Here is a 66252-nt window from a genome sequence, read left to right on the forward strand (position 1 = left end):
TTTTTCTTTTAATTCTTTGAGTTCTGGTTTAATGGTTTTAATTTCTTTTTGGAGTTCTTGGATAGTAGGGAGAGGGTTCTTTAGCTTTTTCCCTTTTTCCAAGATCATAGGTATTCTTACTAGAAGAAGGGATGATGGTTTCAGTTTTTAGAATTTCTTTCAAAACTTGTTTTTAAATTTGAGGGTCATTAATATGCTTGACAGCTTCAAGAAGAGCTTCTTGTTGCCTAGTGAGCATATTAATATTTTTTGGAATATCAGCTAATTCTGATTCAGAATATTCGGATGAGGTTTTAATTTCATCAATTTGAAACTCTTCCTCGTCATTTGAAAATTCTGATTCAGAGGTATCAACTAGAAGAGTTGAAATTTTGCTCAAAATTGCTTCTTTTATTTGGAGCTCATGAAATTTTTTAGAAAACTTGCAATACTTAGAAGTGTGTCCCTTTTTCCCACATTTGTAGCAAGTAATTTTGTAGAAATTGTCTCTGCTTTTTGGCGCCTTCCTACTTTTAGAAAAACGTTTTTTCTTAAAAGGTTTAGAAAGGTCTTCTTTGCATTTTCCTTTGTAGGTGGGGGAAGGTTCTATAGGATTATACTCAAACTGGTTACAAAAGCTACCTAGCTCCTGTCTAGTCTTCTTCATTTCCCATTTGAGTTGTCTTTGAAGTTTAAGGTTATGGCAAATTTTTAATCCTTCTTTCTGAGTAAGGCTAACTAATTCGCCATAAGTGTAGAAATCATAAGGGATCTGGCCATTATGAGCTTCTCTGATGGTATTCCTAACCCTTTCACCTAGTATCTTAGGTAAACCAGCTAAAAAATTTTCTTTCCAGAAAGGTTGGTTTGAATCTTCCCTAAGCATGACTCTGGTCAGGAAAGTGTTTTTATAAGCTTGAAAATTGCTAAGTTTTTTGCAGGTTAGATTGCTGAAGAGCTCAGCATTTTCATCTTTTAGAAGAGATGGGTCTCCTATGAAATGGAGGGAAATCGTCAGAATTAAGGTTAACACAACATCCTCAATAGGATTTCCTAGCTCATCTAAGATGGGGGTCTCTTTCATGGTGGTTTGAATGGCACTTAGGATTTGGAGCTGCTTTGTTTGGGTGAGATGGTAATCCCACCATCCTTTAAGCTAGCCAGAAAATTCAGCTATAAGGAGCTCAGCTATAGCTCTATCAGAGGTATCGCTTTGGATTTTGTAGGCATTGGCTATCATGGTCATCTGTTGTAAGAGACTAATAATGTTGTACTCCGACATTCCATCTATATTCCATTCATAGACAGAGGAAGCATTGAACCTAGATTGGGTGAGGATATTATTTCTATTTTCTATACCTAAATCCGGGGCAGTATTCCTAGAAGTATGCCAAGTTAATCTAGGGGCTTGCCATCTCAATCTGTTAATGTGGGAGGGTTTTTCAGTGACACTTTGAAGCTCTGAATTATTGGATTCATTGCTTTGGGCTTGATCTATAGCACTGATATTTCTACTGCTTTGAGGAGTATCAGGTATTAGGTTTTTGGAAGACTCGGAAGTGGCTAATTTGCTAAGTTGTTCCCTAACTACTCTACCAAACTCAGTTTGCTTATGAAATTGGTCTTGACTAGGCTTTGAGATCTGGTAGGGTTTAAAGACTGGGTTCTTGAGCTTTTCTATTTGACTTATCTCTTTTGGATGACCAGTGTTGGAGATCGGAGAGGTCAAGACTGTAGGAGGTTTTTGAATTTGGCTTTCTATCCTAACAAACTATTTTCCTATTGTGTTAAGATAGGTATTTAAGAAATTGTTTTGCTGAACAATATTTTTAACATTTTTCTCAAGCTCTTCTCCTACTAATTTGTAAGGTCCGGCTTCGATTTCATTCTCTCCATAAGAAATTGTTATCTTCCTAAGGGGAGGATGTTCAGACTGGATGGTTTGGTTTTCTCCGACCTTCCATTCTGGAGCTTTGTTCCTTACAGTAGCAGGACTAATGAGTTTTTCTTTAAAAGGATAAAAGATACTATTTTCTTTACAATAAATCTGAAACCAATTAAAAAAATTTGATTTGAATTCTATTTCGTATGTAAAATTAGTAATATCTTTATTGGATACTGTCTTTTTATTGTAGAAAATGTTTAAAAAACTAAATTTTTTTGGAATGATTTTTTTTTTGAATAGAAATCTTCATGTAAAAATTTTTTATTGATTTAAAAATCTTTTGAAACATTAACAGACAGTTGTAGGATTGGTCAGCTATGACATTTCTGTGGAATCTAATCAAAGCCAATTAAATAACTCCCAAAAAAAAAATTATACACTTATTTGTGATTTATAAGCATAAATTGATACCGGATTTTTAATCTTTTATTAAATTTTATAAGATAAATACAATTAATTGACTTTCTTTTTGGGTTAACTAACTTTTTAGCTTAATAATTCTGATCTAGTTTTATATTTCAGGAGTAAACTCATGGTACTCTGCATTTGAATAAGTACTAAATTATTAGAAAAATTAAATATAAATAATTATATTGTAAAAGGAACATTATAGTTGTTGTATTTGGCTCTTTAAAAATTCTATTTTCTAACCTAATAAAAATATATAATAATCGACTTCGATTGAATAAAAATATAAATTATCAAGTAATGGTACAGTCGAACTCAAAACAATCAAATAGTATGTACTAGAATTATTTCGAAAAATATGCAATTATATGCATGTGAGTTTTTGAATCTAGTTTAAGCTCAACCAAAACAGAAAAAGAAAATGAGACAAAAAAATTGAAAATAAGATTTAACCCTAAGGAAGAAGCAGAAGAAAGAGAAAAGAAAATGAAAATAAAAATTTAACTCTAAGGAAGAATTATGAAAAAGGAAGAAGTAAAATAAAAAATTTATCAGTTAGGTTAACTCTCTTCCTAACACAATTCTACTCATGCTAAAACAATAAGTTAAATTAAACATAACTTTATCTGCAATATTATTGAACTCTTTCCTGAGGAGGATATAAGATTATATTAGAAAAAAGAATTATTTTTTGTAAATTAAAGTAATTATATTAAATTGAAAATTGAAACTTGAAACTTATTGATCAAGTATGTATTATAATTTACTCGTATGCAACAGTTGTACACCAGAAAATCTGAAATTCAATTTTTTGTTTTTAAAAACAACGGTCGAATTCTTAAGAAAAAAAAAATAGAAATTACATAAATTAATACATTAATCGCCGTATGTTGATTCCCCTTTAATTCTTTGTCTTACCTTCTCTTGTTCTTGCTACCAATGAGCAAAGAGAAGTAAAATAAAATCCTGAACAAGAATCCCCAAGCAACTGTTACCCACAAGCAATTCCACTTACTTAGATCAGTAATCCCTTGTTGTTGCAATATATCTGATCCTGTCGTTAAACATGTTGAGCTTGTAATCGTCATTCCCAATGTATTGCTCAGAGTAGCTAGCAAGTTTACTTTCATTGGTGTTGGAACAGCTCCTAATGGAGTGTTGTCAAAAATCTGAACTCCTCTGACGAAACACTTAACTGGGTCTTGAAATTCATTTTGTAAAACGGCTTCATAAGGGTATTTGACGAGTGACATGTAATGGAACCAAATCCAGTAAGGTGGGATTCGATCACGATTGATGAAGAAACCACTGAAGAGAAGGAAATAAGCTAAGATTGCTACAACAATGGTGTAGCCAAGCATAACATGAGGGACTACACCGGATAAGAATGTAACAAAGGAATTCCCAGCCCAGAAAGAAGCGAAAATGATCAAGAAGTAGAACAAGAATCCGGCAAGGCCTCCGTCGAGGCCCACAGCCCAAAATGTAAGGGCGGAAAAGGCAAGCGAGAGGAAAATCAAAGATGGTAAAGAGACAAGAGCATGAGACAACACGTAAGATGATCTTCTGTAAGCATTGTGCGCAGTTTCTCTCATGAAAATGTACCTTTCTTGGAGGAAAACAGGGAGGGCATCAGCACAAGTGTAGAAAGTAGTCGACATAGCAAATGCGAAAAACCCTAGTCTCTCTTGAACTCCTTTTGGTGAATTATCAAGCTGCCAAAACATTGTAGCCAAAATGAACCCAGTAACAAGAACAGCACCCAATCGAATCCCAAACAATTCAGGCATTCTTCTTGAATTAGTGACCGATCTTTTCGACAAAACAGCCATTTCAATCCAAACCGGATTAGCAAATGTTGGCACCAATGAATTAGTGCCAGCACCATTATTAGTAGCACCAGAAACCAACTTCCCTTTAGAAATGCTTGCACTTATTGCTTCTTTTAAAGACAAACCATGTGAATCCACTTCAGTATTCGGTGCGTGCTTCGTACTCTGCCATGTTTTATTGAACTCCACTAAGCTTTTAGTACCTCCTGGAGAACCCTCAAGCTCTCGAATAAGGTCCAAAGCAAACTCGGTTCGGTTCTCATTTTCCGGAATTGGATGTCCGAATTCAGCAAAAAAAGACGGCAAATATATAGGAGGCCCACTATAAACAGTCTGTCCACGAGACAAGAAGACCAACCGGTCTAACAGACCAAGAATCCGATAACTGGGCTGGTGCACGGACATGATGACTATACTCCCGGACTGAGCTATTCTCTGCAGCACCTTCACAACCATGAACGCGCTGGTAGAATCAAGACCGGAAGTCGGTTCGTCCAAGAAAAGAATAATGGGATCATGAATTATATCAATTCCAATAGAAACACGACGCCGCTCTCCACCAGAAACACCTCGGTGACCTTCATCTCCGATCACAGTTTTGGCTGCGTTACGCAGGCCTAACTGATCAATCAAAGCGTGGACCCTCATTTTCTTTTTCGACTTTGATAAACTCCTCGGCAGCCGAAACTCAGCCGCAAACATAAGTGTTTCTTCGACAGTGAGCATTGGAAAAAGCATATCATCTTGCATCACGTATGCAGATATCACTTTCAACATTCTTGACTCCAATATTTCGCCGTTTAGCGTTATCTTCCCTTTCAAGCTTCCTTTAGCTATCCGGTTGGCCAATGCATCTATTAAAGTTGATTTTCCAGAACCACTTGCCCCAAGAACAGCCACTATTTCTCCGTCGCGCGCCTCACCAGAGATGTCATTCAGGAGAGTTTTTGTCCTTGTGTATACGCTTTCGCCGGCAACTGCGCCGACGTCGTGGCTGCGGCGGCGCGTGCGACGGAGTATAGATGGTGATTTCGTTTTGACACTGTAAGTCAAATTGTTGAATGACAAAACGAATGGAATTGATCTCGGGGCCTCGACATTCGGGTCGCTGCCGAGCTCGAGAACTTGATGAACCGGCGTCTCACTGCCGTCTCCAGTGGCTTCTTTCCGTACATCTCCAACGCGTTTGAGCAATTGGCCGAGCGTGGGGGACACGGCGGAGGAGGCGCGAGTGGGGAAGTACTCGAGTCGATCTAGATTTTGAGAGTAAAAGGGCACCGTATCTCTACTAGGAGGGAGATCATCTGCTACAACACGGGACATTGTTTGTGTAATGGATAACGCTGAGAAGTAAGGACGGAATGGTAATAAGATAGTACTATTTATAAACAGTTTCTAGAAACGTTGACGGCGTGAGGAGGAGGTTGGAGGAGCATATGTTATGCTGGTATAATGGGGAGGATAAGAGAAGTAACGGCGTGGAAAAGGCGTTTATGAAGGGAAAATGTGGAGGAGGAGGAGGTGGTGCTGCTATTTCTGTTTGGTTCTTTCTTTTTTAGGGTTTATGTGTTTGTGTGGTGTTTGTTCCTATAATTATAATTATATATAGAAAGGGAATTTAAGAGGAGGATAAGATTTAAATGTGAAAAGGGTTATATAATGTGTAAATGTATGTTTTTATTGCACTATTTAGTGTTTGATTGAATATGGGAGGGATTGGATTGGGAGGTGAGAAAAAGGTGACCTAAATTCTCCTAATCCTTATGTCTATACGTCTCCTTTTCCTTGGAGGTAAAAGGTGTTTGATTGATCACGTATGACACGTGGCCAAATGGGTTCTGCTTGTTCTGGTTCGTTATGTTGTGTAGGGTTTTTATGTTAAGTAGGTTGGATGTTGATCTACTGTATACGTAAGATGTCCAATTTGAGAAATACCATATGATGAAGCTAAAATTAATTAGGGTGGTGGCTACTAGTAGGGTAGAGTAATAGTCTAGGAATTCGAATTTGAATTCATTTACAATATAATTATTCGAATATGACTCAAATTCATTTGAAAATTTAATTTTATTATTTACATCTCATATATTATTTAAATTTATCTAAATTTAATTTAATTTATAATTATATTTTATGGATATTAATAGTATTAGCTACTAAAAACCATTATATAATGGATGTCATAATAAACATATATATATATATATATATATATATATATATATATATATATATATATTAATTAAAGGGTAAAGTTTAAAAAATTACTATGTAGTTTGACGTTTTTACACTTGAAGAATAGATATTTTTATATCAAATGAGCAATATGTATTTTACTTTTTAAATATTTCTTAAATACATTCAATATTTTTTTATTTTTTAAATTATAAATATTAATAGAAACATAAATTTTTAATAACATAAGTATTTTTAAATAATTTAACATCCGACTAAATATTTTGTAATCATAATAAATTGTCAAAATATATAGATTTTTTAATTTTAATTAAAATTTAAAAAATAATTTTTTAAATAAAATTTTAATGTATTTATGAATTCTGTAATACATTGTTAAACGCTACATTGCTTATAAAACTATAATTTAGTAACGATTTATATTAAATACATGCAAAACTATATAAAAATAATAAAAATATAAATATACATCCAAAAAATATTAAAAAAATAAAGCATGCGGTACTCTTTTGATACGAAAAATATCTTCATTCCTTAAAAGGATTGAAGAATTGAAAGTATTCGGTCATCGTCCTCTCTGACTATTAGTATCAAACCTTATATGTCGATGATAATATCACTTAGGTGGTATATTCATATATATATTAGCTTAATTGGCCATGACTATTTTGAGGAAAGTGGTCAGCCTTAGGTCTCACCATTGTTCAAAATGAACTAACCTCCCCTCTTTAAATTGATCAAAGTTAAAATCTCATTAAGACTAAAACCTAATAAAGATAGTCAAGCCTTTTATTGTAAATCTTTTTAAGACATGAATGGCATGTCTTTAATTAGATTAGAGATATGAATTTAGTATAATAATGATATATAGGCACTAAATAAATAATAATAATAACAACAAATAGTATTATTTCATGATTTCTTATTGGACTCTTCCCTCATGTTGTAGTTTCTTTTCCAAAGTTTGGAGTTATTTGATAGTTACATGATAGAGGTTTCTTAGCTGAAAAGAGAAATGCAGCTGCAAACTATATAAACTCAGTAGGGTTTGACAATCCCTTGCTCTGAAGAGCTCAAGCTATATTGTGTTGACTAGCTCATATATCTCTACTTATCAAAGGTAATAACGTTACTTATAGGCCTTGGTGAAAAAATTGGATGAAACCATAATTGGAATGGAAGGTTCTGATATTTGTCAAAAATTATTTTGGAGATTGTAAATAAAATGGATTGCTCTTGATAAACATCAATTATTTTCCTTTTATCTCTTTAAGAAATGAATTTCTCATTTTGAGAGGAATCAATTCAAACCAATTATAAGTTGATCAAATAAAAAAGTTAATATATAACATATAAACACAATTACTACTGATAATAATAATAATTCAATAATTGTTGTTAATTAATTAATAATATTACAAACAAACAAATAATTCAAAATAACATGATATACGTACAAATAATGAAAAAATGCATTATAATATAAAAGATGATTAAATTTTTGTCACATAAAAAAATAGAAAAATAATATTAATATTAAAAAGTAGATATTTAAATAAATGAAATTTGTATAAGTATTTGTTTTGATTGCTGCTCCTAGTTTATTTAAATTCTTTTCTATTCCAATTCTAATTCCGACTTCGATAATGAATGAAATCAAACCAGTCCTTACATAGTGTTTGATCGAAATTTATAGAATTTATTTGCGAATCTAAACTTTATATGTTTTAAATGGAGTAAAAGTCAGTTTAGTATTCTACATAATCAATTTTATGTGGAATTAATTATAGCTAAACCAGATCCTAACAAAATATATAGAATTTCCAAATGAATTCCACATTAGTAAGTAAATACATTCCATAACACTAAAATATCTCTTCCAAACTTTATTATTTCCATTCTATGTTTTTCTTAAATGAATTCTTTTATGGATTTTAACCAAACATAGTATAATTTAATCAATTTTAATTTAGCATTACATAACCAAAATTGTTTTCTCTCGATTGCCTGCATATAGAAACTTCAATAATAAAATTTTCATGCCAAATATAAGAAAAGTTTGGTAGTTCTTTTTCATATGCCTGCCATTAAGATAAATTTGACTATATATGTCTCCACATTGATTAGTTAGATCTTAAAATTACTAATCTCAACAAGCATTATTAGCTTTCATATATTTATTTAACAAGCATCATAATATATAACATTTGAAAAGTAAGATCTCATATTGTTTCATTTCATATTATACAAGAAATTAAAGAGCGTTTATAGCTTAAATCTAAGAAATATCAATTTAGTTACATCGCAACTTCCTAATCAAATTCATGTAAGTCTTGATTTTGCATTGATTGAGGCCGGCTAATATAATCATTTTGTTGAGAAACTCTTAGGTATATACTTAATTTACTACATCATTCATAGATAAAATTAATTATACATATTGACATGCGACATTATTTACACTATTTGCATTGATTTTTTTCTTAATCGTTGGTGGTTAATATTAATATATAACCCAATCAATATAAATGTTAGTTCCATCTAATATAGCAACATGTAATTATATTTATGTAGGTGACAAATAATTAATTATATTTTGAATGACGTAGTAAATTAAATTTACCTGCAATTTTTTATTTATTTTTTCCCTTTACCTCATTTAAGGCAACATGGCATCCTATAATTTAAAAGTATAGAAGAGGAAAAACAATTGATAAGAACCCTAAGTTTACTCTCCTTTTTTGAGTGTCTTAAATGTCACATGTGTCTCGTGGGCTATTCCCATACGACAGAACATGCACGTTCTACATTTGTCTACTTTCATTATCAACATTTTTGCAAGTTCGAGTTCCAGCAAATAAATATATATTGTTTGATTTCTCTAATTTTATGTAAAGAGTGTTCAGCAGAAGCAATATTTGAGGATTTAATAATTGGGGATCCAAAATTATAATTTAAGACATAATTATATGCAGGTACGACTAAGTATTAAATCCAAATTACAAACCCATCATAAGCATAAATAGATAGATATCTTTATTATGTAGCTCGTGATCTATCGGGTCTTCAATAAATCACGAAATTAATTAATTAATTAATTAAATTCTACACAATGAATTTATTCATTGGAGCTGGTAGTCTAGTTAAAAATTTAATACCAAAACCTAACCCTATCCCAGAACCCAACCCTACCTTGTTGTAAAGAGCACACGACACTTAGGATTTAATATTTGATGGGGTGCTAGGGCAGCACTAAATGAACATGCACTTGTTTTCTTTCTGTTTTTAGAGAAAGCACATTCATTTTGCTTCTCAAGTAAGACATTGAATTTGTGCTTTAGGTTTCGATTTCTTGACCAACAAACAATCAGAGGGCGGCTGTTGTAACATTTAATAAGGTTTTTACTCATATAGGATTATACACTATAACATTTATGTAAGGAAATTTAAGAATCTAGAAGCTCAAGACTTTTCCTCGCATGACCAAAATGGTTTATGCATATAATTTATGATCTTTTGTGCTTCGTCTTTTCCCTTTCCTTCTTTGTCATAATTACGATTTAATTTTTGTTCTTTTTCGTGGAGGCCTAATGGATTCGATATCAAGTGAGGATATCAATCATGTTATATACTCCCTCATTGGTATTAAAAATTTAATGAATGTATATTCTGAATGAGCTTCAGTTATATCAGAATATCGTCCAATACAAAATACTAAATTGGATGTGTGGCCCCTCTTGGGGTAGTTAATTAGTTAATCAATGAGATAATGATATAAATGGTTACTAAACCTTGCACTTAATTTCATTTTAATTATAAAATTTTAATTTTTTTCATTTCAGTTATCCAATTTTAATTTATCTCGATTTAGTCACTTTGCAAATAAAAAAATTGACAAGTGTTAAAAGCAACCAATAGAAAAAGAGTAATTAAGAATGAGAAATGTGATATGTGACATGTCAATTTCATATTGATAATGTGACAAAATTATAACCAGAATTAAATTTAAATGATTGAAATTAAATAAATTAAATTTTGTAACCAAAATAAATTAAATTTTATGATCAAAATAAAACTAAGTGAAAAGTAAGTGATTCTTTATATTATTATCCCTCCTTATATCAATTCTTATAACAAAGGAGAAGAAGAAGACATGATGACCTTTTTTTCATAATAATAATAGATTCTTTATTAATGAAATTTTTTAATGGGGAAAAACGCGATGACCCTTGACAATCCAATTTGGGTGTGTCAATGAGGATAATGTAATTTAATTTGTTTCTAGAAATAGACTATGTTAACCTAAATTTAGCAAGTTTTACATAAGAGCTAACAAATTATAGACAAAAGTATGGTTGAGAGACTAGCTACTTGTACAAAACATGTAGTTGATAAAGCTAGCTCGAAGTTCTTTTGCAGTTCATCAAACTTTAGGGAAAAAGAAAAATGAAGGATAAAAAGATATTTTCTTCCTAATATAGTAACAAAAGGGTGATGGAAGAGGAAAGAAATTGAATTTATGAAATGAAGGGATGCATCCCACTGAATATCAAAGATTATACAAAATGAGAAAATCCAAACTCATTTTTAACAATAAAAAAAATTAACAAAAAAAAAAAAAAGAAGAGAAAGAAGGAAAAAGATTATAAAGAAGGAAAAAGATGAAAAGGGTAAGTTATGGAATCCATAAACTTGCCTAAGCAACACTCATGATCTCTAAAAGAGGCAAGCCAAAGGAAGAGTGAAAACAAGAAGCATGACATTTTGGGTACATAGACAAATGAGATTGGTAGTTGATGTAGATAGGCTACCACCCCTTACCAAATTGCAAGCTAATCTTCACCTATTCTTAAAAGGGCTGCCTCTTAAGAAATCAATAATAATAATTCCAAGAAAGTCAAAAAACAGAAGATGGGCAAAACTATGTTGAAGGCATGTGAAAATGGGCAGCAATAGCACATGGACTTCGTTTCTCAACTGTTTTGTTTTCATTTTCTTTTGTTCTTTTTCTTGGTCAAAAGAATGGCTCTACAGTTTCAATTTTCCAAGGTTGGGTTGGGAGGCTGTCATATTGTTGTTACCTAACATTTTCCTCTACATATTTTTTACCTTTTTCTTTTTTTATTAACTTTGGAATGTTCTTGTAGTTTGTATTGATGCTTGGGAAGAGTCAAATACATATAAAAAAACACTATTTTATGCAAAATAAATAAGAACACATGCGGTCTTGATTTTCATAATTTTGTTTTGAATTATATGTATTCACCATGAATTATCTGCGTGCAGTACAAATATTATGCATTTAAAATTATGAGATACCCAGCCAAGAAAAAAAGCTATAAAATATGTATATGATTCGATTAATTTTTAATTCTAAATATGTAACTTTCTAATAAATCAGTGTATAACTTCATTAATAAAATACAACACATTACTATAACAAAATTAATTTGTCAACCTAATGGTTATATGATAAAAGAGAAACACGGTCCATGTCACGTCAACAAAACTAGACTAAATTAACAAAACTAGACTAAATTAACATTAAGTTATATTATGTTTATTGACGGAAAAAAATTATATAATCCGATTCAGTAAAAAAATACCATATATTCATAAAGTTAAAAAAAGGCTAACTTATAAGTAATATTTCATTTTGTAATTTTCCCCAAATATTATGGGGACATGTAGAATTATTTATAGCATAAATGTGTTTTTTTACCTGCAATTATAAACCATACTTTTGGCAAGCGCACACAGAACATGTTGCAAAAGAAGAAACCATATAATCATCACCGGTAATCATCACCCATATAGTAGAAGTCAAGAGTGACATAAGAAAACCCATATAATCATCACCGGTAATCTGCAGCTGTGAACCAAAATAATTTGGGCAGAGGATTTGTGCATTAATATCTCCAGGATTTGATCCATTACAAAATAGTTTGGTGGTTACTGGCTTGTGTTGCATTTGGATGAAGAAAAATAAAAACAATAACCAAAGTTCATTCAATGCGTCAATTGCATTGGAAAAATAATGATTCCGTTTTGTTACTTACACATTTAAATTTGTTGAGTTCATGTCAGTGCATCCTACTTTAGTCAAAAAGAATCACCATGAACTTCTCAATTTCAAATCTCAACCCAAATCTTGGGTTACCAGATTATACTTTCTGCCATATTTTATGGCTTGACAGTTAAATCTCAGAAAAATATAAAATTCTTAAAGGTCAATATGCACAAGCTCAAAGAAGCTGCTTACTACATTAAAGAGCTAGAAGATGCAAAAAGAGGGCAAAAAGTTGATGAAAAGTGAAACTAGATTCTAACTTCTATGTTTTGATATTCAATTACCGACAGATCATGTGGATACGAGACAGACTATAACCACAAACACTCCAAACCATGCTCTTTATGACTAATGACACAGACCTGATGTTGAATTGGCTAAAATATCTTACCAAATTCTTTGTTTTATGCCAATGGTTACCAAACTTCTTCGGATGCCACCCAGCTTCCCTTTCATTGTAATAGCTAGGAGTGTGTAGAACCGAAATGAAACCGAAAAACTAAACTGGACTGACTAGTTTGGTTCGGTTAATATTTAAATTTCAGTTTAATACTAGACAAACCGAATAATAATATCTCGGTTCAATTTGGTTTTTATTTAAAAAAATTAGACTATTACCAAACTCACCGAACTATGACTCCCTATGGGTCCTCTACATTGATTTGAAAGAACAGCCTTTATTTAGTTAAAAAGAATGTTGCAATAACTGTTAGTTTAGTTGTATGTCGCCGACTAACTTTGTCCCTATTTTATACACAATTTGTTAATAGTGATTGAAATACCGCCTGCTTATGCACTTGCTTTGACTAATTTCCAACTGAAATCCCTATACTTCTCCATGATGAAAAGAATATATATGTATCTAAATGTATAAAATGGTGCATTGTTATAATCAAAACCCACATACAATTAAGAGCATGAGAAAAACATTACGGTGTTAAATGCAGTGGCCACTAAAGATCCAATCCAAGTGTTTATTTAATATCTTTTGCTGGTAAATTTCAATAGCCTAACTTGATACATTCTATATCATTAGCTCAAAGGACTCAATACCATTAGTTCAAAGAACTAATAGGAGAGCTTTACAGAGCTCGAGTGGAGATTCAGGTTCGAGCCCTCTCCCCATGATTAAAAAGAAAATTAGTAGAAACAGTCATGAAAGAGTAATAATGCAGATGATATGTTATCAATCAATGTCAATGTAGGCTGCCAAGATCTAGGTTTCATTCATAGATCATCAAATATTTTTAGTAGATTTCCGAAGTTAAAAGATGAAAGAAGAGTTTTAAGGTGGCGGGGGCAACGGAGGATGTGTTGATAGTGCATTTGTGATATTCTCTAGCTTGTTTTAAGATTGTAGGTCACGTGCTTGATAAAATGTTTAAGTGAGTTTTAATTAAAAAATGATTTCAGAAGATGTTAACGCATAAAAGTATTTTGCTTTTGGTAATCTGTCTTCCTGTAGCTGTTTTAAGTGAGTGTCTCTTCAGCAACGAAAATCTACTTTGATGATTGACCAAAAAAACAAAAGATGCTAACAGATATAAGATGCATTGTGGGGATGTTTAATGTAATTGCAGAGAGACAGTGGAAGGTTTTGAGTTGTACTCAGTACTGTAACTTAAAAGTATTTGCATATCAATAGTTTAATGTAAAATAAGGATATAATCTTTTTTTTTTTGTGTATTTATTTGAAAATATATAACCTTTTTTTTGTGTGTGTATACTGGACAGTAGCTTACATTACCATATGAAGATTGCTGCATAACTGAGGGGAAAAGAAAAAAAAAAAAAAAAGAGAATTTAGGGGCAAACGAATGTTTTAATTGGTTTTTGATGCCAATCACTTGCTTTCGCTCTCCTAAATTTGGGGCTAATTGTATAAATTTTGGTCTAATTTGACCAGAAAGCTGATTTTGGGGATAAACTTACAAAGATCACATCACAAAAAGACAGCAACTGTGAACTACAAAATAGGTGTGGGCCTCAATTCCAACCTACCTAATAGATTAGGAACTCACAAGTGTTATTCAATTGCCTAACAACATCAGCTATTAAAGAAAGTTGATATATAGTTAATGCCTTTTCTGCCTAAGCACATAGCTCGCATAATTCAGAAACATGGAACTTCAATTTACAGAAACTCTAAAGCATATACTAGCTGATGATAATCGGTTGAAATACTGAATCAGAAGTAATTTCAAACTCTTCACTGCCAAAATGCTTCATGTACCTCAACTCTGACAAAAATATTAATGATGAGGAAAAATACAATTGAGGCAAGCACTCACATTCAATCATCAGAGAAGTTGACAGAAAGATCCCAATAGTGAGCAATATCGGCATCGGCAAACACTCTCCGAGCTGCAGCTTCAGTCACACACTCATATACAGAAAACTTATTGAAGCTCGATTTGGCAACACCGCCTTGCCACACCAACATACATTTGTTCACAGGCTTTTCCTCATTTTCATCATCATCTTCTTCTTCTTCTTCTTCTTCTTCTTCTTCTTCGTCTACAGCCTCAGCCCAGTTTATGCGCCTAAGCATTAGCTTCCCATACCTCTTAATGGATTTACTTCCTCCTTCGACAACCGCAACATTCATTCCTTCAGAAATTACAGCACAGCCTGCCAAGCGGCTTTCATGAGCATTAACGTCCACTTTGAAACAGGTCTTCTTGTGTGAAAGGTCATTGATCTTGTAGACGGAAACAATATAGTTTCTACAGAATTTGGATCGTCAAATAGCTTCCTCTCCTTCTTCTCGCGGCACTCAGCAGGAGTGAGTTTGCGTGCAATATTCCTGTCAATATGAGCTTGTTCACGCTCAGCAGCTGCAGTGCGAATTTCTTTCTCAAGTCTTGTGGGATCTTGTGTAGCTTCAGAGCCAAGAACTTTCATTAAATTGCTCATTTTAACTTTAGGTTTTGGTGGTTCAATCAAGCCTTGCCTAATCATCTCCTGTCTATCTTTTTCTCGAGCTAAACGACGCTGAGTACGAAGCTTCTTCTGCTCCTTCTTTGTTAGCTTCAGAGGCTGAGGTGGTGGAGGAGCTGGCTCAGCAGGGTGTTCAACGGGATGTGGGTGTTCTACATAGATTGTGATCTTCTCCATCTTCAGCTTGTCACTTATATTACAATCATCAATTTCATTATAAGTGCCACCAGACAGAAGTGGTGCATCCCTGAAACCCAGAAACCATAACCAGATTAAGTTTTGCCATCAATAAAAAGGAACATAATAACTGATAAAAGAACCAAGTGAGAGAACAAAGTGGAATAATACAATTAAAACTAGAAATTAAAGAATACCACACAAGACTTCAGTTATTGGAGCAGCAGCTAATTTATGCCAATAGACATAGAAATAGGACTGTTAAAAAGACTAGCAAGTAGTGTAACAATATTCCACATAATACCTACAATAAATCTGAACCACAATTTTAAGTCCTTAATCTTTTCTTTTACCATTTAAGTCTCTCTCTCTCACTCTCCGTGCGTGTGAGAAACAAGAGCAGAACTAGTCCCAGGCAAATGCAATAAAGGGCCAGAGCCCAGGATAAGAGCCAGCAAGGCCGCCTCAAATACTCAATGAACAATCATAATTAACAGAAGTTGAACATGAAGTGTAAATGGAAATTAAGCCTAATTGACAGTCCATCATTTGAATAATGAACTTACCACCACTCAATTTCAGGAATCAGTTCCTTAGGCTTTTCTTTGATTATAACTCTCTCTGATACCTCTATCAGATTGGGATTTATATCAGGAGCTACTTTTGCCTTTGCATGTAATGCTTGTCTTGCCTTCTTATCTTTTGCACTTTCTTCTCCAAATTGACTCTGTAATTACCAGATGAAAACCATAAAAACAGGTAGACATCAAATAAAATGAGGAAAGAGAAGAAAAGAGAGAGCAAAACGCACCTTAATTTTTATTATTTCAGCATCCTTTGCACCATTTTCCTTCCTCTACAAACTGGAAAGTCATCCGTTTGGGTCTCAAAAGCTTAATCTTATTTATACCCATTCTTGGATCAAAGTGAGGATCTGATTCAGGATCAACATCTAATTCAGGTTTAAGAAGCTGAAAAGCGTCCTTTTTCTGCTTGTTGATGTTCACCTGTAAAGTTTATGACATAGTAACATGTGAAATTAATAATAAATAGTACAGATTTTAAAAAAATGGAAACCTAATCAGTATAATTTTTTAAGAATAAACATACCTTCGGGGTGCTAAGGTTGCTTGGCTTAGTCAAATTCACAATATTTCCATGTTCATCTATTTCTCGGCCAAGTGCATCTATACGAAGAACAGGGGCCTTGATAGGCTTCTGGGCCACAGAAACTTCTGCTGGCACCTGTCCAGGGAACACGTTTATAAGAAGAGGAAACTCAGGGTCCTGACGAAATCCAATTTTAGCAGCAAGCTCCTGCGCTCGCTTAACAGCTTCAATATTGGGTATACTAGCAAGTCCAGGTGATGAGCTTGGCAACGCCCCTGCTGCAACACTAGCAGCCGGTTTTGATGGAGCTGACCCTTGTGTAACTCCAATACCAGAAGACTGTGGTTTCATTACAGCTGGAGCTTTATTATCTGAACTTGAGTTAGCACCCTTGCTCAACTATGTCAGCAAATTTAACAAAGTTAACATGCTATAGAACATTCAAAAGAAATGACATCCAACTTTAAATTGTATGTGAACAAGTGACTGCAGGATAGCAAAAAGCCGATACATATGCCATAGTTGAAACTTACTTGTGGTATCTTCTTCAACTTCTCTGTGAGTTTCTTCTGCATTTGTAAAGCTTTTAGCTTTTGCCAAGGCATCAAGGGATAGAGTTCCACTTTTCCCAGCAGCTGAAGATGTCCCATCTGTACTAGATTTTCCAGGAACCTCATCAGATCTGGTAACACTAACTCCCTTATTTTCATTTGTGCTACAAAGAGGATAAACATGGGCCATAGAGTTCTTAGCCACAATGCTTTCTGTCTTAGTGAATGATGCCTGGTCAGGACCCTAAAAAGATCAAATTAAATAAGCATGTTAACATTATAACCTACGATATATCAGCAGCATTTAGGAAGGGCGTTGAGATCAGCAGAATGAAAACTAAGGAACTACCACAGAGATCAATGAACTTTTATAAGAATAATGGTGATACTAATAATAATCATCAGCAACAGTTCCACAAAATAAAGTATTTAAGCACCGGGCATCACCGTACAAAGATCAAATTAGATTACCTTCTAGTACATACCTAAAGCCTATAGCAAATGAGGCTTAATCACAAATCTCATATCCTATTCATATTATCCTTGTAATTCTACTACTATCTAATTCAAGCATTATGGAAAACCAATTCAAGAACATAAGAGAGGAGGAGATTAGGTGATAAAGCAAAACCATAAGAAGAAAATGGTAATTATAGTTCTACTACTAATAATAATAATGGTGATACTGTCAAGATTTGGGAGAGAAAAAAGTTTTTATTTTTTCTTAAACATGTTTTTTTTACAATGTTTGTTATATACACAAAAAAAAAAAAAAAAACATTACACTAGCTTTACATGTGTCTAGCTCTTATTGGTTACCGTACATATTCTATTAGCCCCCCTCAAGTTGGAGCATAAAGATTCTGGATGCCCAACTTGGAAATGGAAGCTTGGAACAGAGTTGTAGGAAGAGGCTTTGTAAAGGAATCAGCCAGTTGTTTTGATGAAGGGACTGGCATAAGATTGATGATGCCACGTTGAATTTTCTCTCGGATGAGGTGGCAATCGATTTCTATATGCTTGATCCTCGCATGATATACAGGATTCTCGGTAATTCTGATGGCAGATAAGTTGTCACAATACAGATTTGCTGGAGAAAAGGGAAGCTGCAAATCCTGAAGGAGAAAGTGAAGCCATTGTATCTCACATGTCACTGCAGCTATAGCTCTATATTTTGCTTCACTTGAAGAGCGTGAGACTATTTGTTATTTCTTTGACTTCCATGAGATCAATGCTGAACCGAGAAAAACACAGAACCCAGTGATGGACTTTCGGGAATCAGGGTATGAAGCCCAATCAGAATCACTGAAAGCTTTAAGCCGGAGATCACCTATTGTTGGGAAAAGTAAGCCCTGTCCTAGAGTCCCTTTCAAATACCAGAGAACTTTATGAGCTAAGGTCAAATGAATATCTGTAGGGGCTTGAAGGAACTGAGATAACTGTTGTACTGCATATGCTATGTCAGGCCTAGTATGGGTTAGGTACAGCAGCTTGCCAATTTCTCAGTGGATGCTATCGGTGTCAGTACTAGTTTTGCTCTGAGAAAACCAATCTCTTGCAAAAGGTCTAAAGTGTATTTTCTATGGCATAGATTAATACCGGTTTTGGACCTGGCAACCTCTAATCCAAGAAAATTTTTTAGTTCTCCAAGATCCTTAATTTGGAAAGTATCATGCAGGAATCTTTTTATCTTTACAATTTCTGTCATGTTCGAACTTGCTAAGACAATGTCATCCACATAGATAGCTAATGAAATTTGATCCAGTACCTTTGGTAAAGAGAGAGGAGTCTGATGTAGGCTGTTAGCTTTTCATTCCATTGCTTGCTTGCTTGTTTCAATCCATACAAGCTCTTCTTTAGTTTGCAAATAGTATTGGTCTACGTAGGTTGAAAATCAGGGAGCAAATCCATGTAGATCTCCTCTTGTAAGTCACCATGCAAAAAGGCGTTGTTGATATCAAGTTTAAAAGGTTCAGTCTGCACGGCAGCCTCTACCATAAGAATTCTGATTGTGGTGATCTTTGCTACAGGATTAAATGTATCGAGAAAGTCAATTCCAGACCTTTGAGTGTATCCCTTAGCCACAAGCCTTGCTTTATATCTTTCTAGAGTTCCATCAGCTTTAAGCTTTGTTTTATACACCCATTTACAACCAATAGTCTGCTTGCCCTTGGGTAAAGGAACTAATTCCCAGGTATTACTTTCTTCTAAAGCAGCTATTTCTTCAGCCATTGCTTGTTTCCAACAAGTATGTGAGATTGCCTAATTATAATGTTTTGGTTCAGGTAATATTGATGTATTACATATATAGGACTGGAACTGAGGTGGAATCTTTTCATAAGATAGAACTTGAGAAATACAATGTAGTGTGGTTCTAGGTTTGGACAAAGAAACTTCAACATCATGAAATTTTGATGGTAGGTGAATATTTCTAGCAGGTCTGGGAGAGAGTTGAGGAATAATAGTTGAATTAATTGGAGGAGACTGTATTTCAACAGTAGATGAATGGAGTGGATCAACTGTGTGTGAATCTGCCTTTTTGAAATCTTCAAGTGAACTTTCATTTTGATAAACAGGAATAAGAACATCATTGGATGGTATTGTAGCAAAAATCTCTTTAAACGGGAACTTGTTTTCTGTAAACGTTACATCACTAGAAACAAAAATGCTTTTATTCTCTAAATTGTATACTCTGTAACCTTTAGTGTTTTTAGGAAAACCAATGAAAACACACTTGATTGCTCTAGGATGCATTTTTGTCGTAGGATGAGGTAAAACAGAAGCAAATGCTAAACAACTAAAGACTTTAAGCTGATCATAAGAAGGTTTGACCTTAAAAAGGATCTCAAAAGGAGTAGACTGGTTTAAAGCTGGTGTTGGGGTCCTGTTAATTAAAAAGGTAGCATGCAGGACACAATCAATCCAAAAACAAAGAGGGAGATTGGCTTGAATCCTTAAACTCCGTGCAACAGAGAGAATATGCTGGTGTTTTCTCTCAACAATACTATTTTGTTGAGGTGTATAGGTACAAGAAGTTTGGTGAACAATCCCTTTTGATTTGTAAAAATCGGTCAATTTCAAATTATTTCCCCTTATGGATTCTAAAGCATTTAATCTTGACTGAAAACTGAGTTTCAACAAAATGGTAAAAATCAATGATTAAATGTCTAGCTTCTAACTTAAGCTTCATAGGATAAATCCATAGGAATCTGCTCTTGTCATCAACTACGGTTCAAAAATATGAATTACCATATATACTTTTGACAGGAAAGGGTCCCCAAATGTCTAAATGAACAAGATCAAAAATTGAAGTAGAAAAAGAATTACTAATAGGAAAAGTGGGCCTTTTTTGTTTAGCCAAATGACAAACTTCACATTCAAAGTAATTATCATTAATCACACAACATTATGAAACTTATCAAGAGATTTCATTACTTGTTTAGAAGGGTGGCCTAGTCTGTTATGCCACAGAGTAAAAGCAACGACATTACAACTAACAGGAAATGAATTTAAAAACTTCTCACTATCTTCTTGTTGTAAAAGCTGATACAATCCATTCACTTGCTTAGCTATACCAGTCATCTTCCAAAGTTTCATGTCCTGAATATAACAAAAGTTGGAAGAAAAAATGAGAGAATAAAGGTTGTTTTTAGTTAACTGCGAAGTAGAGATGAGATTAAAAGCAAAGTCTGGTATGTAGAAAACCCTATGAAGAATCAAAGAGGGTGATAATTCTATAGTGCCTATACGTGTAACCTGAACTAATTCATTATTAAGCAACTTCACATTTTTGTCAAAAACTTTGTAATGCCTTTTGAAAAAACTGAGAGAATTAGTAATGTGATCGGTAGCTCCTGAATCTGCAATCCATTTCCTATTGTAGAATTGCTTATAACAACATAGGACAATACCTTTTTCAGCAATAGGATCGAAGACAGAGGATAAAGCATTGATCTGAGAGTTGGCTGCATTATGAGAATTAACTGCCTTTTCTTGAATTATTGACATCAAACTATTATACTGATCCTTTGTAAAAGTAATAGGACCATCATCACCAGATTTGTTAAAAGAGTTATGATTGTCATAATTCATATGATATGCCAACTGTTCAGTAGTTAAAAAATTATTATCGTCAGAAGGAAAAGATGCAACCTGGTTTGTAGAATTCTGAAAATTCTTGGTTGTTCCCTTGTATCCTGATGGGAATCCATTCTTTCTGTAACACTTGTCAACAGGATGCCCATACATTCCATAGGAAGTGCAGGTAGGCTTCTTGGCCCTATTGTTTGGAAAAATTCCATAATTGCCAAAAAATCTCTTTTGACTATTACCAAGGTTGAGTTGTTGGTTTCCCATCTTCGGCCTAAAACCATTCATATTCTTCAAGTGTTGATTATGTCCAAGGTTAAAACCGGTTGCTCTACTTCCAGTATTTATGTTGAATTTCCCAGCAAGCAGTATATTTGAGTCACAAGAAACTATAGCAGCACTCAAAGACCTTTCATGTTGAATCACAATAGCAAAGATTTCATTCACAAGGGGCATTGGTTTCATCATAAGAATTTGAGACCTTTGGACAGAAAAGTTCACATTTAACCCTTTAAGAAACTTTAGGATGAAATCTTGTTTCCTATACTTATTAGCAGAACATTCACAAGCATGTAGAGGTCTCAAATTACATATCTCATCCCATAAGATCTTCAAGTGGGTATGATAAGCAGTAACAAAAAGGATACCTTGTTGCAAAAAGAAGAATTCCTATTGAAGATCAGAAATCCTTATAAGGTCCCCTTGTGAAAAGCGATCATATAAGTCTGCCCAAAGATCATATGCATAGTCCAGCCACATTACACTTTGCCCAATTTTTGTATTAAGGGACCTCTGTAACCAAGAAAGCACAAGATTGTTGCATTTCAACCAAGCGTTGTAAGAAGGATCCTCTTCCCTGGGAACCTTAATTGAACCATTAACAAATCGAAATTTGTTCTTTGAAATCAAAGACATCTTCATAGATCGTGCCCAGCTATAATAGTTGTTGCCAATTAATTGAGAGGAGGTTAACATGAGAGCTGGATTTTCATTTGGGTGGATATAGTATTCACTATTCTAATCATCGATTTTAAAAGTTTGTGTAGAATTAAAATCTTTAGTAGCCATCGAAGAGATGGTGGTGGATTATATTAGCTGCTCTATCAATTGATCGTGGATCCGGATCACTGCCCACTCAAAAAGGCTAGAATGGACCCCTGTATAACAAACGCTTCTTCTGGAACTCAAAAGGCTTCAGGAAGCCAACCCCAAAATGGTCTAAGAAAAACAACTACCGTAATAGCTATAATTGCATCATTTGCCAAGACATATACATCTCTTTCTGCCACAAAAACATGCTTGACATCTCTTTCTTTTGCAGGACAAACTGTTCCACTCAACATCCAAATAAATCCAAGAAAAAGGTTCACAAAAAAAAAAAGAGAATTTATGGTGTCTAGCAAAATGGGTTACAAAGAAACAACGTACAGCGTAATAGGAGCCTTAATAGCAAGTGAGAAACGAGCAAGGTCACAAAAAATACCGTTCATCTGGTAGTTTGCTAGCCTAGTCTGATCATACTACACAAAAATACCCAACCAACCAGTAGAATTCAAACAAAATCAAAAAATTCGTCTTGCTCACCAACTGTTCGATGAAATTTCCGACTCACCAACTGTTCGTCTTGCTCCCCAGCTGCTCACCAACTCCAAGTTGCACATCAATGTTCTTGAAACAAGAAACAAAAATGGCAGCCACACTGCAAGCATTGCCGACGAAACCAACTGTGCGCATCGTCGCCATCGAATATCAAATGGGAAAAGAAAGAAGGTAAAGGAAAGGGGTCGAAACCCTAAAGGAAAAAGAAGAAGGTAAGGGAAAAATAGTGCTCTGATACCATGTCAAGATTTGGGGGAGAAAAGAGTTTTTATTTTTTCTTAAACATGTTTTTTTACAATGTTTGCTATATACACAAAAACAAAAACATTACACTAGCTTTACACGTGTCTAGCTCTTATTGGTTACCATACATATTCTATTAGATACTAATAATAATCATCAACAGTTCCACAAAGTCTTTAAGCACCGGGCAGCACCGTACAAAGATCAAATTAAGTTACCTTCTAGTACCTACACTAAAGCCTATAGCAAATGAGGCTTAATCACAAATCTCATATCAAAAACATATTATCCTTGTAATTCTACTACTATCTAATTCAAGCATTATGGTAAACCAGTTCAAGAACATAAGAGAGAGGAAGAGATCTAGTGATAAAGCAAAACCACAAGAAGAAAATGGTAATTATGGTTCTACTATTACTACCACTACTACTACTACTATTATTACTACATTCTTAGTTAGTTCTCATGTTATGTTCCTGGCATATTTGATCTATTAAAATCCGATTGAGTTGGATATTTTTTTCCTACATCTGTTATTAGCCTTTTTCTTTTAATTGGTTTACCATAATGCTTGAATTGGCTTTAGAGTACGTATTAATTTGATCTTTTCATGGTGCTGCTTAGTGCTTGTCATGACCTTTTTAAAGACCTTACTTTGTGGAACTATTGCTAATGATTATTACTAGTATTACTATTATTTTATAGAAGTTCATTGATCTTTGTAGCAGTTCCTTAGTTATCATTCAGTTGATCTGAATGCCCTTCCTACTTCTAAATGTTGATATATCATAGGAATGTTAACATGCTTATTTAATTTGATCTTTGTAGATCATTCACTAAGATAGCAAGTACTATAGCTGAGAACTGTGTGGCCCATGTTTATCCTCTACCTACCAAGGTATCTTCAATTTCAAACACAAATGAAAATAAAGGAGTTATATCTTTCAAGCGATCGGCAACCACTAAATTAATTATATGTGCAATGCACCTCATGTGAAGGTACTTGCACTTTGACACACAATTCTTCCAATTAATCATTTTCTTTTTTAAGTGAGATATGGTTGAATCGTTTGAACTAGTATTATCAACTGTCATAGTGAACACATTGTTCAACCCCCAATCAAGCAAACAAGTTTCTATTGCCTTACTAATGTAGTCACCTCTAATTAAAAATCGGACAAAAATTAATAATCTTTTTGTGCATTTTCCAATCAATATCAATAAAGTGAGCTGTAATATACATGTAATTAATTCTTTGAATAACGTCCAAGTATTTATAGTAAGGCTAACTTGTTTGGAACTTTTTCCAAATAAGACTTCAATCTCAACCTCTCATCTAAGTAAAATCAAAAACCATCCCGTGTAACGGTCCATCAAGATGGAATCTTAAACCTAGGACATGCACAAGCCATTAATCTTTAAACCCTACACCTTCCACAAATTTAAAAGGAAGTTCATCAATAATAATCATGCATACAAGTGCTTCTCTAATTGAATCTTGATCAAACTTCTTAGCAAGTGTAACCAAAAGGCAATAAGCAGTTTTAGGGTTAAGTTCAATGATTATCATAAGAGTAGTATAGTATTTTCCTTTATCCTTGTGTTAGAGTATATATATCCCTTTTCTTTGTTTTAGGGTTAAGTTCCTTTTCTTTGACAATGTACATTTAAGCCTTTTCAATATATCTCCTTTTCAATGTTTTCATGGTATCAGAGCCAAATTATTTTGCAATGAGAAACATTCATCCTTTAGCTCTGCTTCTCCACTCTGCCTCTGTGTGAAACGGTGTCGTCGATGAACTAGCAGAAGGATTGGATTCTGCTGCAAAACGGTGTCATCTGGTATAGTAGAGCTGCTACAAAACGCTGTCGTCTGTTATAGCAGAAGGATTGGCATCTGCTGCAAAACAGTGTCGTGCTAGTGGTGGAGATGAGGGGATTGCGTGAAACGGTGTGGTAAAGATGCAGGGGATTGACTGGCTCCTGTGCAAAACAGTGTCGTACTAGCAGAAGGATCGTCGATGCGTCATCATATCCGAACTGAAACTGGGATTCACATTTGGCTCCTATGCTTTCGTCGATGCGTCGTCGTCTGCGGACTGAAACTGGGATTCACGCTTCCATTCACGGCCGAAACATTGGATTGCTGGTTTTCTTGCGGAATCACGTTCGTTGTTTGATTATCCTTGTTTAGTGGGGATGCTTAACACGTCCGAAACGTTGGATTGCTGGATTTCCGTACACCGGTTTGTTAGAGCTTTCTGTCGATTCTAAAGCCGACTGTTTCGTTGGTGGTGGAACAACTGGGCTTTCGTATTCTACGTCGTCGTTGACTGGAACTGGCGCTAGAAGGAGGGTTGTTGGCCATGGTGGGTTGATGGCTTCTATTGAAAACAGTAGTCATAAGGGTAGAAGAAAAAGGGAAAGGGAAAACTAGCAAAGTTTGTTAGTCTTGTTAGAGGCATCATCGAAGAGGAGGTGGCTGGCTTTGCTTGCAGTGGTTGACAAAAGGTTGGATTTATTTAAGGATGGGTTTTTATTGTTGATAAATGTTGACAAAAAGTTAGCAGAAACTTGGTGATAGGTCTTTTAAGGATGGGTTTTTATTGTGGATAAATGTTATGTGCAATCTGTAAAAAAAAGGTCTCTTTGAGTAATTGATCACTATTATGTTGATGTTTTTCTTTTTTCTTTCCTTTCCGTTATGGCGAAATGGCGAAAGTTAGAGATGATTCGCTTCAAGCAGTCAGTGTTCAATTAGATGGTAAAAATTATGCGTATTGGAGTTATGTGATGAGAAATTTTCTAAAAGGTAAACAAAAGTGGGAATATGTTTAGGGTGCCTCTAAATTATGTTTATTGGAGTTATGTGATGAGAAATTTTCCAAAAGGTAAACAAAAGTGGGGATATGTTTCTGGTGCCTCAATTAAGCCTCAAGATGGTACGGTGTCTGACTATGTGGTATTATTAGATAAATGAGAGGTAGATAATTCAAAAATCATTATTTTGATGAATAATTTGTTAAGCATTCGATAGGTATCCAGTTACCAAAATATGAGATAGCTAAAGAGGTTTGGGATCATCTAGCTAGACTGTACACACAGTCTAATTTTGCAAAATAATACCAGTTGGAATCTGACATTCGTGCACTTCGGCAGAAAATATGAGTATTTAGGAATTTTATGATGATAGATTTGTGGGATCAATTAGCCCTTACAGAATCTGTTGAATTACGAGCCTTTGGAGCTTATATTGCACGAAGAGAGGAGCAGAGGTTGGTACAGTTTTTAAAGGCTTTTCGTGATGAGTTTAAGGGACTTCGCAGATCTATTCTGCATCGCCATCTGTTGTCTTTTGTTTACTCTGTTGTTAGTGAGCTTTTAGCTGAAGAAATTCGTCTTAAGTCTTCGGTTATAAAAGAGGTTTCTTCAGCTTCTACTCCATCCGTTTTTGCCATGCCTCATCGATCAAACTTTAAGTCTCAGTTCAAACCATATGGATTTGTTGCTCGTGATGAAAGCAGGTTCTATAAGCAAAAAGGTCACTGAAAATCTCAGTGTCCGAAATTGGGCAGAGGAAAACAGTAGCAGCAGCAATCTCATCAGTGGTCTTATCGACCACCGACTCTTCACAATGGTCCTTCTCTCCTACCTCTTCCTCACAATGCACTGTCAACCTCCTCCTTGGATCCATCAATGATTGAGCAATTTCAGCAGTTCCTTGCATCTCAGCCTCACGCCATGTCAGCTTCCTCTCAAATAGGTTTGTCATCTAGTCCTTCAGGTATATCCCCTTCCTCTTGGATTTTTAGATTATGGTGCTTTAAACCATATGTCACCTAATTTTTCATCATTTACTTCTCTAACCCCTAAAGTTTCAATTCCTGTTATGAGTGCTAGTGGTACACTTATGCCATTGCAAGGTGTTGGTTCGGTTATTACGCCTTCTCTGTCTTTATCTAATGTCTATCACATTCCTAGTCTTGTTTTGAATCTTGCTTCTGTTGGTCAAATATGTGACACTGGATGCTCAGTCTCTTTTTCTTCCTCTACATGTTCTGTTCATGATCCAAATTCTCAAGAGGTGATTGGGATCGGCCATATAGAATGAGGACTTTATGTATTGGATCAGCTTAAAATTCCTCATACTGCAGCAGCTATTCCTGGTGTAAACTTGTCATCCTTTCGTTTGAGTCCTTCTTCGTTGTAGCATTCTCGCCTTGGTCATGTCTCCGTGTCTCGTTTGCAATTTTTAGTCTCTACAGGAGCTTTAGGAAATTTGAAAACTCGTGATATTTCTGACTGCAGTGGTTGTAAACTAGTAAAGTTTATTGCACTGCCTTTTCCTAAAAGTACTACTATATTTATTGCTCCTTTTGATCTTATTCATTCTGATGTTTGGGGGCCCGCTCCTGTCTCTACAAAAGGGGGTTCTCGTTATTATGTATCTTTTATTGATGATTGCACTCGTTATTGTTGAGTTTATCTTATGAAACGTCGTTCAGACTTTCTTGGTATTTATAATGAATTTCGATCTCTTGTAAAAACCCAACATTCAGCTGTTATTAAATGTTTTAGATGTGACTTAGAGGGAAAGTATACTTCTCATGCTTTTGAGGACCTACTTGCTTTAGATGGTACAATTTACCAAACTTCTTGCACTGATACTCCTGAACAAAATGGAGTTGCTGAAAAAAAAACATAGGTACATTCTTGAGACTGCACAATCACTTTTGTTGTCCGCTAGTGTTCCTATTGATACTGCTGAACAAAATGGAGTTGCTGAAAAAAGAAACATAGGTACATTCTTGAGACTGCACAATCACTTTTGTTGTCTCCTAGTGTTCCTAGTGAATTTTGGGGGGAGGGAATTCTTACTTCTGTTCATTTAATTAACAGAATTCATATTTCTCGTAATTCTGGCTTGTCTTCCTATAAAAGACTGTATGGTCGCTCTCCAGATTATTCTTCCCTTCGTGTCTTTGGTTCTACATATTTTGTTATTCTTCCTCATGTTGAACGCAGTAAGTTAACATTTCGATCTACTATATGTGTTTTTCTTGGTTATGGTGCGAGTCAAAAAGGGTATTGTTGTTTTGATCCAATCAGTCATAAGTTATATGTTTCTCTTCATGTTGTTTGTCTTGAACATATTCCTTATTTTGCAATTCCCGACCGTCCTCACAGTATGTCTATGTCTGATCTTATCCACATTGATCATTTTGCTACTGATATTAATGAGCTACCCTCTGTTGGCATTCCTGACACTTTTATTGGCTCTTCCACTATAATCTCTGTCCAATCATCTCTTGAGACTGCGGATACTATCAAACCTTGCTATCTGTACGAAATCATAAGTCCATTAAATAACTTGATTTTGATTATTCTTGTTATTCGAGTTTATTTGTCTCTTTTCTAGCTTCTATTCATCGTCTTTTTGAGCCTTTATCTTTTAAATGAGCAATTCTTGATCCTCTTTAACAGCGTGCTATGGCTGAGGAGCTAACTGCTCTTCATCAAACCCATACTTGGGATTTAGTGTCCATTCCTGCAGGTAAACGTACTATTAGTTCTCGTTGGTTCTATAAGATTAAAATTAAGTCTGATGGATCTATTGAATGATATAAAGCTCGTCTAGTGGCTAAAGGTTATTCTCAGGAATATGGTTTGGATTATGAGGAGACTTTTGCTTCCGTTGCTAAAAATGACTACAGTTCGAACTCTTATTGCTATTGCTTTTGTTCGTCATTGGGATATAACTCAAATGGATATTAAAAATGCTTTTTTGAATGGCGACCTTCACGAAGAAGTTTACATGGTTCCTCCTCCTGGTCTTGATCATCATCCTGTTAAAGTCTGCAAACTTAGGAAGGCTCTTTATGGTCTCAAACAGGCTCCTCGCGCCTGGTTTGAGAAGTTTTCTATTATGATTACTTCACTTGGTTTTCATCTTAGCAACCATGACTCTGCACTGTTTGTCAAATGTACTTCGGTTGGTCGAATTATATGTTGATGATATGATTATTACAGGTGATGATATTATTGGGATTAGTATGTTGAAGTCCGAATTGACTCGTTGTTTTGCTATGAAGGACTTGGGTCCCCTTCATTATTTCTTAGGTATTGAAGTTGCTTCCTCTCCGAAAGGGTATCTTCTTTCTCAATCTAAGTATATTTCTGATATTTTTGAACGTGCTCGTCTTTCTGATAATAAGACTGTTGATACTCCGATTCAGCTCAACGCTTGTTATTCTACTTCTGATGGTTCTCCACTGCCATATCCAAATCTATATCGAACTATTGTTGGAAGTTTGGTTTATATTACTATCACTCATCCTGATATCGCATATGTTGTTCATATAGTCACTCAGTTTGTTACTTCTCCTACTACAGTTCATTGGGCTGCTGTTCTTTGCATTTTGAGATACCTTCGCGGCACTCAGTTTCAAACTCTCTTATTTTCATCTATTTCATCTTTAGAGTTATGTGCTTACTCTGATGCTGATTGGGCCAGTGATCCCACTGACCGCAAATCAACTACTGGATTTTATATTTTTCTAGGTGATTCTCTTATCTTTTGGAAAAGTAAGAAGTAGGATGTCATTTATCGATCCTCAACGGAGGCTGAATATCGCTCTATGGCTTCTACTACTTGTGAAATAGTTTGGTTGCGATGGTTGCTTGCTGACATGGTTGTTTTTCTGCGACAACCGACTCCCTTACATTATGATAATAAGAGTGTTATTCAGATTGCACATATTTCACGAACGGACCAAGCATATTGAAATCAACTGTCATATTATGCGTCATCATCTTCAAAATGACACATTGATATTGCCATTTGTTTCTTCTTCCTTACAGCTTGCAGACTTGTTTACAAAATATTTAACCGCTTCACGTTTTCGCTTTCTGTCTGACAAATTCTCGATGCTTACTGCTATCACATCATGAGTTTAAGGGGGATGTTAAATACTGTAATTCAATGATTATCATAAGGGTAGTATAGTCTTTTTTTTTATCCTTGTGTTGGAGTATATATATCATCTTTTCTTTGTTTTAGGGTTAAGTTCCTTCTCTTTGATAATGTACATTTAAGCCTCTTCAATATCTCCTTTTCAATATTTTCAGATAAAACGAGAATCATTTGCAGGAAAGAGAATATGAGAATTAGTCGTTTATTGGGCGGTGCAGGATCATTGTAATTATTTTAATTACGAATAATAATATAAATAATTATAGATTAAATTTAATTAAATCTTTAATATTTTATAAGTATTTATAGTATTTTAGAAAAGTAATAATAAATTAAGTATTTTTTTGAATATTTATTAATATTTTAAGATTTTATCAATTTTTATTTTAATGTAATTATATAAAAATTATTTTAAAGATATTTATTATTTAATTTTTAGTATTATATAAATTAATATTATAAATATAATTAATATTACTATTTCTTAGGTTTAGAAATTATTATATAATTAGAAGACTAATTTATTAGTTAATAAAAATATTATTTTTTAGAATTAGAATCATTGTCTAATTAGAAAACTAATTTTTTTGTTAATATAATATTAAAAAATAATTAAAATGTTATTTTTAAGAATTATAATCATTGTTTAATTAGGAGTGTAACTTATTAATTAATTTATTTATAGAAAAATGATATAATTATACATAAGCTTGAATGTAAAAAATAATGATAAAAATACACATAAATTTAAATATTATGTATCAAAAATAAATGCAGATATTAAAATAAAGATTTTATGTGTCAAAATATTTATTAGGTTGGATTTTTATTTATTTATTACATCTAATTAGCATATCCAAAATCAAAACAAAAGTCCTTTTTCAATCTAATTAATTGATATACAATATACCATAAATTTAAAAATATAACAAATCATGCACAAAAAAGAATTAGTATATTTCAAAATTGTGAGTATACTATGGCTGAAACATATGTTCAAATGGGTTCTTTCGGTTTTTGGTGAAGAGAGTTCTGATTTTCTTAAATACAAAAGGAAAAGGATTTTGGAAAAATCACGAAAGTTCAGCAAATTCTTAGATTCAACTTGCTTATAGATTGAAATTCAAATCAGTAGAAGATTTGTGCAGATGAAATCAATTCTGGTGACAGTTTTGACTAGTATTTAGGGATTGGAGAGACAAAACTTGGGAGGATTATTCATATTGTTTGTGATGAAAACTAGAGTGCAGAATATGCAGAGGGAGTCTCCTGCAATCTTGGAATATCACTCATCACAAGCAGGAATATAATTTCCACTCAGGTCATGGCACAAATTCTCAACTGCTTGTGATGCAAACTGCTCTGTTTTCATGTGTTTTCCTTTTCCTATTTCTTCATAAATATCTTCTTAAGCTACTACATAAGAAGGAAATATCAGTAGGGGGAAGAAAAATAAATAAGCATGATTCCATATGATGGGAAAAATCACCTGATTACATAAAAGAGTACACGGCTCACAGGAAAGATCAGAAATCACAAGTGGGAAACAAGCAGTGACACAACACAAGCAGTTATGCTAATAAATATGCTCTAAGCATATAGTTTGAACACAAGACAAAATCAAGCTAATCGAACAAACTGGATTCTGAACCGCATATGATATGATTCTAACCTCATTTTACGAATTTCTTTTTATGAATATATTGCTCCAGTATACTTCAATTCCTCTCTTACCATATGTGCAGAAACTTTGCTCATAGAAACACCAGCAAGGTCCCTAATTCTTCACTTTTCTTGTGCATAAGATAAATAGTCTCACTAATGGCATGATTAACATGTGATGAGTGCTAAATCATTATGACTTGATCCCTTTTATTACCTTCAAGTTGAAGGGTGTACTCCGAATTCCGCATAATGTCCGATACTGAAGGTCGAGGAGCACTGGATCCTGCCAAGTATGTCTCAGCTTCTTTATATGATCTTGAATAAGAGCTGTTCAGCTTCCTTCAGTTGTGTTACCTCAAGACCAGCCCATTCAACTACATTCACCTCTTCTCTTGGAAGTACCTAAGAAGTTCAAACAAGATTTTGCCATACATATATCCAATATAAGAACCTCATCCTCTTTATATACTAGCATACAAGTTAAATCACTAATGAAATTTCTCTCTTTTTTTCTATCAGTAGATAGAACAAGTACATTCTCTGAGAAATCCATTTTGTGGAGCTCCGTGGTCTTCATATCTACCAGTTAAGCTTGCAGTACATGTTGTCACTGAACTTTTGAGTTTCGCCAGACTTTGGTAAGAAGCACTTAAGACAATAGGATCTGATCATCTGCATAATGTACAAAACAACAAATATTCCCCCAACAGTTTTGAGTGAGATTAAGCCAGATTACAAGTCAGAAGCACTTGCTGATTTCTTCAGTATTTCCATGCACACCAAATTCTAAATGAAAATTATGATCTGATTCAACATAAACAAATCTATCTAAGAATACAAGAAAAAAAAAAAGAAAAAACCGTCACTGCTCCAGAAAAAGAAGAGAGTTGAAAAACTATGGGTTCAAACCCGTCAAAATTATGCTTGATGCCTGATGCAAAAAAAGCCGCCAATGAGAATACCTATGAAAAAGAAGTGTGGAACTTTATATAAATTAGTTTAGTTGTTACCCTGTCTTATCAATTTACAGTTACAGATCAGATTAATTTCACTTTGGGAATTAAATTGGTAAACTCAGGTCCAGAAACGGAAGTGCCACAAACTGTTAATGTGGAGGAAAGAAAAGCAGGGCCCTAGAAGAAGAGACGGACTATAAATAGATAACATTTCTACAAAATTATCATGCATCAACCTTATTAGCACAGCAATGGTTCAAACATGCTTCCCATCCCTAGCCTTTCATGAGCCATTCCCTTTCTCAATTGGAAAATTCATACAAATTACCTGAGGAAGCTGTCACAAGAAAGTCTTTATACTCTCTAGCTGCCAAGTACAATTTTACACATGCCTGAGAATCTCCAACGATCCTTGGGAGGCACCAAAATCTTTTTCTTGTAACCTTTTTGTTGGAACTTTCAAGATTTATCCTTTCATCAAAAACTATAATTTTTTCTTTCAAGTGGCACCTATATCACTATTGTATAAGTCAAAGACCACAGCTTACACAATTACAAGAACGCAAATGACTAAAGCCAGAGAAAGTACGATACAGGTAGTCTATTTCTTCAGGATAGCCAAAATCAAACACTGAATTTCTGAAAGAATCCTTGATGTTTGGAACAGAGAAAAGAGAAAGGAAAAATTAAGGGAAAGAGCAAAATGCACGTCATAACTGTATTCTTTTTTTTGTTATTTCCACAGGCAAATCAAATCTCTCATGTTTTACTTAGTATAGCACCTTAGGTTAGTGACTTGCTTCAATCCACATTTTGTAGCTTTTAGTAGTTTTTCATGAAAGAAAACCAATGACGAATAATAATGATGTCACCACAAGTGAAAATATTTCTCTTCTACATGAAAGTGAAATAAAAATGCACATGCATTTTGGATTTTCCATCACCTCTGGCATATATTATCCTAAAGGTTTTCACCATAAAAGCTACCACCAGACTTTAAACTAATCGGTTGGTGAAAGTGTCAAATTCATAGCAACTCCATCACTCTCCAGCATTTGTCTAACCTCACCGAGAAGCCTTGTCAATTCTTTTGGAAGTTCTCTATGAACAAAGTCAAAACGCTCCTTTGTGATTGATGACTCTCTGAATAGAGTTTCAGTCAGGGAGTGATATTCTTGAAGCCATACACCATCATTACTTTGGGTGAGTTGCTCATCATAGAATACTAGAGAACAATCCTGTCGCCATCTGCTTAGATAATATTTTTCAGGAAGTTGAAAGTAGTTTTTCTGTATGAATACCCTAAGAGCATGTCTGCACAATATCCCCGAAGATTCAAATTCCTTACAGGAACAGTGGATCTGCTCATCTTCTGGTATCCATATGACAAAATGCTCACCATCCATCTTCTTGAAGTGATTTACAAGATATGATCCATCAGCCATTTCAGATAGAGCATACTGCATAGCTAAGACCAATTCATGTTGTAAAGCACTGAAGGCAAAAGGGGTGAGAATACCGTGAGCATGACCTTCAACAGGTATGCAAGTCTTCATGAGCATATATTGCATCTCTCGATGTGTCTGGTTCAGAAAATTGGCAGAGATGCCAATCTGCAAGAAAACCAAAGAAAAGAAACACAATTAAGAAAAGTATTTTCATTGAAGAGCTGCTATAAAATCTCTGCAAGACACCTACAGATACCTGCTCAAAGAAGCTTCGCAAACATGTCTGTGCACTGCAGACTCCTTTCAAAAATGCATCCACAGACTTTGAATATGTTGATGTTGCCATTCGAGCAAGAAAATAGCCTCTCACATAGGATAGAGCCCAGGATGCCCGCAGAGAATTGAGCAAAGCAATGTGCTTATCTGAACCAAGGCCAAACATGGAAACCATTTGACTCCATCGAAGTTCAAATTCTTCTGTTCTCTCAATTTGATATAACTCATCAAACTTGGATTTAAATTCTCCATATTGAGTGCCAAGAGGAAGAGAAAACCAACTATATACCTTGGGTAGAATATTCCACATAGAAATAACGTGCTTAGTGCTGGGTAATTCACTACTTATGGCATCCTTAAGTCCCATATCAAGGTCAGATAGGATTGTCTCTGGACATTTTCCTTTCATAAAACGGATGAAAGCCTGTATCAAATTCCAGAAATATGATAATCAGAAGAAATATGTCAAGATGAAGATGTCCAAAATCAACACACAGGATTCATGTGCCCAACCTGCAAAGCCCATACAAAAGAATGGGGTGTTTCATCCTGCAACAGAACACAACCGAAAAATACAATCTTCCCATTATTTTCAATTCCAAGCCATGCTCCAAAAAGCATACCATATGTGATCGAGCGATAACTAGTGTCAAAATAAACCACATCACCAAATAATGCATATGCACGTACACTGTCTCCATATGACCATGCAACATTCTCAACCTTATCATGCTCATCAACTGTATATTCATAAACAAATTCTTCATCCACCTCTTTTGCAGCCTTGCATGCCTCAAGAAGTTCCATGGCATCATTTTCTCTTTTTTCTGTAAGTAAAGCATCAGTCTCTTGAACAATTTTCTTGCGGTTTTGAACAAAATTCCTAACATCCCTCTCCAGAAAAGGCAATTGTCCACCTTGAATACCCTTCTCCAACTCCAACACCTTCACAATACGATGTATTGGAAACCCAGCTTTTGAAAGCAATAGAATCCTCTCCTGATCAGCCTCTTGAATTTTCCGGTATGCTGGAAGAAGCCGCACTTGATCATCTTCCAAAAGTTCATGATTATGTACATTACTGAATTGCACGACAAACCATTGAGATACCCCATCAACAACTTCCTTCGACAAATACATTTTTGCATCACATCCGCACCGCACTGATTTCCTATCTCTATGGTGCTCCCCACTAGGCTTTTTCCTAGCTGGCGCAAATCCAGAACGATAACAAACAAAATCACGCTTATATATACCCAACTGAGGGCTCAATCTAGACCTTTCTTTCCTAATGGAAAAACCATTTCTCCTAGCGAAATTTCCATAATACTCAAAGGCATCATCATCACTCTTAAATACCATTCCTACATATGGTGCAACCATAGCCTCAGATTGAAAAGTGTTATTCTTTACCAACTGGGATGCCATTTCTGTTTCTTCCGAATCCCCTTCATGAGTTATGTAACATTTCCAATCCCCACAAGGGCATTGCTGCCTCCTCACCCATATGCTCTTTGATTGTATTGAAGTCATTAATTACACTTAAGTAAAATCTAGATGCACTCTCAACTACTGTAACTCAAATCTCTAAGTTATTCAAGAACTGGTAGTGTAAACCTACAATGTACAACAAAAATAAGAAGGAAAAAGAAAAAGGAAATCAAGAACTAGCATAAAAGATATTAATAAAAGAAAGTACAAAGGAAGCTTATTCAGAGCACGAATATTTACCAAAATCATGGTATGGCTTCTTGCCAATCTTGATTGCTTGATATCATGGCTATAAAGAAAATGATACTGAACAAAGAACAGAAAAAAGAAGAGAACTAAAAAGAAGAGAAAATGAATTGTTTACCTTCAAAAAGGGAACGCTGTAAGTAGAGAAAAATCACGGAAATTGAAAGTGATGACCACTTCACTTGACATCAGCAGACGGGGTTTTAGGGTTTTAGGAAAGTTCCAAGAAAAGAACGCAGAAAACTGAAGTGGATAAAGAACCGAGAAAGATATAGCATCAAGAAATGCAATTATTGCTCCTCAACAATCAGATGTAAGACAAGTTGACGCATACCTAGACAGAGATAGAGATAGAGACAGAGACAGAGACAGTGACAGCGACAGAGTACACTGATTAGTGTATTGAACATAATGGACTTGTTTTTTGGTGACATAAGACCAGAGGGAATCTCTATTGTTGAGCTAACATAATATGTTCAGTCTTATCAGTTTCTCGGAAATGAATTCTTGACAGGCCTCTTGGGCTTGGACTTATGCTGAGGTGCTTTATTTATCTTGAGTTTCTTTTTCTGAGATGGTGGGTGATGATTGAACTCTTGCGTCTACTTTGATTTTACATTATCATTCAGAGATAGAGTGACTTTTGGAAAATGCACTCGAGTAATAATATCAGATGATTGCATAAAAGAAAAAAAATAAATTAAATTTTTAGCCGAGACTTTTTGGTACTACAGAGAGTGAATTTGTTTTGCTATTGCTGCAAACAGTCTATACTGCAATTCATTGTTCATTTACCCTGTCTTTGGGTAGAATGATAATAATGTTACAGTTGGAAAAGAATGATACTAATGCTGCATATGATATAAAGAAAACAAAAGAAAAGGGATCAAATTTATGTAGGAAGCATAATTATACATAAAGGGAGAAAGTCCCTGATTCAATGAACAATGGACCATAGAAATAGCACAAAATCTGAAATGAGAACGACAAAAATACAAGTACGATGATCCTTGCATTTTCTTTTGACAAGATTCAATGGAAGCTAGCTAATTCTGGGGAAAAAAAATAGCAGGCACACCGGCAAAAAATTTGAATCCAACCCTTCTGTACAGTATATATACTCATCTAACATCAATTTTTCCTTGAGTTTTGTATTTGAATGTATGACCTTACTGCAGTCTTCTACCTCATTTCTTCTCTCACCATTTGAGCAAAAACTTTGCTCATTGAAACACCTGAAAGATCTCCCATGCTGACTTGTGCAGCCGAAACACTGGCCTCGAAGCTATTGACACGGTTAATTTCAGCAGTTTGCCTCCGGATATGACTAGATCTTTCTTCTTGTCCTTGAAGTTGAAGTGCATACTCCAAATTCCACAAGACATCTCCCATTGAAGGTCTATAAATGCCACATTCTGCCAAGCATTTCTCAGCTATCTCTCCAAACTTCTTCAAAGAATCTGGCTTTATTTGACCTTCCAAAAGAGGATCTACAATTTCCTCCAATTGCCCTCTCCTGTGACACTTCAGTGCCCATTCAACTAGATTCACCTTTTCCCTTGATAGTGATGGATCGATAACGGGTCTCCCACAAAGAACTTCAAACATGACCACTCCAAAGGAGTAGACATCAGATTTCTCCGTCAATTGTTGTCTGATCAAGTACTCTGGATCGAGATATCCAAAGCTTCCTTTTACTGCTGTGCTAACATGTGACTGATCAATCTCAGGACCAGTCTTTGAAAGGCCGAAATCAGCAACCTTGGCCATGAAATTCTCATCTAATAGTATGTTTGCAGACTTGACATCCCGGTGAATTATTGCCTTTGCAGAGCCAGTATGGAGGTAGTGAAGTCCTTTAGCTGCTCCAATGCATATTTCAAGCCGTTGTCTCCAGCTTAAGCTGGGTTGATTTGATCCATACAAATGGTCTTTGAGGGTACCATTCTCCATATACTCATATATTATAATCATCTCATTTCTTTCGTCGCAATATCCAATCAAAGAAACCAAATGTCTGTGTCTGAATTGAGATAACATTTCAATCTCAGTCTGGAACTCTGCAATTCCTTGTGATTGAGAAGTCCCCCTTTTCACTGCCACCCTCGTCTCATCTCTCAAAAGTCCCTTGTAAACCTTTCCAAAACCACCAACACCAAGCACCAAACTTTCACTGAAGTTATCAGTAGCCTCTTGAATTGCCCCAAAAGGGAAGCGATACCCAAATTTTGAAGTTGAAAATATGGTAGCCCCATTGGAGAACTTACTTTCTGTATCACCGCCGTTCATAGCAAAGTGATTTTCTGCCTTCAGATGTGCTAGTCTCTTTCTTCTACATAGCAGAAAGAGAATCAAAGTAAAAACAATAAGGATAAATAATCCAACAGCCAACCCAACTATTAGAATGACCCTCGACTTGGAATTTTCCACAGAAACGGAGTCCAAGATATCAAGACTGTCCTTAGAGTTGCTTATTTTCATTATCTCCAGTCCATTAAGAATGGCCATTGGGTAAGAGTTGCTACTAGAAGGACCAACGCTAATATTTAGCATACGGCTATGACTTACCCTTGTGATCACATCCAGAAAATATGGAGCACCCACATGTGATGTTTCTTTAAGAAGATCAAGATATTGAACAACTAAAAAGGAACCAATATAAACATTGAAGTAGAACCTTTCATGATTTCCACTCAATATATCACAAAAATGGAAACGAACCAGATACTCAAAGCCAGGATCAACATTAAACAACCATGTCACATTGGCATTGGTGTTAGGATCACCAGCTGAATTTAAAATAGTAGCAGTTCCATAAACAGAAGATGGAGCAATATTCTCTGTTGGCCCTCCTGTTGTAAAATTGACAGCTTTGACATTTGACTCAAACTTTCCTATGTTTCCATGTGTAAGATACTGACCATCATAATTCCAGAGTCTCCACAAAGTATCATTTTGAGGAGAAACAGTTTCATTCCCCATATTAACCCTTTCAACTGTTTCTAATGCCCGGTTCTGTAGACTATAGTTGTCGTGGTTACCAACTATGGTGGCACCAGGAGGAATGAGTTCATCAGGAAGTGAAAAAACTTCCAAGGCATTAACAAAAGCAAATGACTTGGCAAAAGGAGTAAAGGTGAGGACTAGCGTACTAGAAGTTACATTGAGAGAGTACTCCGTGACCTCAGGACCAATCTTTGATTTATACTCCTTGATAAGGGTGAAATTTTGAGCAGAAACTGAGAAGTTTGCTGTGCTGAGATTAAGATTTCTAGAGACAAAAGGGTAGAAATAAAGGCGAATCCAATGCCTTCCTGATTTATTAATGGTAAAGGTGTATTGGGAGGTTTCGGTGAATATTATTGCAGTTTGGAAAAGAGAAGGGTCATATGATGAAGATGGAATAGGACTAGAACTAGCATTGGCTGTAGAAATGTTTGGGGTTGAAAGAAGATTGGAGTAGAATTGATCAGACACAAATACACGATTTCCTACCGATTGATTACTAGAAGATCCACAATCTATCAAATACTTATCTTTAGGATCATATCCTGATGAAATGCAAATCAAACATAATATTGAAGCAACCCAGAAGAAAAAACCAGAACCCCCACTATTCACCATGACCAGAGAGCTTGAAGCAGAACCCAGAGTACAGAATCAGATTAAAACTGAAAAGACTTCAAAAAGGAGAGAACAAGGAGTAGTTCAAAACTGAAATAACAGAAATGACAAAACTGAGATTTTTATGTGAAATAGAAACACAAATGGCAGAGAGAACTAGTGTCTTTTAATAATCAAAACTAGTTAAGAATACAATGCCAAATTGCAAAAGCACCAAGAAGCAAGAGTATAACACTAGAATAAAAAAGAACAGACAAACCTGGAAAGGATTTTTATAAGGACAAAACCACTGCCATCCACTTATAAAATATCAAGAAAAGAAAAGGGTAACCTCAAAATCTCTTGAAATATCAATGTACAATAAGAAGAACACAGAAAATAATAAAGATTTAGCAGAAGAACACACAAAGTCATATCATGACCTCCTCAAACTCAGTCATAACAAATATGCAGCAGCACGTTGCTATAAGACTAGCATTTAATTAACTAATTGGAAAGCAACCCAAAAGAAAAAAAACTAATAAAGAAATAAACTTTGCTTTCAAATAAATGTATTGTTTTGACAAGTTCATAGAATTAAATGGAAAAAGAGAAAAAGAAAACTCAAAAGAGAGAATAAGAGAATGGAGAGTCAATTAGTGGGGTTGAACAGACAGCAAAAGAAAAATAATAATAATAATAATAATAATTAGGTGTAATAATTAGAGAAAGAGGAAGACAGCTATATATGTACTACTAATTTGTACCAGTTAGATGGATTTGTTCACCTTCTGCGTGTGAATGGATAAATGGTTCGTTGGTTTTGTTTTGTTCCTTTGTTTCTTTTTCAGGATGGCATGTACTTTCTTGTGTTTTGCAACTTGCAAGATTAGGTTATGTTTCTTCTTTTATTTTTATTTTTAAATAAAGATATATCTATATAGATATAAATTTTTGAGATTTAAGTTTTTTTTTAATATTTATACTTGAATTTTAACACATATAATTGTTATTTTGATATGTGTATTTACTTTTAACACATAAAATTTAAATTTATATGTAATTGTATAATTTTTCTATTAATTTATTTATTAATAAATTACACTTCTATTAAACACTCATTTTAATCTTAAGAAATAATATATCAACGATAAATTAGTTTCTTAATTAAATAATGATTAGTTTTCTAATTAGATAATAATTATTCTAAAAAATATATTAATTATTTTAATATTATATTAACTAATAGATTAATTTTTTAACTAAATAATAACTCTAATCGTGGAGCATTATATTTTTAAATATTATATTCATTAATAAATTAATTTTAGTTATATAATAATTTCTAATTCTAGAAAATAGTAATATCAATTATATTGATAGTATTAATTTATATAATATTAAGATTAGTAAATAAATTTTTTAAAAATAAATTTTTTTATTATTGTACCGATAAAAATTTAAAAAATTAAGAACATGTAAAAATAATTAGTTTGCTATTATCTTTTGAAATATTATAAATTAATATTAAATATTAAAAAATTATTAAATTGTATTTATAAATTTAATTTTATAATCAAAATAATTATAACAACCATGCATCAGACGGTAAACGACTAGTATAGATAAATTTTAAACCATAAGAATTAATATGTATAGATATTTTAGTATATAAAATTTTATTTAATATATATAATAATTTTTACACATAAAATTTTAAAATTATATTTTAATATTATATTAACTAGTAAATGAGTTTCTAATTATACAATAATTTCTAATTATAAAATTAGTATATTATTGTTTTACATAATTAATATATTAAGATATAAATATTTTGATTTGTATATTTATTTTAATATATAAATATTTTTTATTATATGTATTTATTTTTAATATATAAATATTATGTTGATCTATGTTTCTTATATTTTTTATGTAATTAATAAATTAACTAAGGAGTTGTTCTTATAAATAGATAATTATAATTTTAAAAATAAATATTTTAATTACGTTTTATATTAGTTTTCCAATTGTATGACAATTTTTTATTTTAAAGATATCATATCAATAGTGTACATAGTATTAATTTTATATGTAATTAATAAATAATTTTTATTTATTGCATTAGTAGAATTCTAGATTATTAAGGATTTTATTAAAATAGATATCTACAAATATTTTAAGTTATTATTATTTTTTGAAAGGTGACAAATAATTATAAAATATTAATAATTGCATTAATAGAATTCTAGATTAATAAGGATTTATTAAAAAATATTACTACAAATATTTTAAGTTATTATTATTTTTTGAAAGGTGACAAATAATTACAAAATACTAATAGTCTTATTAAATATCTTTATATACTTAATTATAATTAAGACTATAATTACGGTTGTGTAATATACAAATAAACTAGTTCTTAATAATTTTTTTAATTTATTAAAATTGGAATAAAATTTAGAAAATAGTTATTCTTTTACCCTTGAATGAAAGTATAAAATTATATAATTTATTAATGTAATTTATATTTAATGTAATAGTAGTATAAATTAATTTTGCTCTTCTTGTTGCTGTGTTGAACTGAAATAATTAATTTTGCTCGACTTGTGTCATTTTTATTCGTGTATTCTGTTATACTATTACCACAAAAGTAATTAAAAGTTGTTACTAAATTAAAATTTCATTAACAAGTAATCGGTCACTCCATTTGTAAAAGCAACATTTTTCTTTCTTATTATTGGGTAAAAGAATTATTTGACGAGACATGGCGAAGGCCTCAACCACCGTTTTAAATTTGATTCGCATAAAAGGTTTGAAAAATTACACCAAATAGTGTCTATAGTTTTCAATTTTAGTTATTTTAGTGGTTCAATATTTTTTATTTAAAATAATAATTAAATCTAAAAAAATATTTAAATCAGTTCTTATATTCGATTTGTCTTTATCAGACTCCTAAGTTGGCTTGAGTGAATCTACTTTTATATATATGTCTCATCATGTTAACTTTTTATGTGTTCTAATAAATAAAATTGATAAAATTAACTTTTGGCTTTTTATTTAATAATTGGGTGTTTAAAAATTTAGAAATTTTTAAAAAGCAAACTAACTAAAAAAAAGAAAGAAAAAAAAAGAAATTTAATCTAGAAAATGGAGAAAAATAAAATAAAAATTCTAAACATCCAATTGTTAAGTAAGAAAGCGAAAGGATAATTTTGTCGATCTCATTTATTGGAACATATAGGAAGTTAACGTGGCGAGACATATAGGTGAAAAATAGAGCCAACTCAAATTGGACAGAAGAATTGATTCAGCTACTTTTTGAAAGTCTAGTAACTGTTTTGAACAAAAAAATATGCACCTACCAAAATGACTAAAATTGAAAAGTATATACACCATTAATGTAATTTTTCTTAAAAGGTTTACTATGATTTGGAATTCGGTTTCAATTTAATCAAAGTTCAAATAGTGAAAAGATTTAAAATTTAAAATTATTAAAGATATAATTTTTTAAATTATCACACCTTTCTTTTATCTTCTTTATATTTTTCATAACATTTATTATAATAATTATATTTTCCATGAGACTTAAAAATCATGACTTAGTTTAGTTATTTTTTAAATATTAACAAAATTTGAATTTAACTAAATATTTAAATAATATCTTTATATACATTTAATATTTTTATAAAAGTGATAAGTATTCAAAATAAATCTAAAAATAATTTTTTAAAATTAATATTTTTATTTAATTTATTAAAGAGTTGAACTAGTATGACTAAACGATTCCGATTTAGAATTAATTTAAGATTTAATATAATATTAAATTTTAGCCGGTTTTTATCCATGAAGAGTTGAGATAAATTTATCGTGGATTATATATTGAATTCAAAATGAAAAAATAACTATTATAAGATGAGGTTCACATGTTTAAAGTCAATCGAGACCATGATATATAACTGCCCAAGCTCAACTACCAAATAAATTACATTTTTCATCTTTACCTAAAATTAATTGTGAAATAAAATTACTTTATGAGTGGATACTGAAAATTGAATTTAAATCTTATTGGATTAAAAAATAATAAAAGATTATATCTTTAATATAGATAGCTTGATTTGTTTATATTATAATAATAATATGGAAGGACAAAAGATTAAACTATAACATCTTCATTCCTTTTACTGCGCAATGTTTCTTCATTATTGTTCAAAAAGAATTTTCATTTCCCTTTATGTTATCGCAGCTATGGTAAATAACAGCAACTGTTGGCTCACTTTTACCCAAAAAACTCAGAAACCCAGCAAAAGAAAACCTCTCCTCCTCTAGCCTCTAAGCAAGAGGGTCATTCATAATGAGTGTAAAGAGGTCAAAAAAATATATATAAAAAAAAAAAAAAAAACAACAACAGCTATGCCAGAAGCAAAACATCTTTATTTATACATTATATGTAAGATATTAATAAAAACAAAGCTTATCTAATTATTTTAAAAAAAATATTAAAATAGATATATATACTTTTATTTATTCCTAAAAATACTTTCCGACGATAATTTTTAGAATTTTATAATAAGTGAGATGACGTGACTTTGCTTATTAAAAAGTATAATAATTGTGAATCAACAAAAAAATTTGTTTTATACTTAACCATATGGTCTTTAAAGGTATCACATATATGCATCTTTTCATATACCTTACATCTAAACATAGTAAATTTTTTATTGACTCTTGTCATATTATTTTTTTCATTTTTAAGATTTTAAAAGTCATTGTCGAAAAATATTTTTGAAATAAATTAAAAATACGGGTATTTTTTTTAATTTTTTTAGACAATTGTATAAAATTATTAAAAAGTGTAAAGTTCAGAATTTAATTAGTAATCATGACTAAATATAAAATTGTAACTCTCTTAATTTCTAAAAACATAAAACTATGCGGATATCAAAAAGACTTAAATTATTAGCTAGCCTGATACAGTATTGCCAAATACTGAAAATATACCAACTCCTGTACTAAAAGGCATAGATTAAGAATTGTTTTTAAATATTAAAGACACTGTAACAAATGAGTTAAGGAATTTATTTAATGAAAATAAAATTAATGAGCTTGTGAAAATTGAGCTGACATACTAGAATTAGCTTTGGTTAGCAATAGTTAATAAAAAAACAAAATACTTATGATTGAGAAGATTAATTGATCGAGTTAAAAGTAATTGAAAACAAGTTAAATAATTACATTGAGCTATGAACAATAAGGTGAAAGGCATGTTGCTGGAAGTAGAAAACTGAGAATTTGAAAGCTAAATAATTTGGAAACAGGAAATTATAAAATTAATTATTTAATTTCATAAATTAATGATGAAAAAAATGTAAATGATCATTTAAAAATTAAATTTAAGAAATTGATTGTACTGTGAAAATAAATACTAAGGAATAACATTCTAAGGATTAAAAAAAGCCTAGGCCTAGTTGGCTTTTTGTATTAATTTGGGAAGGTTTACTATCCAAAGAGTCATCCTCTATTTATAGAGCTTTCATGGCTTGGTGATTACATTGTTGCACTATCTTATTAAATGATGTGTATTTATTATTTTAATTCAGCTCTTTTAAAGTCATTTTAGTCTTTTGCAATTTTTATGTAATTACACTAGTATAAATACCAGTTTCCTTTAGCTGGTAATTAATTAGTGAGAGTTAAATTTTTCTACAATTACTTCTCTCTTCCGCTCTAACTACTCTACTATTCTTGAAACCCTAATTTTAGAATTTTGTTCATGGTATCTGAGCTTCGATCTTGAAATAAATTTTTCTTGATTCATTTAGTTCTTAATAATCTTTCTGTGTTTGTAGTCTCTCATCAAGGCTATTGTTAATCATACTGCAGGTGATCGATCTTTTATTGGAGAAAAAGATCGAACCTTAATGGTGAGGAATATGATGAATTTACCTACTGGAGATTTACTTTATCTACAAAGTTCTGATCATTCTGGTGTTATATTGGTTAGGACTCAATTGAATGGAAATAATTACCTTTCTTGGAGTAGATCTATGAGAATTACGTTAGGAGCTAAGGTCAAGTTAGGGTTCATTACTGGAAAATGTAGTATGCCTGATAAAATGTCTGAAGAGTATGAACAATGGATTCGCTGTGATTTCATGGTTACATCTTGGATTTTGAATTGTATTATAAAGGATTTGATTGATGCTTTCTTATATGTGACTAGTGCTAAAGATTTATGGGATAGTTTAGAAGCTATATTTGGCGAGTGTAATGATCCTTTACTATATCAAGTGCAAAGAGATATAAGCTCGATTTCATAAGGAAATATGCCTTTAGCTTTGTATTTCACTAAACTTAAAAAAGCTTTGGGATGAGTTAGCTTGTTTTACACATTATCCAGAATGTACTTGTGGTGCTATAAAGGCTATTGTGGAGTAAAATTCTCATACACAATTGGTTCAATTTCTCATGGGTTTAAATGAGTCTTATTATGCAGTTAGAAACCAAATACTTATGATGGAGCCTCTACCTGATGTGAATAAAGCCTATTCGATGGTTCTAAGAGTGGAGAAATAGAAATAGGCTTACACTAATGTACACAAAGGAATTAAGAATTGGTCATGGTTGTGCATAGTTCTTTTTCTGGAAAAGATGGTAATACTGAACCTTTGAAGGAGTTTAACAATGCTAATTCAAGAGATTCTAGTAAGAATTTCAATAAAAAGAAGGATGAAAATAGGTATTGTACTTACTGTAGGAGTGATGGGCATGTAAAAGCAATTTGTGTCAAGCTCGTAGGTTATCCTACTTGGTAGAAGGGACCAAGGGATTCAAAAATAGAAGTCAAGTTCAAAAATATGAATAGGATGGTAGCTAATGTTCAACAATTCAATAATATTGTTGTTGAAATACCTTTTGAAGATGATAAAAATGCAGGCTTAATTGATTGAAATGCTATCATTACTAATACTGTTTAACAAAAAGTTTAAAGGCTCTTGAAAGGAAAGATGTGGCTGATAGCAATTCTTATGATAATACTAATTTTGCTGGTAATTTCAATCCATTATCTTTTTATTTTGCTGTTTTTTTATAAAGCTTCATGGATGATTGATAGAGGAGCTACTAATCATATATGTCCTACTCTTTCTTTCTTTTCAAATCCTACAATCCCTAGTTCAAACATTCATATATACTTACCTGATGGCAGTATACAAGCTGTTACTCATGTAGATGATATTATTTTGAATTCCAAAATGACTTTGGAAAATGTTTTACATATTCCAAAATTTCAATATAACTTATTGTCTGTGAGTCAGCTTGCTATTCACAATGGTCTAAGAATTATTTTTGAATCAGATTGTTGTATCTTTTAGGATCAAAAGAGTAACTCTATCGGATTTTTTATACTAGATTCATCTAATTTTTCCACCAGTACTATCAACTCTTACATTCATTCTGTTTGTACACATTCTTTTCCATATTCTCTTGTAAATTATCTTTCTTCTGCTACATTAAATAAAACTAGTTCTGTTTCTATTGCTTCTCACATAAATAAAGAAGAATTTTTTGTTTGCAATATTTCTACTATCAATGATATTTGCTTATGGCATTTAAGATTAGGAAATGCATCCTTATATAAACTCTAATATATCCTTTTACTAAAACGTTGTTCTACCCTTTCTTCACCTTGTGAAATTTTTCCTTTGGAAAAACAATAAAGATTATCCTTTCCTACCCATGCTATACAATTTGCTGGACCTTTGACATTTTACACCTAGATGTTTGGGGTTCTTATTCTACTCAATCTCTCACAGGTGCAAGTTCTTTTCTTAACTGTGGTGGATGACTTTTCTAGAGTAACATGGACATGTCTTATGAATCATAAAAAAATTTATCCTATTCTTAATTCCTTTTTCATGTATATCAAGACTTAATTTGTTCATGTTTTTAAATATATTAGATCTGATAATAGGTCAGAATTCTTGAATGTCTCTTGTCACACCTTGTTTTCTTCCTTAGGTATTTATCATTAAGAATCATGTACCTGTACCCCTTAACAGAATGTTATTGCTGAGAGGAAACACAGACACATACTACAGATTGCTATAGCATAAAAATTATAGGCACATCTTCCTAATCACTTTTGTGGAGAATGTGTTTTAACTGCTACATGTATCATGAATCGATTACTAACACCTTTACTTCAATGGAAAACCCCTTTTGAGACCTTCATCTCCACTTCCTAGCTCGCGCCTGAACATAAACTCTACCATCTTATTCAACTTGAGAGTACCTCCACTTGTTAAATGTGCTTATAACTTCCTCGCTCCATATTTTTACTTTCTTAACTTTCTCAATCTATTCCCCATATCTTGGCAACTATTCAGGTCATTATGTTAAGTTAATTCATAGTTGTTTAATTGTCAAAATTGTTGCTATTTTTTAGGAGTATAGTTGTTGTAGAACAAGTTTTTAAGAGATTGGGTTGTTTCAAAATATCTGCAGAATATATTTTCTGTTGTCTATATTTAAAGGATATTATCGTTAATGCTTCCTTTTTTTGTTGTGTATTTACCTATTTAAAAAGGTCATTCAATTCTTAATAAAGATAAGTTTCTTTTCTCCATTTCAAAGTACTCTTTACAGATTCTATTTTATAACAGTGGTATCAGAGCATTGAACTACATCTGTGAGAGTGAAACACCAAATGGCCACATAATCCAACTTTGTGCCTGTAGCTATTCCACGTTTTGATGGTCATTATAACCATTGAAGTATTGCTAATGGAGAATTTTTTGCGGTCAAAGGAGTACTGGTCAGTAGTTGAATCTAGAGTTGAAGAGACAACAACAAACACAACTCTAACGGAAAACTAGATAACAAACCTAGAAGCTAGAAAGCTGAAAGACTTGAAGGTAAAAAATTATCTTTTTCAGGCTATTGATCAGCCCATCTTAGTAACTATTCTTTGTAAAGATACTTCTAAGATATATGGGACTCCATGAAGAAAAAATATGGGGGTTCTATCAGAGTGAAGCGAGCACAGCTCCAAACATTAAGAAAAGATTTGAGATGCTGGCCATGAAAGATGGAGAATCTATATTAGCTGTTGTGCTAGAACAATGGAGATCAGTAATAAGATGTGTTTCATTGGGAAAAAGATGACTGATGTCATCATTGTAGAGAAAATTTTACGCTTATTGATGCTAAAGTTTAATTATATTGTTTGCTCAATTGAAGAGCCGAAAGACATAGTTGCCTCTCTTTTGATGAACTACAAAGCTCCTTATTAGTTCATGAACAAAAGATGAAGATGAACAACAGTTCAACTACAGAAGAGCAAGCTTTGAAAGCCTCTACTTATTACTATTTCAGAGGAATAGGACAAGGTAGAGGTAGAAAAAAGGGAGGTTATGGCAATGCAGATGGCAACAAGCAAGTTAAAATTGATGTTGGTCAAAATCAGAATCAAGGCAGAGGACGAGATCAACCTGTTGGTAAGTCAATGGTAGAGTGCTTTTGTTGCCACAAATATGGTCATTACCGATATGAGTGCTATACTAAATTGCCTAACAACAAAGAAAAGGGAATGGAGTCAAATTTTATAGAGAAGAAAGAGGGTGAAACTTTGCTAATAACAATTAAAAATAATGAAGAACTTCGTGAGCCTGATATTTAGTATATTTAATATAGGATGCAGTAATCACATGTGTGGAAGTAAGTTTATCTTTTCTTATTTAAATACAAAATTTCGTTCCACTGTGAGTTTTGGTGATAATTCTACTACTGTTGTTATAGAAAAAGGGGATATTGAAATTAAAACCAAGAATGGTTTTATAAAAACAATTTCTAATGTTCTTTATATTCCCAATTTGAAAAATAATTTGTTGAGTGTTGACCAGTTACAAGAGAAAAGTTATGCAATTACTATTAAGATGGTGCTTGTGAAATATATGATCCCTCAAGAGGTGCAATTACCATGGTTCCGATGAGCTCAAACAGACTATTTCCTTTGACGATAGAATGTGTTCAGTCTTATTTGTTAGCTGAAATGATGGACTCCTCATGGCTTTGACATTTTAGATATGGACATCTAAGTTTTGGTGGACTACAAACACTTCAATAGAAAAATTTTATGACGGGCCTTCCTCAAATTTCAGTTCCTTCTCAAGTCTGTGAAGAATGTGTCATTGCCAAACATCACACTCAATTTTCCAAGAGGAAGTCATGGAGAGCAAAATGTGTTCTAGAACTAGTTCATTCAGACATATGTGGTCCGATAAACCCAACAACTAATGGAGGTAAAAGACACTTAATCACCGTCATCGATGATTTTTCTAGAAAAACTTGGGTTTATTTTTTGCAAGAAAAATCTGAAGTATTTTCCATATTTAAGAAATTCAAAGCTTTTGTGGAAAATAAAGCAAGAAAAACCATTCAGACTTTTTGCATAGATCGAGATGGTGAATATTGTTCAAAAGATTTCGAAGCTTTTTGTGCAAAGTATGGCATTAGATGAGAGTTAATTGTTGCCTATACACCACAGGAAAATGGTGTATCAGAGAGGAAAAACAAAACCATCCTTAACATGTTGAGAATCTTGTTGGCAAGAGGAAGAGTTACAAAAAAATTTTGGCCGAAAGTAGTAAACTGGAGTGTTCATATTTTGAATCGGAGTCCAACCTTTGCTATTCAAAATATGATGTCAAAAGAAGCTTGGAGTGGGAGAAAACCAGTTGTAGATCATTTCAAAAAAATTGGATGTATAGCATACGCTCATGTCCTAGATGAAAAAAGGAAAAAACTAGATGATGAGGCAGAAAAATGTGTTCTTTTTTTGCATAAGTGAAATATCTAAAGCTTATAAATTGTTTAATCCTTTAATATAAAAGATTGTGGTCAGCAAGGACGTAATTTTTGATGAAGAGAACATGTGAGATTTGTATAGGCAACAACCTACCTATTTATTTTATGATAATGATGCTGAACAAAAGCAAACCTTGGCATTGGTTGCAGCTGAAGATTCATTACCAGCTACTCCACCTACTATCACTGAAGATGAAGCTCAATCTCTTCGTCATGTTATAAGAAGACCAGCTTGGATGGAAGACCATGAGGTAACTGGAATTCTAGATCCAATTACTCACTTTGCTTTATTTTCAGATTGTGATCCTATAATTTTTGAGGATGCTGTCAAAGAAGAAAAGTGGCGCAAAGCGATGGATGATGAAATTGATGCCACTGAAAGAAATGATACATGGAAATTGATCGACCTTCCATATGGATATACAACTATAGGCGTGAAGTGGGTGTTTAAAATAAAGTTGAAAGAGAATGGTGAAGTGGACAAGTACAAGGCTTGTTTAGTGGCAAAGGGATACAAGCAACAATATGGGATCGACTGTACTGAGGTCTTTTCTCTAGTTACAAGACATGATACAATCCATATGGTAGTTGCCTTAGCTGCACAAAACTCTTGGAGCATTTTTCAGCTAGATGTCAAATTAGCTTTCTTGCATGGAACTTGGAAGAATAGGTATTTGTTGAACAGCCCCCTGGTTATGTGAAACATGGAAATGAGCATAAAGTTTACAAACTTAAAAAGGCTCTTTATGGACTAAAACAAGCCCCTCGTACTTGGTATAGTCACATTGAGGCGTATTTTATTAAAGCTGGTTTTTCTAAATGTCCTTATGAGCCTATACTTTTTATTAAGATGAATGATAAAGGAAAAATGCTCATTGTCTATCTATATGTAGATGATTTCATATTTACTGATATTGTAATACCATGTTTCAAGAATTGAAAAAAATCAATAATGGATGAATTCGAAATGTCTGATCTTGGATTAATGCATTACTTTCTCGGCATAGAAGTGATGCAATCTCATGATGGGATTTTTATATCTCAAAAGAAATATGTGAGAGAAATTTTAGACAGGTTCAAGATGAAGGATTGTAATGCTGCAAACACTATAGTAGATCCTAGTTTAAAGCTTCACAAAGATCTTGAAGAGAAGAGACTTGACAGCATGCTTTACCAAAAAATTATAGACAGTTTGATGTATCTTACTGCTACAAGACCGGACATTATGTATTCAGTAAGTCTAATCAGCAGATACATGGGGAATTCTTCAAAAATGCATTTGTTAGCTGCCAAGAGAATCCTTCGTTACTTGCAAGGAACGAAAGATTTTGGGTTATTTTATAAAAGAGGTATAAAGTCTAATCTCTTGGGATTCACTGACATTGATTATGCAAGAGATCAAGATGATCATAGAAGCACTTTAGGTTATGCTTTTATATTGGGAACAACTGTGATTTCATGGTCTTTCAAGAAATAGTCAATTGTCACTTTGTCAAGCACATAGGCTGAGTTTGTTACTGCAACAACCTATGCTTGTCAAGCAGTTTGGCTGAGAAAAATACTTGAAGAGTTGAAATTCAAGCAATCAGAGGCTGCAAAAATTTTCTGCGAGAACAATTCGACAATTAAACTCTCCAAGAATCCAATACAGCATGGGAGATGCAAGCATATTGATGTGAAGTTTTATTTCTTAAGAGATCTTAACAATGATGGTGTAATTGAATTGATCTACTGTAGAAGTGGAGAACAAGTTGCAGATATATTCACAAAAGTTCTTAAGGTGGATCTTTTAAGAAACTTAAAAAGACTATTAGGTGTCTGCATATTAGATAAAGTTAAGAATTTACACTGAATGTTACCAAACTTCAGGGAGAGTTTATTAAGTTAATTCGTAGTTATTTATTTATCAAAGTTGTTGCTATTTTTAGGAGTATAGTGACTGTAAAATAAGTCTTTAGGAGATTGGGTTGTTTCAAAATATCTACAGGATATGTTTTCTATTGTCTATATTTAAGAGATATTATTGTTAGTGCTTCCTTTTTTTTTTTTGGTTGTGTATTTACCTATTTAAAGAGGCCATTCAGTTCTTAATAAAGATAAGTTTTTTTTTTCTCCATTTCAAAGCACTCTCTATATATTCTATTTTATAACACATTATTTGGTGTCACAATAACACTAGTATCATAAAAAATTTAACTATATAATAAAACATTAAGCCAATATCTTTTCTTTTGAACTTGTATAACCGGTGATAAAATGATAAAAAAATCCGTAGAAAAATTCTAGTAATATCCAACGATGACATCGTTTTTTCTTGTCCAATAATTACAATCAACACTATCTTTTTAACTGAATTATTTTTATTTTCCTTAATACAATAATTAAATTAACTTACCAAATCAATAGCTATTTACACAAAATTTGAGATATCAAGGCTCAAGAACTTCAAAGTGCATACAGGCAAGCTACTTGGTTTGACTTTACAAAACATATCTCTTCTCTTTAATTTCTTCGTAAATTTAACTTCTAACACCTCCTAATGATTTTTAGAACCTTTGAAAAAGGAAGAGCTTGAAGAGGTTAGCTTTTTGACAAGCATGAATGCACGAATCTGCTTTCTAGAACTCAACACAAAAATATCTTTTTGTTTTTCCTTTTCTTGAGTAATAATTTAATTTTGTAAAACATTGGTGTGCTTCTAAAGATTTGATTTTTATAATAAACATATAAAAGAAGAAGAAGACGAAAGTGCCGAGAAAAATATGGTTTAATCAATATTGATTAACGAGGAAAAAAAAAATAGAAAGTATGTGTAATGTATTGATATTTTAAAAAAAAAATTACCTGATATATCATTAATAAATATTTTTTAATTAAGTGTAATAAATCCAATGATTTAGAATGATACTGAATCAAATTATCGAACGTATTGATATTTCAACAGATTCATCAATTGTTTCTTGCATTATTTCCCACTTTCTTGACATAACTTCATCGATTCCTTTCCCACTTCCTGACAATATGTAAATGGTTCAGAAGCTTCTTTAACTGCTTCTTACACTATTTTCACTTCCTTAAACTCTTAACAATCACGTTTCAGTAATCATGAATGATCATCCAAACAATCTTATAGCATGTGGACCAAGAATGAAATGTGGATCACAAATCGGATCATAGGTTAAGATTTTTTTATAGGCTAATTCAATTTAATGTAAATAGTTACACACTTAAAATGTCTAATTAGGATACTTTAATTAAAAATAGTTTAAACATACATAACTATAAAAAAAATAACTTTTTTAATATATTTGCATATTAAAACTGAAATATATGTTCTGAATATCATATTAAGTTTAATTAAATTAAGAACAAACTACACATATGTCACCAACTAGCACTATTTATTGAGTGGTCGAATTAAAACTTAATTATATTTACACCTTTTATGCACAATATAACCTAATTGAACCGTCAAAATTGAACAATTAGAACTTAAATTCACCTATTTTATATTTTAACTATTGTCTAACCACTTGTTTCAAGAAAAAGAAACTATTACCTAACCACATCAAAATTTGAAAAAGAATTCAAGTTGAAATGGATTTTATGGTGATTTAATATATAATGTATTTATGATAAAAACACTAATAGAAATTATATTTAAATCTAGAAATAACAAACTCTAAAATAAACACGAATAAATAATACTAGAATTAATTATTTATACACTTTTTAAATAAATAAATAAAAATAATTTTAAATTCTCATTAATAATAATATAGATTTATTGATTTAAAATTTATAAAAAATGACTAATTATATTGTACGGCACACACGATTCACTGAGCCATTAAAATTAATATAATAAAATATAAGATAACAAGTTTCAAGATATTTTTTTTACTGGCAATTCGCAGTAAAAAGGGACATTATGTTACATTTCTTTAAATTGAATACTTGTTTAAATTAAAATTATCGTTCGGTAATAAAGAAAAATATAAGTTTAAAATGTTTAAATTCAATATTAATTTTTAATTCTTATAAGACTATCTTTATCAAATATATTTAAAAAAATAAAAATTTAATTATTTCCTTTAAAAATAGTTTTTAAAACTCAAAAAAAAAAATTAAAAAAGAAAAAACACTTTGATTGTAGAAACGTTTTTGTCAATTACAATCTGCCTTGAATCAACAAAAGAAAAGAGATGGTAACATTTACCCACTGTACTAAAAATAAAATGTGCTGTCCCTCTCAAACACAACAATATCTAATTTTGCTATATCTCTCTATCCACTGATTGCATGGTTTAATAAAAATGAGTGAGAAGCTTCCTCTTAAATTAATTGCTTCATAGGATTAGCTACAAAGAATATAAATAAATAAAAGAAATGATAAATAATGAAGTAATGAAGGGTGCACATTATTCCTATGTGTCCCCCACCACACCATCATTTCTGCTTATCCTTTTTTCTTTTGCAGTTGTTGTAAAACGCGTTTTCATCATCAAGAGGCGCCTTTTGGCGCAAGTGGCGGTAATAGGAAGTATCCTGTGCTACAGCAGTAGCTAAGACTTCTTTTTTGTTTTAGAGTTGCTTGGCTCTGCACCAATCACATCGCGACAAGCTGTTTTTCTTTGGGACAAAAGATCTTGTTTTGAATGTGGGCGGTGACTGTGTCTCCTCTCCTGGCCCGGACACCACCTTACATATCCGATCTTCCTCCACATCCTTTCTTTTTTCTTTTTCTTTTTCCTTTTCATATATAGAGAAAATATCCGAATTATCTACTTGAATTAATTCGGTTGCTATTTATTATTCAAAATTTGATGATGACTAGTATTGGAGTCATTTCTATCAATTCTAATTTTCTCTAATAAAATTAATTTTCCATTCATTTTGTTACTCGCTTCAATTTAATTTTTTTGTTTAAATTTATATATTGTGATTTGATTTTTACATATATAATTTAAATTAATTTTATTTTTTTTAAAATAAGTCTCTTACAAATAAAAATTAAAAAAATCTGTAATAATATTTAAATTTATTTTTTTATTTTAACAAATAATTAATATAATTAAATAATATGCAGCTATTACCGTTATTATTTTTGCTGAAGCTGCTCTTAAATCTACTGCCTTCATCGCTTTTAGTACCACAGCCATTACAACTATTTCTTTCATAATCATTATTAGAAAATAAAACAGAGAGCAAGTTAACGAATAGTGATATATGTTTTTTTTATATACTTTATTAAATATCAATATATAATTTTTAATTTAAATAATTTAGTTTAGTATAAAAAATTTATTCTTTTTTAGAAATTGTGTAACTCACTCTCTCATTTTTTAAAAAATATTGAGCTAAAATATCTATAAATTTTTTTAAAAATAAATTAAATTCGAGCAATAAAAAGAGTGCCTTAATTATATTTTAATTTATTTTTTATTATAGAAAATTTTAATTTGAAACTTTATTTAAATTAAAATATATATTTATAGTGTGATTTTTAAATTGATAATGTGCTCTTGGATTTTATTTTTGGACTATGAAAATATGGATTGCTTGATATAGATGAATCTCCAACCAATCAATAATACATTTGGAAAATTTATTGCAAAATATTTATATTTATATCAAAAAATCAACTAGCATCTCGGATATCATAATTTATTTATTAGATGTTTTTATTTATCAAATTGGTAATATCTAAATATGTAAGTACTGATTTGGCAATGCGTGTAACGTACAAACATTTAAAATTTTAGATAAAAAAGCAACACACATCAGCCTTATCATATTAAATATCTAATTTAATTGTATAAAATTTATAAGGACTTTATTGCTTTATTGAGTTAGTTATTTAGATTTATAAAATTTAATATGTAATTTTGTTCTAAGATTATTTTTTAAAAAAATAAAAATAAAATCCTATATAAGTTCCTTACCTATGGGTAATCGACTAAAAATGTATTTCTTAAAAAATCTAAGATTAAATTCTTTGATTTAAAAAAAAAAAACAAGAAAAGAAAATATCCAAATCTTTTGTGTGTGTGTGTGTGTATGTCTGTATTATATATTGTCTCTTATTTTCTTAGGAGATATTGGAGGAAGCCAAGCCAACAACCAAATGACATGGAGGGTACAGTATGAACCAATCATATTCAGTTGAAACTAATTATGTTTACGAATCAAATGGTGGTTGAATTGAAACTAAAGAAGTTTTAATTTGGAACCATATACAAATTCAAATAATTGAAATGGGAATAATCAAATAAAAAAATATGACAAAATAGTAATAGCTCCATACAAATTAATATCAATAAGAAATATGAAACATATATACTATTTTAATTATTTAATTTATATTATAATAATTTAGATAAAAAATAAATAATATATTATTATGTAAGGTATAATAAATTTAGCTATGAAATATGAATATAATACAAATTTATAAATAAAATATATATAAAATCAAAAGGTGGTTGAATTGAAGCTAAAGAAGTTCTAATTAGGAAGTATATATAAATTCAAATAATTGGAATGGGAATAATCAAATAAAGAAAATGACAAAATGATAATTAACCAGAACCACATTAAACCCATATTCTTTTATAATCATTTGTCACTTTCTTGTCACAATTTAGAGTAAATAAAAGTCCAGCTAGACTATCCTGTGTGCCCAATGCTCATCTATTTGAATCTCAAATTTGGAGGAAACTTGCAAAATGCCAACCAACCATATGATGTGGATAATATTATTGAAGACAAATTCACAATCATACACATATTGTTGCAACCTACTTAGCTTGACCAGCTCTTAGAGAACCCTAACTCCATTAATGATATCCAATTAAACCCAATAACCTCTTATCAGGTTATTGTTAAATAAAAACTAATATTTTTTATTTAGTGTCTTTTGATATTTATCTATTTTTTGTGTAAACTTATTGGATATTTTTTTTTAAATCATTAATTTATTATAATACTAAGAAATAATATTTTAAATTATTTTTAAAAAATATTATATTAATTAATAAGTTATTTTTTAATTATACAATAGTTTCTAATCTTAAAAAATAGTAATATCATCTATATTTATAGAATTATTTTATATAATACTAAAAGAGACAAGTATTAGATATTCTTAAAATAATTTTTGTGTTATTTTACTAATATATTTTTAACATATTAAATTTTTTCCAAAAAATAAACTTTTCTTGAAAAGAAGACACTTACAATTTTTAATTTATTATTATTATTATTTAAAATATTATTTTTATTATAAAAATATTAAAAACTGTATTTATAAACTTAATTTACATTATTATGTATAATCAAAATAAAGAACCATGTAATATGCGAATAAATAACTGATTTTATTTATTTTCAATGATAATATAATAAAACCTCTCTATAGTTATATATTTGAGACCAAATAAAATTTATAACTATGAGGAGGTTATAACTTATTGAGATTTGTGTATAAAATATTTCTACGGAAACCTCAATAAGTTATAACCTTCTTATAATTATAAATAATAATTAATTTTTTTTGTTTAGAGCACAATGAAACTTTCTTTTATAGTAGTAAGAGATAATGTTAATATTCTTCAATGACGTTAATTCTAAACGAAGATCAATGTGCTCCATTCAATAGTTATTTTTAATTATATAATAATTTTTAGTCTTTAAATAAATTTGATTGAAAGAATATCAATAAAATTAACTTCTCATTGTTAATGATTCAGCTCTACTAATTTTGCAAATACCTTCACAAAAAAGGTTCAAATTTTATAAAATGTATTATTACAAATCCCATAAAAAGAGTATAAAAACTCCATGAAGAAAGATTTAGGAAATTCCTTTATAAAGAATAAATTTAAAAATTATATTTATTGGATTAAAATATTACTACTATAAAATAATAATGAAAAAGACTATTACTAATCTGAAAGATGATGGATATAAATAAAAAGATTTAATAAAGAAAAGAGAAAAAGAAAGAAAGAAACGGCTAAATATATAATTTTTTTTTCTTTAGTGCAATACGCAATTGTTACTTGTGCTTTTTCCTGACTTAGTAAAATCCAAATGCAAGTTTTTTTATGATACCTGGAGAGGCATCTCAGATTTTCTTTAACATGATCTGGGTCAAATTTTTTGATTAAAATTAAAATTATTAAATTATATCAATAAATTGATTCATTATTAATCTTAATAATTATTATTATTATTATTTTATTTTTTAACTATTAATATATGTCGTCGTATAATTTGTTGTAAAATATCAATAATTTTCTATATGTGAAAAATCATACTTCAATTATAATTCATACTTTTAAATATTTTATCAATTTTAATAATTTTTTCAATTAATAAAATTCTACCTTATAATAAATATTGAAAGTTCTAATAGAGCTGAATTTCTAAAATTAAACCTGTGTTTTAATAATATCTTAATATATTTATAACTAACTTTTCTATAAATTTTTCTACTCTTTTTTATTTTTATTTGAAATCTATTATTACTAAAATATATTAACATGAATTTCATCTTTAATCGCTGTTATATTTCGCATCTTTATATCAGATATAATAATTTATTATATGTAAAATTATATTTGTACTTCGATAAATTTTTAATATTATTTATTAGTAATATTTTTTTATAAATTTCTCTATTCTTTCTCTTTTTCTATGAGATATATATTCTTAAGAAAAGCCAACAAGAGAAGAGAAATAGCATCTTTAGTTGCTATTACATTTCAGGCTTTCTTATGTATATAAAATTTAATTATTTATATTCAATAAAAGCTCTATTTTATAATTGAAATTGAAAATATATTAAATTTTAGTTTCTAGATGGCTGCCATTAGACATTTAATTAAGAAAGCTTTTGCATGCAGATATAGAAATTCAAATATGATCTAATCAAATATTATTTAGATGCATGTGATCCAGTCTTCTTATTTTATTATAATGCAAAATGCAGAGAGATGATACTCTTGTAGGTAAACTGATGACTTATTAATGAATCATTAATATTGGTTATTAATAAATTTAAGTAATAAATAATCAAATTAATTAATAATTAGTAAAGACCTTTCAGTAAATTTATTTGTCCTCATTTTTTCGCATATATATATATATATATATATATATATATATCATGATAAATATTAAAATTAGATGCCATTTCTAGTAAAAAAATAGTATGCTTTCAATTTTCATATGATTAAAAAATATAAATTTTTAATTAATGTCTAATTTTAACAATACTTTTTTAAATTATCTTTATCAAACTTTTTATAAAAACTATAATTTCAAAATATAAAATAAAAAAATTAATTATATGTGATAATATTTATATTTATTAATAACGAAGATTTTTGACAATAAATTAGCAATTAAAAAATTGAAATATAATTTGAGACAGATCAAAAGAAAAAGAAATCTATTTGAGGCGGATAAAATAATTAGTATGTTGTTCTTATAATTATGAGTCATTAAATGACACTAACTTATTATAATAAATTAGTATATTTATAAAATAATTTTAAAATATTAATTTTAGATCAAAATAATAATTTAATTAAAAAATTAACTTATTAATAATTTATAATTATATTTATATAAATTAATATTAAAAGCATAATAAATGTAATATTTATTATTATATAAATATACGTTATTTTGATGACTCATGACTAAATTATTTCATATCAATAAAATAAATTCAATACAATATCGAAATCTTGGACGAATATTTTAATAACTATATATATATATATATTAACGAAACTAAAAATGAAAAGAAAAATAACACCTAGAGTTAGGCTTAATTTTGTATTTTTACAAAAATGTCTTTTAAGGATACGAAATGTGTGGCAATTCAAAAATGGTACCCTATAAGAGGTAGAAATTAATAATCTTATAGTAAGATATCTGCAAGGGGCAGAGCCGTTGCTGGGGCAAAGCGCCCCCTGAAAAAGGATTCTCAATTTCCTTTTCTTTTTTTAAAGTACTGAACGAAAAGTAAAATTTTTGGGGTCCAAAAAGAAGAGCAAAATCTTTTACTTAACTACTAAAGTTATTTATTATTTAAATAAATAACTTTAGTAGGAAAGCAACAAACCTAATTCTATTGCCATCAAGACTAGTTCTATTGACAAGAGTGAAAGTGGCATTACTCTTCATTGAGAAAGCATTAAGTTATAAACTAGAAAAGAATTGTTAGTTAGAAATTGATTCTAACTTTCTATATTGTCAAATAGGATACTAAAAGTGCATTTAGCAAAGTTATGAATTCCGGTCGTCATTTCGGACTTGCCATTGGAATGGAACATTTCGGTATCAAAGTATTTTGCCATCCTATTTCGAATTGTGTCGGTGTATGTATATATATATATATACTGTCAAAATACAACACTATAGAATCGATACCCATAATATAATTGGATAGAATTGGCAAGCAACAAGCAAGCAGTAACACAATTATAGAATTACGATAGTGAAATCTCTTTTTATAACACAACCGACCAAGGTATAAAATAGTGTCTTTGTAGGTGACAAAACTATAAAAATCAAATTACATAAGTCTTGAGTTGTTATTACTATTAAAAAAATTCAGAGATTAAGTGAAAAGAATGCCTAGCTAAAATATAAAGCTCAAAAATAAAGTAATAAATAAAGATAAAAAGATGATTTTGCGAGATTTTTGAATTTTTGGATTTTTAGTTTTAGAGTTTGGGATTTTTTTATTGATGGAGAGAATATGAATTTTATTGAGTTAGAGTTAACTATTACTAAGCTATTTAACTCAATTTAATGATATAATAATATTTTTTTATAAAGTTGCTTCATCTCGGCATATCTCGTTAATCTCGGATGGAATAACAATTTCGGTCTAATTTCTTCCGTTCCAGTACAAAATGCCCGAGATTTTAACTGATACGGAACAAAAAGTATTTTGTTCTATTCTTCTTAATAAAATGATATATTCTAGCCATTTCGGCGAGAACAGAACGGAATCAATAATCTTACATTTAAATATTGATTTCTACTTCATTGGATTTGTGTATTATCATATCAAATATGGTAAGCGATTTATTGATACATACAAGTATGCATTTATAAACTACCCATTAACTACTTTTGTAGACTATATAAAACGAATGACACTTCTTGAGCATATTTAATAATTGTCAATATAAATTGTTAGTGAGGTTGGAAATTTCTCATTTGTTTGCTTATTTAGTTGTGGGGTTTTTCTTCTTTTAATTAGTAGACTAAGATAAATTGGATGATAAACAATCAAGAGGCTTAAAACAATTAATAAATTGGATGATGAAACAATCAAAGAGGCTTAAAACAATTAACCTACTCAAATGGGTTTCGACTTTTTCTTTTTTAAATGATGTAGCTTGGGTTTTTTAAAATGTGGGCTATATAGCTTAAGGGCTCTCTTGATGGCCGAGTCTGTAATACTTTAAACTATGCCTCGCCAATGGATTAAATCGGCTCAATATCGGTTCTGACTAGTTGGGTTACGATTTATTTAGAAGTTGAATCTTAAATTGGTCTATATATTGGTTTAAAGCTGGTTTATAGTTCAAGTTCATTGGATGATTGTTACAATTTGGTTTTGGTTCGATCCCAATTCAAATAGTGAAAAAACTAAAAGTTTAATTAAAATAAGAAATTATGGCAACTATAGTCCCTTTGAAAAAATTAATTCATTACACTTATTTATTTATTTATTTTATATTTCTCATAATGTTTATTATACTAATTATATATTTATTGAGAGTTAAGAATCATAATTTAATTTACTTATTTTTTTAAGTACTAACAAATTTTAATTTAACTAAATATTGAAACAAAATCAAGTAATATATTTATATATATAAAAGATTTTTTTATATAAGTTATAGATGGATCAAATTTAAACATAAGCTTAACAAATTTAATTCTAAATTAATATTTTTTACGGTTGAACCATTCTAGATTAGTAGTTCCACCTTAACGATGCCTATCCATTAAGATTTTGGGCCAAGTTATGAACCGGACTATCATCAAGGGTTGATTCTGAATTTGATCGGTTCAATTTTGATCCATTCACCATGTAATTTTGAATTTGACTGGTCCAGTTTTGATCCATTCACCATGTAATTCTCTAGTGTCCTTACAAATACCATCTTGTGAGAGCAAAAAATACTCATAATAATAATAAGAAAACTAACAAATCTTGAACATATTGATACTTAAAAAATAAAATAGCTAAAATATGTAAACTTATTAGATGGCAAATACAAATAAAAAAATGATCCTAGATAAAAGAAATATCGATAGACCTAATCATACCAAAACTTACTAGTTAATTAAATATCCTAAATATGCATATATATAGATAGAAACCCAATTATTCATAATCATGGCAAAATTCTAGCAAATCTAAACCTAATCATATTGAGATTCAAAACCTTAAGCATGTGAAGAACATAACAGATCTAAGGGCCTAAATAAACATATCAACTCTAAACATATGAATAAAAGCTAATAGATATAAAAAAAGAAGCAATAAAGATAAATTAAATGGAACGATATAAGGTGATAGAGAAACCCTCAAGTTTTTACCGTATTATGCATACTCACAAATCTCAAGAGGAAAGGTCAGTTCAAAAGATTGGATACGGGTTTTCCAAAATGTTTAAGTGTTTTTTAGGAATTTCCTGTACATTTAAGTTTGTTTGCCAAAAGACTTACCAATGCCTAGAATTTCCTTTTCTATTTATAGAAAAAGTGAGAAAAGCCTAGGAGTCAGGATCTAGACTAGGTTAATTATTAGTTATGGCCTATTAAATTTACTTTTCAACCGATAAATACAAGATTTTTCTTTAAAAAGAAGAGATAACATCCAATAATTTCCATTTGATTATCGATACAATTAAAAACTTTAAGAACTCAGATAATATTAATAAAAATCAAGAAAATCTCTTTAAAAGTGAAATATGATAATTATGTGTGGTCCCTTAGAATCAAGAAAGGGGGGAGGGGTTGAATTGGTGACTTCAAATTTCGAAAAATAGATGAAGTATAACCTTTAGAGTCATACAAGAAATTGAATAAATAAAATCTAGAGAGTAAGGGTTAGAAAGATTAAGACAAAAGGATTTATAGTAGTTCGGGAACAATCCTGCCTACGTCAACTTCTCAAGATCACACTTGAGTATTTCACTATAATCAAAACTTGATTACAATCCTTGGATTTTACAAGCTCATCCAACAACTTGGTGCCTTGACAAACTAACATTGAACCTCTTCCTTTAGCGTGTTAATCATTCACTAAGTCCCTTTACCCTTGAGTTTTAATAGAAACTCAACAACCAATTAATTCTGCTTTTAATATCAAGCCTCACACAATAACACTTCACAAGAGTATACAAGCTCTTACAACCTTTACAAGGTTAACTATACACAAAAGTAGTAAGAAAAAGGTGTGAAATGAATAGTAATGAATATGGCACTAATGTCTCTTAAAGGGAGTATTTATATCCTATAACAACTAAGAGATGTTATAAATAAGTATCAGGCCAAATCTTTGCTTCTAACATTAGATAATGCATTAAATGCATTGTTAGAGTACAGTTGCGGTCGGTACACCTGAATCGCGGTCGAGATGCTTCTGTTGCGGTCTTGAAACTTAAAGTGGCAATGGTTATAATTCATGTGGCACTCTGTGATTCGCCGTGTCAGACTTAACTATTGGCGATTTTCCTAAGGTTAATGGAAAGTGTGTTCGTGCTTCTAGAGGTGCGGGCATGATACCTACTACCTTATCAAAACTTCGCTTTATGAGCGCGATTCTGTTGCTCGTGGTCATGAAATCTTTGCTCTCTGAAATTCCCTTTTCGATGCGCTATCTGCTCATGGTCGCGATATACCCAATTGCTTCAATGGTGAAGTTGATTATGAAAGTCATGTTTGCGATAAGGTTGTAGCGGTCGAGATTTATAAGAAAAACATTAGAAACTTGATTTGATTACTGTCAACTTAATTGTCAAGGTCGAAATCAAGGGTGTCTTGAGTCATGAAAAGACTTAGGCTAACATTATAAGTATTTAAAATTCTAAAGTAATAAAAAATTATAAAACGCATTTTACAGCCATTCGGCTCTATGTACAGCTGATCGACTCTGTGTATACAGGCTGGTAAGATTTGAAAAATATTCATTTTAGTCCCTAAGTTTTATTGTTCAACCAATTTTGGCACAAACTTGAATTTTCCAATCAATTTTGACGTAGTTTTTGGAAGAAATTCTTAACCTTTTAGGCTCGATCAAGAGTAACCCTAACTAAGACTTTAACCTTCCTTGTCTTTGTGAGACTCGAGAGGAATAACAATTTTTGTCGTCGAGTTTTTTATAATTTCCTCGATATTAAATTCAAAAATCTAGCACTTACATATATTATCATTTTTCATTTCTAAGATAAAAATTCAAAGTTTATTACGTAATCAAAATACAAAAAGAAACCATATAAAGACTTGTTTGGATGTTTCCAAAAGGAAGAGAAATAGTTTCCAAAGCAAAAGTTCAATTTGCACAACTTAAAAGCTAAAAACACCAAGGGATAAAAGTTAAGGCACTAAGACATAAAAGTTATGACACCAAGACATAAAAATTAAGACAACAAGATTGTTTAAGATTATAATAGTCAGCATAATAATGTAGTATGTTTAAGATACTGAGATAGAGAGTGACATTACTACAAACAATTAGGACACCATGATTACTAATACTGATGGAAAATTTTATTACTAATAACCACAATAAATTTTAGGCCTAATTACTTAGTTAATCCTAAACTTCAAACTTTCTTTTCAATTCTATTTAATTCTTTTAAAATTTTCAATTTTAGTTCTATTTGATTTTAATTCTTAAGCGAAATTTATTTCAAAATCTGTTTGATTTTGCTAATCATTTAAAAATTAATTTTTTAAAAAATTACTAACACAACATAACATAAGCTGACTCATCTGTTTTTTTTAGAAATCCAAAATAGTTTAAAACTCACTCTTTATCTGAAAAGAAAATGAAACAGTGCGTTCAACCTTTCTTCTTCCTTATCACTATTGCCAAAACCATATCCCCTCTGTCCAATCACTGTAGCCCCATAGACTGACATTTTGTTTCTCTAATCTTTACCAAATCCATACCTTAAAAAAAAGTTTGAAATTTGACCAAGTCTTGCAAAAGAAAATCTAATAACTCACTAGAATCTAAAATTTAATCCATCTATCCACTATTTCTACAATTTTGTTTTTTGTAAAGCTTCATTCATTTAATTGTTTTTCTCCAAATCATTCAGTAAACACAAAATCTTTTATCTTTACCACAAATCACACGCTATAATAACCTAGTCTCCATTGTCGAATCCCTAATTCACTAGATTGATGAAATTCCTCTTGTCCAACAAGCAACTCAATTTTTAGACAACGGTTCTTGATAATATGGCAATAGATCTGGAATGTTGTTGTTAGTGTCTTGGATAGTTTATGTAGATAGTAATCAATTTGAAAACTT

At 31.4% G+C, this 66252-nt stretch overlaps 4 protein-coding genes and 1 pseudogene across 5 annotated transcripts; 1 reads left to right on the plus strand and 4 right to left on the minus strand.

Annotated features, from left to right (window-relative positions):
• Window positions 1-3127: 3127 nt before the first annotated feature.
• Window positions 3128-5774, minus strand: LOC8264168 (ABC transporter G family member 6). Its single transcript, XM_002525038.3, has one exon. It carries the CDS (start codon window positions 5485-5487, stop codon window positions 3247-3249), a length of 2241 nt encoding a protein of 746 aa, XP_002525084.1. The 5' UTR covers window positions 5488-5774; the 3' UTR covers window positions 3128-3246.
• Window positions 5775-13952: 8178 nt separating this feature from the next.
• On the minus strand, window positions 13953-17564 carry LOC8264171 (annotated as a pseudogene).
• Window positions 17565-31585: 14021 nt separating this feature from the next.
• On the minus strand, window positions 31586-36763 carry LOC8264173 (putative protein FAR1-RELATED SEQUENCE 10). Of its 2 annotated transcripts, none has more exons than XM_002525043.4 (4): window positions 36313-36763; window positions 34971-36074; window positions 34438-34881; window positions 31586-34346 (listed from the first exon to the last, which is right to left on the minus strand). In XM_002525043.4, the coding sequence occupies exons 2-4, from the start codon at window positions 35988-35990 to the stop codon at window positions 33735-33737; spliced, it is 2076 nt and encodes a 691-aa protein (XP_002525089.3). In that variant the 5' UTR covers window positions 35991-36074; window positions 36313-36763; the 3' UTR covers window positions 31586-33734. The 2 variants fall into 2 exon arrangements, with proteins under 2 accessions (XP_002525089.3, XP_048231566.1); XM_048375609.1 differs by having other exon boundaries at window positions 36189-36763.
• Window positions 36764-37057: 294 nt separating this feature from the next.
• LOC8264174 (receptor-like protein kinase HERK 1) lies at window positions 37058-40811 on the minus strand. The gene has a single exon (XM_002525044.4). The coding sequence runs from the start codon at window positions 39816-39818 to the stop codon at window positions 37377-37379; it is 2442 nt and encodes an 813-aa protein (XP_002525090.2). The 5' UTR covers window positions 39819-40811; the 3' UTR covers window positions 37058-37376.
• Window positions 40812-51618: 10807 nt separating this feature from the next.
• On the plus strand, window positions 51619-52143 carry LOC125370334 (uncharacterized mitochondrial protein AtMg00810-like). The gene has a single exon (XM_048375367.1). It carries the CDS (start codon window positions 51619-51621, stop codon window positions 52141-52143), a length of 525 nt encoding a protein of 174 aa, XP_048231324.1.
• Window positions 52144-66252: the final 14109 nt, after the last annotated feature.

Source organism: Ricinus communis, chromosome 6 (assembly GCF_019578655.1).
Source record: "Ricinus communis isolate WT05 ecotype wild-type chromosome 6, ASM1957865v1, whole genome shotgun sequence".
NCBI classification, from domain to species: Eukaryota; Viridiplantae; Streptophyta; class Magnoliopsida; order Malpighiales; family Euphorbiaceae; genus Ricinus; species Ricinus communis.

Coding starts and splice junctions, on each gene's coding strand:
- LOC8264168 (XM_002525038.3), bottom strand. CDS start 5,487: ATGTCCCGTGTTGTAGCAGATGATCTCCCTCCTAGTAGAGATACGGTG.
- LOC8264173 (XM_002525043.4), bottom strand. CDS start 35,990: ATGACTTCAATACAATCAAAGAGCATATGGGTGAGGAGGCAGCAATGC. Junction 34,882..34,970: donor CTTTTGTATGGGCTTTGCAG/GTTGGGCACATG, acceptor AATTTGATACAG/GCTTTCATCCGTTTTATGAA. Junction 34,347..34,437: donor TGCGAAGCTTCTTTGAGCAG/GTATCTGTAGGT, acceptor GTTTTCTTGCAG/ATTGGCATCTCTGCCAATTT.
- LOC8264174 (XM_002525044.4), bottom strand. CDS start 39,818: ATGGTGAATAGTGGGGGTTCTGGTTTTTTCTTCTGGGTTGCTTCAATA.
- LOC125370334 (XM_048375367.1), top strand. CDS start 51,619: ATGGATGAATTCGAAATGTCTGATCTTGGATTAATGCATTACTTTCTC.